Here is a 55623-nt window from a genome sequence, read left to right as displayed (position 1 = left end):
ATAATTATTATTGTTATTTATTTAAACTAATAAACATTATATTTTGCATTGTCATTAAACAAGACGAAGCATTGAACTAATATTCATCAATTATTTATTCACAGACACACGATGTATTTCTTAGTTTGACACCAATTTCCGATCATGCAAAACACAATGTTTCCTATCTGTACAAAAATATGTTTACAAAACACTAAACTGCCTCTTCATAAGTCACGATTGCTCAGCTAGAGTTGTGATTATTCGACCACTTCCTTGATCAAACGGCTTCATTTGTCATTATTCGGAAGTATTCCGTCACTGGAATGATTATTTAAACAAAATTGTGATTCGAAACAAAAAGCAAATGTGATTGCAGTAGCTTCCACACAGTTAAAGGTGAAGACAATAAACAGTTTAAAATACAGTAAAAAAAATCAGGAAAATATATATGCGATATATATATATACTCCCAATTCTCAGATGCTAAATTCGATAAAACGTCTGAACTTGTAACACAGGTTGTGCATAATTGTGACGTCACTGCCACACGCTTTTCTTTATCATTTGCTTTGATTTATGCCAAAAAAAGGAAATCTATATGTTGGTGAATGTGGCTTTTCGTCGATTCACGTGTACTGCATTCCATAAGAATTCTGTCTATAGTAAAAATAAACAAACATCGAATGTACTGAAACAATGTTATACGATAAAGTACCATAGTATTTGCACCGTGTCGTGTTGAAATGAGTCCCATGCATGTAAAATACATTGTTTATACAACATTGCATTGCGTGAAAATACTTATTTATTTCGAGCCGCATTTCACATTTCGAATTAGCATATGGATACATATGTTTATGTTGTTTATTGACATCGGCAACAATTCTATGTTATGATGAAAAGTGGAATTTGTGGGATTATTAGTCTTGAATCAAGTAGAATTCGATGTTTGTTTTCTGTTTGGCTATAGAAAGTTGAAGACATATACCCAGCTTTTCATAAATTAGAGGAAAACACAAAGTTCTCCACTTTTCAGATATGGAAGAGAAGATTGTGCTATCAACCTGCTTTGAAACTAGGCTATAATTATTTTGAATAACGTGTATTGTTTCGGGGTGTATAATCCTCGTTGTAAAAAATGAGTTCCTATTTAGAATTTAAAACATTATTTTAGCAGCAATGGATCCCTCTATGTGTAGAGCAATCCAGTTTCTAGGAATATTCCTTCTTCTTTTCCAACACGACGCCATGTCTTCTCATCGTGGCCAAATTTTGACATGATGGATAACGCTGGTTATGACATAGTTTGACATAATTGGTCCTGATTATGACATAATTGGTCCTGATTATGACATAATTGGCCCTGATTAGGACATATTTGGCCCCGATTAGGACATATTTGGCCCTGATTATGACCTATTTGGCCCTGATTATGACGTAATTGGCCCTGATTAGGACATATTTGGCCCTGATTAGAACATACTTGGCCCTGATTATGACATAATTGGCACTGATTAGGACATATTTGGGCCTGATTATGACATAATTGGCCCTGATTAGGACATATTTGGCCCTGATTAGGACATATTTGGCCCTGATTAGGACATATTTGGCCCTGATTATGACATATTTGGCCCTGATTATGACATAATTGGCCCTGATTAGGACATATTTGGCCCCGATTAGGACATATTTGGCCCTGATTATGACCTATTTGGCCCTGATTATGACATAATTGGCCCTGATTAGGACATATTTGGCCTTGATTAGAACATACTTGGCCCTGATTATGACATATTTGGCCCTGATTAGGACATATTTGGCCCTGATTATGACATAATTGGCCCTGATTAGGACATATTTGGCCCTGATTATGACATATTTGGCCCTGATTATGACATATTTGGCCCTGATTATGACATATTTGGCCCTGATTAGAACATACTTGGCCCTTATTATGACATAATTGGCCCTGATTAGGACATATTTGGCCTTGATTAGAACATACTTGGCCCTGATTATGACATAATTGGCCCTGATTAGGACATATTTGGCCCTGATTATGACATAATTGGCCCTGATTAGGACATATTTGGCCCTGATTAGGACATATTTGGCCCTGATTAGGACATATTTGGCCCTGATTAGGACATATTTGGCCCCGATTAGGACATATTTGGCCCTGATTATGACCTATTTGGCCCTGATTATGACATAATTGGCCCTGATTAGAACATACTTGGCCCTGATTATGACATAATTGGCCCTGATTATGACATATTTGGCCCTGATTATGACATAATTGGCCCTGATTAGGACATATTTGGCCCTGATTAGGACATATTTGGCCCTGATTAGGACATATTTGGCCCTGATTATGACATATTTGGCCCTGATTAGAACATACTTGGCCCTGATTATGACATAATTGGCCCTGATTAGGACATATTTGGCCCTGATTATGACATAATTGGCCCTGATTATGACATATTTGGCCCTGATTATGACATATTTGGCCCTGATTATGACATATTTGGCCCTGATTAGGAAATATTTGGCCCTGATTAGGACATAATTGGCCCTGATTAGGACATATTTGGCCCCGATTAGGACATATTTGGCCCTGATTATGACCTATTTGGCCCTGATTATGACATAATTGGCCCTGATTAGAACATACTTGGCCCTGATTATGACATAATTGGCCATGATTAGAACATATTTGGCCCTGATTATGACGTAATTGGCCCTGATTAGGACATATTTGGCCCTGATTAGAACATACTTGGCCCTGATTATGACATAATTGGCCCTGATTAGGACATATTTGGCCCCGATTAGGACATATTTGGCCCTGATTATGACCTATTTGGCCCTGATTATGTCTCTGTCGATGACGGTAGAGAATGGAACATTATTTGAGAGCCAACAAAAAGTCACGTGACACTCTCGCTCCAACGTGATCTCGGCGGCTATTTGAAAATAAGGACGTTTGTACAACTTTCACACGAAGTATGGATTTGATTCAACAGATTCCAACCTCGTTCAAGCAATTAAATGTTAGCGATTCAAGCTATTTAGTACTCCGGTGATTCTAGATGAGATCTAATGTAGTTTACATACCAATGGAAATTATCGACGTAATCAGCTTAACCTGATTGATTGGTTTACCAACAACCTTTTTGGATTACAAATTACTAAGCCGTGATCGCGTCGTCCCTTTTTCTTCACTCTCATCTAGAGAAAACAATATCGACTACAAAATCTGTCTGCACAAAACAAACAAATAATATGTAATAAATATTTAGTATTTATGCGTTTTTATCTGATACCTGTTCATGGGATTTATTAGTTGTGACACAGTCCCTCAACAATGGGGCTGTGGTTTTGGTAAGTACAGTAATCCAGGGATTTCCAATATACCTCAACAACATCACAATATATAAAGGGGTCAATAAACTATGGTAGTTACCTCAATATACCAAGATGGCATATACATATACAATTGGCAATCGACTTTGTAATTTTAATTATTCCATCGTTGATGATTTTCTGCTATTGTAATGTGAGGCAACAAACATCTCAGTTGAGCAGGAATAAAATATCGGCATTCCTATGGGAACACATTGTGATCCCTAGTTGTACCATGAACTCGAATCTAAGGACAATCCTTGGTTACATAATGATAAGACAGGATACCACTTGTCTGATATAGACGTTGAGCTTTTACAGAGACCGTTTGATTATGAATGAGATTAACGGCAGGTGACACAAGTGGGACAGGTATTGCTGACTCTTGCCGAAACACCTGACATCACCTCTTGGTTGTACACCATGGAAACTTTTCACTGTTTTGATCATGTTTTAGTTATTGTCTATGTATTGTTGGTTGTTGTTTTTCCGCTATTTAACACCATGCGCCAAAACGTTGTTTATAGTTTCGTTTCATATAGCCCTACCGTCTTCATCCCAATTCCATCGCAGGATCATATTATACTATTAGAGTTATATAATGAAGGCATTTACCCAGAATTGCCACATTTTAACCGCCTAATAAAATTAATTGGATAGACTCCACAAATATAAATTCAAATCGTACACAGAATATTAATCTGAAGATAAGCAGTACTGTAATAACTAAGTCAACTAACATCCACGAGGGACATGCCGAATGTACTCTGTGTATTTGTGGATGAAGCCCTGGATAATAAGGTTAACGCAACTTACAACCTTTGAAGCTGACATGAACGTTGCTTGACAAAAATAAAAATACTTCATGACCGAACATATAATTTTGTGAAAACGATATTATTAAACTCGCCAAATTATTGATCCATTTATTTCAGAGTTTTGACAGATATCAATTCATTTGATTAAGTTTAATGATTGGTTTATAGAACCTAGACGCGAATTGCAGCTAAGATCTCGCTGAAGTGAGAACAGTGGACGCGAGGACGGAATGAAATGAACACTATTTGAGGGGTGAACATAATTCCCGTGGCTCTATTGTTTCTTAACGATTTATTGACGGTTATTTGCGTCTACGATCTATTGCATACGACACCACAAGATTTTAGTGTCGTTTTCTATATGACTAAGTCTGTCCAAAGCCGCTAGGGCGATATTCCGGTTGACCTTCCCGTCCACAATCGTTAGAGATGTCTAAAACTGTTACAACGCTGCGTGGCTTTTCATTATTCGCATAATTCTCGTGTAAATTAAACCCGACACCGCGTCTGGCAAATTAACGGGAAATTTAATTATTAAAACGTGGAATTGAAAGCCCGTAAATATATTTGTCGCTATATATAATTATACTATAGCAACGAACATACTGCTTCAAATAACCTTTATTTAATTAAAACAGATATAACCTTTGACAGAATAATTATTTGTTTGGATCAATTCCCGCGAATTTTTGTAAGTGTTAAAATACATCCGAGTTCATTTATCTTGCAATTCAATTTAGAAGTTATTGTGACATCTTACCAAACTATTTGATCGCAACAATCTATTTCTATATGTTCCTTTCATATCAAACTCATCCGACAGTAATTTTCACTGAAGACTTGACTCAAATTTATCTACCTAAATCTTGTCTTGTTAATTCTCAGTCTATTACAGCGCAATGTATTACAACACGTCCAGAAAAGCACATCCCGTCTGATCGCCCTCGACAAAGGCATATGCATGTCATACCAGAAGTCATACTAGCCCAACATTTAGTTTACCAGTGTTTTAACAAATTAATTTTAAAACACTTGACTAACTTCCAATATCTTAATCTTCTTTTCACATTCTTTCCATTCGTATTCATCTCGTATACTCTGTTAAGCTCATAATGCCAACGTCTATCTAAATTCAACATGCCTCGGTAACGCGTAGAAACTAAAAAATAACAATGTTTTAAGCATAAATTTATTAACATTATTACGTCATTAGATGAAATGTCAGATCTCATAACAAATCTCAACAGTGCCTTAAAGCGGGAGAGTCGTCACCTGCGCATGCGTCAGATGGCCATGGCGTGTCATTAATTACAAACAAGCGTCTACCCATGAGTCTTTGGTTTTTTTAGCGTGTGTTGTTATCGTCGCCTGGGACTCAATTCCCGCGCGTGCGCAGGTGACGACCCCTCCCGTTTTAATGCTCTGAGTGCTGTGACATGGCATGTTAGTAATTTAAAATTTAGTATGGGACTCAGGTGTATGTCATAATTGACTGAATATTTCTGGATATTTTAATATTAATCATACATTTACAATCTCCATAAATTCTAATAAATAACTCAGTATCTAAATTTTTAAAAATGTTTTAGTTAGAGATCCTCATTTTGTCTATTAACCTTTGGATACCAAGCTCTGTGTATCGTATCGTGTCGTACCGTTTTATCATTTAAGTGTTCAATACTTTTGAGAACTACGTATAAAAACTCTGAAAGTTTTTTTTTACTGTAGTGGTGTAGATGCCATTCAGGAAGACGTGATAGACATTATACCACACATGGCGATATAGTCCATTGAAACGTTAACAATTTTATACGAGTATTGTATCTTTGGCATTTACTATTATAAATATTCTATTCTCGTTTTGTGGGTCCGCACATGCGAATGTGTTCAGCAGTTGTAGTTATTTAGTTGAGTATACATATCCAAAATTACAATATTTGAAATCACATTTGCAATTTTCTGTCTGTGCCAAGTTCATATGCAGATACAAAAAGCATATTGCATAATAGGGCTACAATGACAGTGTTGTGTTATGTTGCATTACCAGTTAACTGTAATAAGCGCATTACTGCAATTTATTACTCCTATCGACGTGTACGTTAACCTTAAAGGCGGTGGTCGTCGCGCTGCGCAAGTGCGTCATTTGTGTTGATGAAAACTGATTTTCCCCATAATCCAATGCGCACACATTTTGACCCGGGCGCAACGTGCACTAATTACCATTACCTCTTTCGATGCCTTCCAATCACCAAAGAAATTATTAACGCCCCAATCATTGGTCTACGCAACAAAGGCGCAATCTTTGTTCTTATGAGACCCATATCTTGCGCATGCGTGGCTAGACGACCACCGTTCTTTAACATAGGTTCTAACATGCATTATATTTACGCTTGTTAAAATTTGAATATACGACATATTGTATTATAATTAGCTTTGACTTCTAGGCGACCCATTAAGATATCGTTTCCCGTGTGAATACTTTATAACTGTGCAGCACAAGGTGTGACAACTTTTGACGTCGATGAAATGTTCGAATATATGAAATAATTGCGCACCATCTCAAACATACTGTAAAACATGTTGAAAAAGCGACATGCAATTTTAGCGAATTGTGGTAAAATGACGTAATAGCGAATATTGATTTAGCGAATCTCTCTTGTCATTGTTGATTTCCTGTTTTGGCACAATACTTGTCTGTCGCGCGTCAAAACAAATGCACAGTTATCATCTCCATAAAAACAAATAAAAACAGTAAAGTGTAATTTAATTCTGTTCGCAATCATAAAAAACTGATTCAACGGGGATTTGATAAAGCGGGTATCGTTGCTGCGTTACATCCAGAATATTGACCCGTTATATTGGGACTCAAAAATTACTAAGTACTACTAATTTCTGAATAATATATCAGTACCACTTCATATATTTATTTTCATTGAAATAATGACCACAATGAATACGTTTATTTTTGTGTGTTAATTTACTTTTCAATAAAGTGTATCTATTGTACGTTTCATTTGTGTTGTTTACATAGTGTATGTGGAGAAAAAAGACGTTGTAGCCATTTTGAATTTATAATAAAGTCATTGGCGACATCTTGAATCAGCGAACCAGTTCTCCCGCCAAATTCGCTAAAAAGACATGTTTTACAATATACCAGCAATTTTGCTCTTCGTATTTGATAAACAAATAATCATCGGTGTGTCCGCTCCTGGAGATTCGTCAAATGTTATGCCAATGGTGAATCACCATGATCTTGTGAATTGAGTTTGCTTAAAAAAGTAGATTGGTAGTAACAAATTAACTCTGCTGTGAGCAAATGAATGGGGCAACCTGAACATATTCGTCTGTAGTAATATAATAAGGTCACCGCGTCAGAAACTGGAACAAAATAGATGATCGTTTGAGTCACACGTCTTGATGCCCGAGTGTAATGACCCATAATTATTGTGATTGATGTGGAAACTGGACTAAGTGACCTTGAATATCTCTAAGGACGGGGTCCTGAGGGAAGATATACACACGTTAAATGCCTACCCCCATGCTGCCAGTCTAAACACAAATTTACAGTAAATGAAATAAAACATGACATATAGTAATTTTCAAGATCATTCCGTTACTTTAAAAAAAACACTTTTAAATATGAATGTAATCTAGAACCATGTCCGCTGCTTAGTCAAAGTTGCGTGAGTTTATTAGTATGAAACACTATAGTATATGATTATTTCCAGTCGAGTCATCAGTGACTTTATGATTAATAATTTGTTATCCTATGAGTAATATTCAGCGTAGTGTAAAATTCCTTAAGGGGAAGTATCTGATAATTACTGGCGACGACCATATGCCAACAGTCTAACCAATGAGTTGTTGATTTTCTGATAATGAAAATTTGTTTGTGTGTTTTTCAGAGCTTCACCTGCTTCAGTTCCGAACCGTAAACAGAAATAATGCTTCTCCGTGGCGTAATATTGAAACATGGATCTTGTGTATGCAATGCACGCAGTTAAAGTACACATGACATCATACCTCTTGCACTCACGGGATAATAATAGATATAGTAATAGAACATGGTAAATCTTTTTACTCAATAGCTAGTGGAACGAGGCAAAGTCGTGACACACGCTCATACTCTTCCAATGAATACCTTTGAGTCGGTCGCAGGCTACATGGTGCATCTTCTTTCGTTTATTTTCGCATTACAAAAATGTCATAATATTGTTACACTATTTTGAAGCCCGTGGCAGTATTATATAACACAGTAAAGCTAGGCTCTATATTGCGCAGGAAGAAGAATGGGTGTATGTGGAAAACATGCGCAATGGGAAAAAGTGGAAAGCTCGTTTATCTAAAATAACATACCTACATAGAAATCACTGGCCGACCAACTTGACCAGCACAATTATTATTATTATTATTATTTTATAGGATTGCAGATGCATATCAACCACTCATACAATCACTTACTGTTAGCAGGGTCAGGCCAATTAAATACTTCGAAAACACAACTAAATCATACACAAGTATTGTGAGAAATGCGTAAGTTGTCCCTAAGAAAGCGGCACTGTTTGCGTGAAAAACAGCAGGAATGATACAGACAGTCTATAAAAATCTCAAATCCACAATACAAACAAAAATATTCAAGTTGACGCTTTTTGATCGATCTCATTTCTAGTATGTTTCTAGTTTATTTATCAATTATCAAACTAGGGAAGTATTAATATTTATATTTGCATATATTTAAGTTGTCGCATTTTGATCGATCTAATTTCTAGTCTGTTATGCTTCAATCAACGATCTTCCAGCACTGACCTAAGCGTTGACTCATACGCGAATCCAAGGACAATAATAACGTTTCCTTTGACAATCCTCTCCCAACTTCAGAGCGCACATTAGTCGTCCCTTGTTTGGTTTATCGCACTTGAATTAACTCAGCAATATCCGCTAGCAGACTGTTGCATCCTTCTTACCCACCTGCCATGCTCGTTGTCTGTCGCATAGAATCTCTTTCCGTGGTAGAATTATACAAGCCATTAGTACAAAGCCCACCGGATTCATGAAAGAATATCGAAGAATCATTTATACATTTTTTTAAGAGCCTAGACTAATATATGTCGTCGTGTGAATTCTGATGATATATAGTTAATATTCCTGCGTTGTAGTATGTGAATACTTAATACGTATTATATGGTACATTTTTATAATGCATTAATCATCATCGATATATCGGAGATGTCTAGGATATTTTACTTTCATCATTAAATATTGATTTTGATTTGCATTTCTTGACACGCGTCGCACACAGAAATATTCAATGGATGGCCAGAGTAGAGAGTCAATAAAAAAAAACGATGAAGTGACTCATGAAAATGAAATGTAACTTGTCTGACACCCGGCAATGTTGGATTAAACACGACATGAATTATGATTGAAAAATGTGGCTGAATTGTCGGTATTCAACTTGAAGACCACGTGGGGTTGTTCATTATTTTGTTGTACTTTTATAAAAAACATATTCAATATTCAATACGATTATATATATACCTCCATAGTTTGTTTTCCTTTCTTCTGTTTTATTTTATCTTATTTTATTATATCCCATTTAATTCAATTTCAATTCACTCTATTTCATTCTGTTCTATTCTATCATGTAATATTTGGTACGTTTTATGTATTACTAATCCAAGCGTGATATACAGTGATCTTGAATGGTCAGTGAGTATACATACTAAGAGCCCTTATCAACTTAATTGAAAATTACATACGAACCTAACACCAACAATTCGTTGATTATATTAACGTAAATTGCGTTCACTGAATAATAGGATACAGAATTCAGCATACGTCGTAACATCATTCCATTATGTATAATTAATTTCATAATTAAAAACGCAGGAATTTCTAGAAACAGGACACAATTTTTCACTTCGATTACAGTATACGAAGCATATGCATCATTAATCCCTTGGGATATCATGGCTTTGTTTCAGTATTCTCTGTAGAGTAAGGTTATATGGTTGAGGAATGTTGATGAATATATATATTTATGTATGTATATGAGATAAATTGTTATATTTATTGTAATCGATTCGCCATGCTAGAAAGAATGTGAATTCCCTTTATGACGAGAATTCACGTGAAAATATGTGTGAAATAGCATTGATAGAAAGTTTATCAATTTATATGTTTATATTACAGGGTGTCGTAAACATGGTTTAATATTCATAACACGTAGTTGAATTGTGGAAAACGATGTTGATGTATATGTCAATTTAAAGTAGAAATATTACCATTTGATGACGAGGAATCAAATGTCCCTTTAGGATCAAGTGTGCAAGACATTCGGGGTTGGGGTGAAAACATGTTCACTTTGTTTAGAAAGCCAGATGAAGGTGGCGTAATACTTTTTTCCATTGCGCATGTTCACCACAGACACCCATTCTTCTTCATGCGCAATATAATTCAACTGTTTAACCGCTTAGCTTTACTGTGTTATATAATACTGCCGCGGGCTTCAAAATAGTGTAACAAAACTATGACTTTTTTGTATGCGAAAAATAAACGAAAGAAGAGGCACCATGTAGCGTTCGACCGACTCGATGGCAGCCATCGGAAGAGGAGCGTTTATCAGAGTGTGTCACGACTTTGCATAGTGTTGCATTCATTCTGAATGTTGGCTATTAAAGCTTGAAACAATTAGTGCCGAGGCCCGACGGCCGCAGACCGGACAGCCGTTCTGGACTTTTCCAGAACGCACATATCATTGGTCTGCCCCTGCGCTACAGTGTTGTTCAGTAATCATACACGATACGACGAATCCTTATTTTGTTATTTTAGGAATTCGTGGAGCCTGTGTTCAATTCAGGCGAATCCACTGCATTATTTAAAACATGTACTATTTATAATACAGACTGAATATAAACTGAAAAAAAACAAGATAAAACCTATATAAGTAATTCATAGAGGCTCATCGGTTGTTGCCCGCATTTGATTTCATTTTGACTTTTACATCATGGCTTTCAGCATGCTGAATTTCAGTTTTTGAGATTTAAGATTTCGAACTCAAATATCCAAATAAAAAATGTTTCTTTCGTGGGATTTGGTCTGAATAGCAATGTATCGTAAACGAACGCCGCCTGACTACGGCGTCTTGGTGATAGTAGGTCGCTTGATCATTGGAATAGTTGGACACTTAACCTAGACGTAACTATCATTCTTAGAAAGTTGGAACCCCAAAATGTCGTTTAGGTGCAAGCGAGTAATTGTCGACTAAAGGGCGTAACTAAACTCGATAATTTATATCAACGTATAGCTGAGTTACAAAGAATCCTTTTTAAAGTTTTGGTAACACGAATGACCCTTAGATGTCAAACGAAGTCATCCAGATGCAAAAAGCGTTGAGAATAAAGCGTTCAGCGATTTGAACGCTTACGGCATTTTTAACACGTCCTAGTTCAATCTGCGATTTTGACACGAGATTAGCCTTAACCATCTTCAGGGAGACCACCAAAGCAGAATATAAATGCTGTGATCATATCGTCAATGAAGCTGGGAAAATACGCTGCACCAAAATATACGACTTTACCATTTTAGATCGAGCTGAGGCAATCAAACAATAAATTATCACGCAAAATATGGCACTTGTTCGCACAACATATATGGTACATTAACAAGTACAACAACTACACTATTTGGGGTATACTTTAAAGCGAAATGCTATGTGTAATTAAACAGACCGTTTTCCGTTCACTGTGAGATCTTGTGATATATGTGAAATCGAACGTAAAACAGGACAAACACAGGCCATAGCGTCGTAGTCGTAGTCGAAACATGGCGTGGGATTCGACAAACGGGAAAGTATTTTGGGGGTAATTTACGCTTAATAAATACGCTTTGGTGAGTGTCATTTTTAATGAAGTATGGGTATTATCACCCATTGCACACATGTCAACAGTTATTTTCACCAGTTAAAGTTAGACTTTAAATATGCAAATTTATAACGACTGAAAGCAAAGTCATAACAAACTTGAACACCGCTGACAATGTTTCAAAAGATACTGCAAACTAATTGAGAAGTTTTCATTATAGTGAAATTTGCACCCTAAGAGAGTACAAGAAAGCGTGGCCTATTAAATATGGACGTGCATAAAGTATTTACAAAGACAAATCATACTCTTCAATTGCCAGAGAAACCTAACGTGTTCCCACAGGGGTTCATTTCCACCCACAATGCAGTGCTTCCAGCTCTTTTGCGCGTGAAGTGAATATAATTATTGATTTCCAGTAAAAACAATTGTACGCCAACAAAGGTGTTGATTACGCGTTATATTACGTAATGCGTATTGCGTAACAGTGAATATATGTGGGAAACTGTTTTTGTTTATTTTTCCTGTCGGGCGGACAGCGTCACTCTCTATGTTTATGTTTATGTTCATACTTACTTTATACTTTATTTATGTTTGATCTTAATTATTGTAATCCTGTTAATTGATTTAATTAATCCTTGACACCTGGTCAACGCCATGTATTGTTTTGGTGGCACCTCTCATGTGCGCTATATAATGCGTGACCATTTGCAGAATAAATCAGAGTTCTTTCAACCATCAATCGAACGTCTCTCTGTGATATCGTCTTTCCCGACCGATGTATTTCCCCTACCACAATATACACCTTAAATATAGAGTTGCGATTCCAACTATTAGATCATACAGTAGAAATAGAACAGCACTAGAACGTTCATGAATCACTCTCCGAGGGATACCGTGAAGTATAATTACGTCAAAGTTGGTTATCGCTCTTGATCGATCCGACGCATTGAGAGCAATCCTGAAATGAGTGTTAGACACGTTATCGACTGATTGGCGTGAGGGACACGTTATCCGGGAAACCTTGGTAATTAGAATGTGTTGTCTCTTGGAATGGGGTCGGAGACTACATAAAAATTGACGTACAACGAAATCTTGTCTCACTCAAATACGTGCACGAATACTAATGTTATAAGAAGCAGAAACGTACGTAAATCCGGAACTGGTGATTAAGTAGTGTCTGAGATTGTCATTTCTGTCAGTTGTGACAATAAATCAAAGCAATTAGAAACCCTATTAAAGATATATATTTGTTTAAAGAATATTGCTTTTATGGGAATATAATATTGTTGCATCACTTACTCGGTTTGAGGTCAAGAGTCAGAATGAAACTATTTGTAAGTCCGGGTAAATCTCGTTTCGAAAAATAAATTACGTGTCTGCGCTGGTAAATAGCCTGTCATCTTATGAGAATATTCTCTCTCTCTCCTGGCATGAAATGTAATAATGTTCTTGTCATTTGCTGTTTCAATTGGGAAGAATTTCAACAGAATACCAAACATTTCACATTCACATTAAGTGAATACGTTGTCATAAGTCATTAGCCACATCATATAATATGTCCAGAGGCGCAATGTATGTATTGGATGTTCGTGGAAAACTTTTTTCAGAGAAGACAGCGTTGATTTGTGTAATTTTGATATGTCAGACTAGGTTGTTCGAAATAGTATCCCTCCAAGCCCAAGGCACTCCAATGCCTAGAATATCACCAGCGTCTAAATGGTTGATTAATCGGAAATGATTCTGAAAATTTAGTTTGACGCCGATGATGTTTGATAATTCATTTGTGACAAACGATATCGTCATTAAGTAAATCATTCAAATTTGATATCTGCCATTTGTGGGGATAGTTTTCTCGATTCACATTAAATTATTCCACACTGTTGTTTTTTTGTGTGTGTTCGTTATAGTGATGATTTCTAATTTTTTTTTTTATCACTGCTTTAGTTTTCTAATTACAACAACGAATTATCGGTAGCATGTCTGGAGTTATTTGGTCGTAACTAGAACTAGCGAGACCCACTTTTCCATCTTACAACGTCCCATGAAATTCACGGGAGTTATTCAATAGAATAGTAAACAAGAAAAAACGAAAATAGCGAATTTTATTTGTTACCCCTTCGACAAATTTTGGTACGGCACATGTACTCGTTCATATCTAAGTATTCTGGTGATGCATAGTTGTTGTAATAATGTGCCTGAATCACAGATTCCCCTGTTGCTACCTTAACAGAAAAATAACTATGCCCAAGCCACTTAGATATTTATGTAATCAACGGCGTAGCCATCGATCGTATCTGTTCTATATAATCTAGTAGGCTTATGAAAACTTGGTTGTCTAATGAAGGGTTTGAATACACTGTAGCTCTTCTACCAAACGTAAATGGCCTGTATCGCTGTTCTATTCGACACACAACCTCCCCTCACATGATTTATGTACGAATATATATTAAAATAACTATATTAGATGTATAAATGGCGGAACTTGAAGGAAAGGGAGGAAGGAACTCGGACAGTACTCTCTGAGACGATTACCTTTTAGAGGAAGCACTGTCTATAACAACGGAATAATAAAGTCATTTTGTGACGCATTAAATTATATTAATAATCAGTTTTATGTTTCTGTTTGTCACTTTTGTTTGCTGGAAATCCTGGTCTCAAGGTCATGGGACAACATTGTCAAGTGCACCGCCGAAACATCAATTTACAAAGAATGGCGTAGTTCAAGAGCAAACTTCTCAAAGCCAGTAATCAGATAAAATATACACTGATTTTAGTTGATTGTGATTTTGCGTTTGTTTTTAATGCCAGAGAATAAGTGTTGCCAGGCATCCTCTGATCAGAGTCAATCTAAATCAATTTGAAAATATATTGACTTAAAAGTCGTCATTTGAAACGTTCACACTCAATTCTCTATATATGAATGGATGGATGTGCTAAAAGGGACACCACGTAAAATTTGGCACCAAGTAAGTACTACGTCGGTAAATACCATCATATCATCGTGTCATGACTGTTTCGTTTTAGGAAAATTTGCAACATGCATGCCGCCATATAAGGATTGTTTTATGTTTACATTTCTTAGTCTGTAACCAAAACAGTCATACTAGTGTATTTACGAATTGAATTTTGTTATGTTCTAATTTGCATATAATATATGCGTGTTGATGGTCCCAGTGGATATCAATATTCTGTGGAAGCAAAACACATTTCCTTTGCTGAAACATAGCACTATTCTATAGCATGGTGTTTGAAGTTAGTGGTACGTACTGTTAATTAAACGTTTCATTAAAGCGCATTTGAGCAGTTATTTCCTCGAAAGAATCTTTTATTCAAATCACGATGTAATTACCGCATATTAATATTAAGTTAACCTCAAAATGTTCAGTGTTATATTCTCTTAATTCAAGAACTATAAACTCCTATCTCAAAAAACGATAATTGTTTTAGACCGTTCCGCTATTGTTTTTTTGTATGTTTTGAACTACGCCTTTCCAGGTTTATCTTCCGTCGACATCCGGGTTCTTTTATTTAACACTTCGAATGTCATCTGTCACAAAATTTTCATTAAGATCTGTTGCAAATGGGAAATGTCTGTTTGTTTGGTTCAAAATTAACACATACATTATAAAGATAAAGAATTGAGAACGTGTAGTAAGTTGCACCAATATTTTAACGGGAAGACACGGCATATGAGTACTTCACACTCTCCAAACACAGTATCTCCAACACTTTGTAACAAAGTATTCAAGGTGCAAAAACCTCTGACGTATTAATCCAAATACTATAAGTACAAATGAGTAGAACAGATAGAGTTGGATGGAAAAATAACGGATAATAAAGTACAATATATATGTAACCTTAATTCTATTTCCACTTATTCTGTTCAATCGTGGCATGGAAAACATATTTGAAAATGTCTTATGATGGGTAGGCACACTTGTTATATTAATTCATTGTCTTATTGTTAAAATAAAAATAACTGAGTTTTTTAGCGTCTGATGAAGGGGATAAACCATACACTAGTGGGATATATACTCAATGTTGCGATAAATAGACATTCTCACATATATGTCATTGCGGAGACCTATAACAGATTTAATATTTAAATTGAGAACATATGTATAATCCGTCATAAGCTTAGCATTATTGTACATTTCATTGGCAAAATTAATTTCCAATTTTTTGTAGATAGAACGTTTTGGAGATTTTATGAGATTCTTACATGCTATTCCCCTATGTCTAAATAACGATATATTTGTTCCATTAATTACATAAAATCTTCAATGCTGTGCACTTTGGAAACACTCTGGCTAAAGGTAGAACGCTATCCAAAAAGTAGTCAGATTCTTTATTTTCTCATATTTGATATAATATAAGAATGAAGAAAATATAATTAAAATATAAAACTCCATACTCAGTTAAGAAAAAATCGATTACAAACATACAGTGGAAATAGCATGTTTTGTCTGTTTCACTGTACACCACTGTTTCCTGTGTGGCAATATTTAAAATAATTACTCGGTGACATATAGTGAAAAATATATAATGTCTTACATGATACGTTTTGGTTTCTAAAATTTAAAAAAAATGACAATATGTTTAGTGGATTTTTACGGGAAAATATGTGTTCATTGTCTCCTATGGAAAACGCTGCATGTTACGCATATCATTTTACGGGATTTCTATAAAAAAAAACACAACAGATTGGCGGTGAACCGAAAATGCCCACATACCAATACGGAAACAATTGATTATAGACAGAAATATAAATAGACACGGAGTATTGCCATTGCTAAATGTGCACATTTAAAAAACCCCGACAACAACTGACTAGTAGCGAGCTACCTTAAGAGATAACTTTTCAATGTCTCATAAAACTCATCTAGTTCAACGACCCCTTTCCGTTTCCGTTGTACTAATTGTATATGATAATTGCATTATATACATACCATATGTGGCACTGCACTGTACATGAAAATTTAATTGTGTTTATGACGAAACCACCATTTACCAAGTCCCACGTCTGATTACTGATAGTATACATCATAAATAATATAACTATGATTGGTCCACTTCGCTGCACTTACCGTCGATGAATTCTTAATATAAATGTCCGTAATTACACTGGTTATAAGTACTGTAAAACATGTATTTTTAGCTAGCATGGTATTTTAGCTAATATAGCTAATCTGTAATTTCGCTAATTCAAAATGTCACTAATTTAAAATAAAGTATATTCTCATAATGAAATTGTTAGCACTTTAGCTAAATTAAGATTCAGTTAATTCATGCGTGGAGTCAAATTTGCTAAAATGACATGTTGCTATTTAAGCATGTTTTTCAGTATCACGTCTGGTAAAGTTAAAGGCAAAGCCGATGTACAAATTCCACCGACCAATAAATATAATAAATACTATTAACCGAAATTCTGAGACTCAGAAGAGAAGAAAGTCGGAAATCACATAAAATGCTGTGAAAACGTGCGTTTGATTCAGACATACTTCTGCGAGACGAGACTGAGATACATGTTAATCATTATGACTGATATTATATATACTTTCCATTATCTAATAGACGTACAACGAATATTAAAACCAGGACGTGCTATACACAACGCCGCTCAACACGTCTGATTGTATGAAAACAGGTAAAAACGGTAGCAGAGCAGTTTACGATACGATGTAGTTGAGATAACGTCGAAGCATAACAATTGAATGTACGTCTCAGAAAACTGATATCTGAATCATTGTCAGAATGTTGAAAGCAAAGTTATTGAACGAATAATCCAAAATATACCACGTTTATATTATATTAATTCCATACCCGGGATGCGTACTGATTATAGATGAGACAAAAAAACATTTTTGTATTATTTTCAATATGTTAATAAAAAGGGGGGAAACCTATTGATCGTGACTGAATATTGGGTTACGCATTTACATAGAAACCATATATGTTCTGTGAAATTAAAAATCGCAAAACGATATATTCAAAGAATTCATATATTTTCGCATTTTTATTGCTCATGCCACTATTTATAACACTATGAGAAACGAATTCGAAATTTTGAAGGATTGCCAAGGCGATGTATGATTTATATCGATGACTACTGTATTGTAGACAAGAGTTATTGTCTAGCAAATTAATTAGAGTAGTGCCGTTCATTGGGATATTCATCAATATGGACGATATTCTGTTTTATGATACAAAATTATATATATTTTTAAATAAATGGGCCAATGATTATGCAATAGTTATTATATTCAGGAGAGCTTCCAGTAAACGCAGCTGACAATGCATTATCGTGTTTTATTTTTTTATATTGCTTGAAAAACAAAACAACATATCTCAAAGATAATTATTGATAACATGCAATTCCACGCAGGATATATCTTTTGATCATACTCTGTCACCGTTTTAAACTGAAAAAAAAATGGTAAGTTATCTTTATCAGAAGAACCCTGTCGTAACAAGGTTTCATAACTAACCACATGTCTGCCACTACTCAAGTCATAAAGTTTTAAGCACAAATGTCGTCACATATAGTCTCAGATTACAGTAAGGTGAGGTTTGGATATATTTGTTATATTTCCACTTTTGGATAATGTTCTTCCTTGAACATTATAAAACATTAACCTTAACAATTCTTCCAAATACCTATGTCAAGCCCGCACGAAAAACATATATACGAAATATATACTATTCATAATAAAATGGGATTAAGGCTGGAAATCCTGAGACAATTCACGAAACATGAAATTAGTGGAGTGTATCGAACGTTAGATGTAGGAAAACATACGTATGAAACGTGATTTCTGTTTCACATATCACTCCAGTGATTCTGACTCGGTTCAAGTTGGGGACAAATCATCATTGACACTGTACCAGCGTGATGTACACCGTGCGCAGAGGGAGAAAAATCAACAAAGTATCGAGGCGTATCTTATCGTACTGGGAAGTGTGGGGATTACAGCAAGAATAATGAAGTTCAAATACGTTATCTTGAGAAAAAAGACCGAAAATTGTACCTCATTGACAGCGGAAATTGACTACACAATTCAGAGTTTAGTAGTACTCGCGACCACCGCCTTTTAATATTCGTATTCATGTAAAACGATATTGGGTCAACGAGGGTCTATTTCTTTTTTTCATTGTAGTATGCTTTTTGGTTTATGATGTATCGTGAACTTAAAACATTGTTTTGTAGCAATGTTCAGTATTCACCAAAACCAACGTTTTTCCTATCTGCCAATTGATCACATTTAAAGCGCGGTGGTCGTCGCGCAGCGCTTGTTCGAATTTCATGTAAATAAACAATGTATTTTACACGCGTTGTATACGTCGCTATGAGTCCCATATCGATCAGGACGCGGCGCGACGACTACCGCCCTTTAAGGTTAAATCGCGAGTATTGGCTGTATAATTTATATTTAGAATTGTTTCCAAGTATGTCATACATGACCTATCACAGATATTTGTTATTACGTAAACAAACAGAACCTGACATTTTGAGCTGTTAAGACCTCATGATATTCGTCGCGGATAAAATACATTGTTTGTTTGCGTGCGATTCCTACGATCGCTACGTGAGCAAACATAACTGAGAATCTTCCAAGGGATATTGTTGCAAGGAAATTGAAGGAGATAACAGTTTTCACGATCAGTTTATTTTGTCGCCCGCTGTAGGTCTATATCTTAAACTGCTTTATGCGTTATGAATGTGTGTGTATATATATAATGTCTACTTTTCTGTTCCGGTCAAACATCACCGATTTTTATTAATATTTCACGTAGCGTCGTGCTACTGTGAGCTCTGTTTGTTGTATATTTGATAGCAATGTGTCAAATTTACATGCGGATAAGGGGTCTCTCTAAACAGGTTTCCACTGCACCTAGGGAGACATGAAACTTGTACTAATAATGAAAATCGACAAGTGTAGTTGAGTAAAACCAGAACCAAAGTGTACACTCGGTGTATACGGAGGAAATTAGAAGATTTAGAAAGCTAATGGTAGCTTTTATCCCTTATGATATAATTTAATTTGATGTTCACAGAGAGGGTTTTTATTAAGGGGCGAAGTGACAAAAGCAATCGGTAAATTGTGTGGAAATCTCATACATTTTGGCCTCAAATGTCATTAATGTGTCGGAAGAGGACTTTTGTTTGATGACAAACACAGGAAACATGCATACGAATTAATTACACGGTGTTCGTCTAATGTATTTGTGTATCGATTCACCGAGTTTTAAAAATTTATATCAGAGTGTTCATTTACGAAATATCCGTACAATGTTCAGATGGGCTTTCGTCATTATCGTCGGCGGACAAAAACTGGGACTATAGAAACACTGTTGAAAAGCATCAGAATTAACAAACTCTGAAAAAAATGATTATTTAAAATAGGTTACGCTAATACGATGAGTCATTACGTCACTCCACGCGTCACAAAAAGTTAAAAACATGCAACGCAACAAAGAAAGCAGATGAGTTACCCCTGTGAAACAAATGGAACAGTCTAGTACTGGTTTGGATGCTTTAATGATATATGTTAAAATATTGAAGAATAGGTCGTTTCTGAGATGAGCGGCCTTAAAGTTGTTACTACCCGGATCTAGCGAGCATTCTTGTAACAGACACGGAGAGCGAAACATCGTAATACTACTCACCTAGACGTTCAGTGTCTTGTCACATCTCTCAAAGGTAAGTGAAATACCGTTTTGCGTTATTTCATATATTGATACAAATATGTGCTAATATGACCACTATTCATATTTCATTTCGGTGTGGTGTTTAATATTATAATGTTAAATGTTTGCATTAAACTGCGCAATCAACGTTCCACGAACAGAGCAAAATAATTGAAAACTAGTTTGACATGTTCCTTCGTATAACGTATTGTTGGTAATCACGTGACAAATGAACATATTTCTAGTATTCCACTTGAATTTTAACTACTTTGGTTTTGTTAGTCTGATCGTTTTCCGTAATGTTTTTACATTCATTCCTAATCTCTTGTCTGTCGGTAATGGTGCGACATTCGACGTGAGGCTATTGCCTAACAAGATGACTAGTGACTCCCTTCGCTTTCTGGTTTGAGTCATGCCTGCATGAGCGCAGTAAATTATACCTCAATCGGACTCACTTGAATAAACTCATTCGGTGTGTTTAAAAATGTTACTTACTTCAAACGACCAAAGCTGCCGGAAAATTATGATCGTAAATGTTTAAATTCCAATTATTTGTACATTCTACCGAAAAGAACGTTTGAATGAAACCACTTATATTAATTAAGGCCAATATTTGGAGGCTTCGAAGTACTTATTGTGAACAGGCTTATAATTACTGTAACGCAGCTTTCATCAGTCCAAGTGCAAAGTTGGCGGATGCGGATTTGAGTCAAAACTACAAGGCAGATGCGCTGGAACTTTTTTCGAGCGCATCTGATAGCAGTCCTGCGTTTAATTGTTATTTATGTGAATCGTAATCAGGCAAAATGATGAAGTGTCCCAATACAGTAAAATGACTGATTAATAGTTTTACGGTTTTAGATCTTCTGGGATTAATTTGTATATTGTTGAAATATATTGTGCACATTCCCCAAGTATTCGTTAATAGTGTGTGATCTCTATCGTACATAGTTGCTGTAAACCCGAATAATGATTTTTTATTTGTGGGAGTTTTCCGCATTAAATCTGTGGGACTATTTTTATTACCTCTTGAAAACTGGACGAAGTTTACAATAGTATTATTCACACAATATCATCTATACTATTGGTAAAGTTGGTAAATGTTAAATATAAACACTTCGGTAGTTAACCCCCTCCCCCCGAAGAGAAATATAGGCAGTTGTTTCCACAGCGACTCCGTTCTTATTTGGTAATCGTCCGATGTTTACTTATATGAGCAAGCAAATAACCATTTTTGCATTCGATAATGCAAAACAAAACATGTCAAGCACATACTCTGTTTTTTATTGCGCATTAGTGAGTACTAGAACAATCCCCCTAATGTATAAGCGTGTATGTCTAATGACCGTGAACAATCAGTTTCACTCTCGTTGTATCAGCAATCCGCCTTCGGATCGAATAGTTTTCCATTCTCTCGACAGTTGCAGATACGGATGCCTGATGTTTTTATTGAAGCCGATCATGTTTTATCGTTGAGCATGTGTATCACTGCATCGTAATAATATGAGAAATCAATGTGCTCTCAATTCACAACGTAGTGCGCGTTCCGGAACAAATGCTTTTTACAACTGTTGTATATTACGCATGGGACCTATATGACCATGCGCAGTTAAAGTTTGGATAATGCAGTGCGCTTTCTAAATAGTCCTTATGAATAACCTCAAATGCACCCCTCGTCTGGAAAACCGGCTATACATAGTAATTGATAATTTGGAGATACATCATACCTTTATCAAAATATAAAAAAGAAATTATATAAGACTAGACATCTCTGTTTCAATATCGCGTGCTCGTGAAGTCGCTGTGCAGTTTCTACGTTTTCGCGGCATCCTGAATGTCCAGGCAGAACTACCGACTTATCAAATTTGTTTAATCCGTCTGACATATTTTCTAGAACATTCCAAGTCTGGTAATTCAATCCTTAAAATCTGGCAAAAAAAAAATACCAAAAAGAATCAGTGAGTTCGACATCATTTCTTGAACATTCAACAAGTTTGGTAATCCAATCCCAGAAATCCGGAAAACGAGGATTATCAAAAGGGGAAGGCGGAGTCCGATATCATCCCCAGAACAATGTAGATTTGGTAATCCATTCACAAATACTCAAAACGAGGATTATAAAAAAGATTAGTGAGTCCGATATCATTCCAAGAACAATGCAGATTTAGTAATCCATTCCCCGAAATCCGGAGGGTATTAACAATTTTAAAATATTCGCGAAACTTTAACAGTCATAGTTATTTTTCGAAGTAATCTACAATATTTTCATTAATTTTCAAATCAGTAAAGCCCGGACTTTTATTTGTTTCTAATGGACTTAGAATATATGCTTTTACATTACATGTATATTGATGAAGATTCGCATAAAATGTCTTCTCACTTCAATAACTTTGGCTTCGATTATTCAGAAATGTTAACAATGTGAAGTCAAATCCATTCACAAATACTCAAAACGAGGATTATAAAAAAGATTAGTGAGTCCGATATCATTCCAAGAACAACGCAGTTTAGTAATCCATCCTCCGAAATCCGGAGGGTATTAACAATTTTAAATTATTCGCGAAACTTTAACAGTCATAGTTATTTTTCGAAGTAATCTACAATATTTTTCTAATTATCAAATCAGTAAAGCCCGGACTTTTATTTGTTTCTAATGGACTTAGAATATATGCATTTACATTACATGTATATTGATGAAGATTCGCATAAAATGTCTTCTCACTTCAATAAATATGGCTTCGATTATTCAGAAATGTTAACAATGTAAAGTCAAGTATCCGAATATAAATTGTATTTATTTTGTTATTGAATCTGTGTTTCGTATCTAATATCCTTGGTTGAATACGTCAGCGACTTGCACAAAACAAATGTTGTTTCACCAAGTTGTACCTACCCGTATTTGTCTCAAAAGTGACAGTTTGCAGGCTCAGTGTATTTCGCGGTATAATAAACATGTAACTGCTGAATTATGGCGTGATAGACAGGTATAGTATGAATATTTGAGTTACTAGGACACAATAAGATACAAACTAATGGTGAAATTGTAACGTACTAGGTCAAACGTATCACGTGACAATGTAATGGTGTGAACGCTCAGCACAAACTGGTGAAAACAATTAACAACACACAACAAACGTAATTACTATAGTGCCACCAATTACACCAGAGACTAATTATTGCGCAATTTTAATAAATTATTAAATCACGTTTTCACTCCCGTACAAAATTGAAATGGTATTACAACAGCTTTGCATTTGTTTTCACAGCAGCACATATCAAAGAACCCGGATGAGTGCTATGTGAGAATAGTAGTTTTTTTCATTACACGTATATAAGCAAAGTCCGGTTTTAAATAATATGACGAGTTCCGTCTTAATTTCCGACTACAATATATGAAACAATCCGGTTCGTAGCTGCTGGGAATAAAAGTACTTGCGCATAAATTTAAAGGGCGGTGGTCGTCGCGCCGCGTGCTGTTCGACATAGGACTCACAGCGACGTATACAACGCGTTTAAAATACATTGTTTGTTTACATACCATTCGAACATGTACTGCGCGATGACCACTGCCCCTTAAATCTGATCACATCGGTTACCAAATATTTTCCAATTAAAATACTGCTATAAACTTTTTTCACATTTTCAGCAATAACCCTAATTTCGACGGCAATTTTAAATAAAACGACAAGAATTTGATGTTTGTTACTGATTCTGATCAATTGATTTGAAAATAATTGATTTTCAAGATGATATTAAATTAACAGCAGGCAAAACATTCGTTCAGTTAGGAAGTCTTCGTTTTTTTTATTATTATTTGGCTGTGCAAGCCTTTGTAACCACAGGTTATGAAAACGTATCTGAATACTACAAGCACGATAGGAGAGTAATACTACTTAAATATTTATTTCTATCCACAACAAAATCTATTCACTTTCGCGGGATGAAACTGATATTAGACATCATACTTACATATTGGTGGCGAAAAGCGCATAACTGTAACTAGATCAACTTCAACTACCTATGTTCATAGCTCTCAGTTTTGATTTTGACAAGGTGGTAACAATTTTGATATTATTCCTGTTACATATTATAAAACATGCTTTGCTTTCCTGTGCCGACCCCGGGCATGTAGCAGTACTGGCCGACCACAAAATATAATAAATGACGCATGCGCTTTGAATTTCTTGAACGCACTGTTTAATTTAGTAATTGCGTGCGCATTAAAATTGTCCAATATATCATCTATATCTTTGCCGTGCTGCTAAAACAACTTTTATTTTAATTTTTGGCGTAATTCATCGGCGCATGCGCTTTGAATTTCTTGTACGCACTGTTTAATTTATTAAGTGCGTACGCACTCAAATTGTCCAATATATCACCTATATTTTGGCGTGCTGCTAAAACAACTTGTATTTTAGTTTATGGCGTAATTCATCGACGCATGCGCTTTGAATTTCTTGTACGCACTGTTTAATTTAGTAAGTGTGTACGCACTCAAATTGTCCAATATATCACCTATATTTTGGCGTGCTGCTAAAACAACTTGTATTTTAGTTTATGGCGTAATTCATCGACGCATGGGCTTTGAATTTCTTGTACGCACTGTTTAATTTAGTAAGTGCGTACGCACTCAAAAAATGTCCAATATATCACCTATATTTTTGGCGTGCTGAATAAACAACTTATATTTTAGTTTATGGCGTGATTCATCGACTAATATTTCACACAACATGACTACATTCACCCTAAATCTATTCACATTGTCTATTTAAGGTAGCGTTGGTACTGCTAAATTGAATTATGTTGTTGGACATGATGAAATATATTATTTATGCAAATCATTTTGTGAACTGTACTGTACTGTATGTACCACAGCCCGAGTAAACTCCGCGTGGATTCTTTACATAATTACCAAATCCCCGTTTCCTCACATTTTCAATTATTTAAAATTTGCACATCGGGGGAAGGGGATAGTGGAATCTAAAAATATATATATATATATATATATATATATATATACACAGAGGAAATGTTGATACAAATCTACAGGGAAAGTTATACAGAAAAAAACAAACAAATGAAGAAATCTCACACATGCAACTCTCGCAATATTACGCGTGAACAAGAATTGGTAAATTAAGAGTGAAGGACGAGTAATTACAGAATCATTGTTTTTTTACGATTTCATTTCCCAAGACACAGGTATACGTGGCATCGTATGAAATTATTGTCATGGAACGATAAATTACTATTTTCAGCACATATGTACGCGCATTCTACTTGGGTGCCAAGGTTACGGGTAAATTGCAAAGTAACGGTTGCCAATCAAGTTAGACAGAGTTATCATATTTGTGAGTGATCGTTTTTGACCTGGTCGATAACACCGTTTCCGTAATAACATTCGCTCATTGTACCGTCATCTTTAAATAATATGGATCAAGCACATAGTAAATATTGCACCTGCTGGGATTTATATCCGCAAGCTGAATAAATATGGAATTGACTAACATCGTTCATGCAAATAAAAAAGTACTGTGACTATATCGTGATAATTAAGAATAAAAAAGTTATTTATATTATCCTTGAATGAGGTTGGACACCAAACTTTGCGTGACGTCACCGTCTGCAGTAGTGATTCTCAACCAAATGGTCGCCATTCGTAGCTAAGTGTGTGTGCATTGAAAAGACTGTGGTTTTATAGGACATCTCGCAAATACATTTTTGTTAACAATTGCGATTGGGGGGTCTCTCGAAGGAATGTAATTTAGTGCTGCTAATACCCCCGATACTAATCTACACCGTTCTATTACATGGAATGTGCGAATGACTTGAATACAAATGCCCGGATGAGTCGACACTAAATGTCACATGGGACGAATCAATCAAAGCGATAAAGCAAGAATATAGAGTAAAGTTCTGTGCGATAACGAGATAATAATGCTGAAATGACTACATGAAGGCAGAAAAATAGTGTTCAACATCGATAATGAATCATGGCATTCTAGAATGAGCAAGTTGCAATGTATCGTCTGCAGGCAAGTTATCGTCTGCCTGTTGGCGCTAAATTAATTTTATTCAAATTATTCTGCACATAAGAGCTCGTACATTTATGTATTTGTAGTTTGCTTGTAGTTGGCTACCATGTATTTCACCTGTACATAGTTTTGCTAGTTCTTACTAACGGGCTGAACTTCACTACTTTCGGGATGCCATTCTGGCGACCGTATTATGGTTCCTCGGGGAAGATGGCTTCAATATTAAACACTGACCTAGGGTGTTATAGACATACAGTAACCATTAACACTAGTTTATGCTATATTTAGTCATAAAATGATCAATCATTTCTACCCTGGAAACTGAAATTATTCTTTGATCTCGATCTCAAGTGATTTCCGCTTCCTGAATAATGTATGATAGTAGATGGTTCTTCTCTAATTTCCCTAAAAGATGGAAGAAAAAAAAATGACACGTAAAGTATGCCCAGAAGCTATGTGGGATTTGATATTCATTTTATTTATTAGTCTTTATTTACCAAGGGTAAAAACCCAAATACATAAAAAAAGCTATTCCTCAGGTATACAGACGAAAGGTAAAATGATTTGTGTTTAGGAGTTCATACTTTCTGAGTAGTATTTAAGGATATGTAGGCCATACAACCTTTCTTTAATTAATACGACCCCTAACACTTATTCAACGCAGTTTCTTGATTAATGTGTTGTTAAGTTGGTCTTTTAATGTCCAGGGCAATCTTTGCAGCTATGTTTAGTAACCTTTGTATTTTATCCTTTTTATCCACCCTTGGATCAATCGTAATAATGAGAGCTGTTTCACGTCACAGTTTCTCTCTGAAACCTTATTGTTTTTACAGATCAAATCATATTTTTTGAGACATTACAACATGTCTTTAAGACTGACAATAATATTGATATAAGCAATTTCGTTTTTCATCTCTTGTATATTATTTCAGCAGATAGCGGCAGTGAAATATATCGAAGACAGTCTTTAATTGGAACTGATATTTGTAAATAAAGTTGATTGGGTTAGGGGGTAGTATCTGATAATAGGTTTCATTAATTTCCCAGTATAACTGATTGATGTTCACGTTTCGGTTGAATTAGTAATATTGATGAAAAATAAAATTACACATCATAAAGAAGTAATTGAAGTAAAAATATGAAAAAACGTGATGAAAATAAACATGAATTATTGAAGTTAATGTAATTTGTGGATTTCGGTGGGCTTTCGATCTACGAGTAATCGTGTGGAATAAGTTAACATATGTGAACATTTTTGGTCCACTTTCAATCTGTTTTTGAGAAAAAAAACGATAAAATCTTCGGCAGCGGCTTCCATAGTTCACAAAAAATACATTTCTTCACTAAAAATATGTTTTAGTACTTTTAGACATTAATATAACTTCACAGTATAACTTTTACACACCACATATGACCGAACAAAATTGTGAAATATTTAATACTCTTGCCATAAGAAACAATGGTAAAATGCCAAAAAGGGCAAAACATTCCGTTTTCACTGTATTTTATTCTTTCAACTGAGTACGGTGACCACACGGGTTAAATTCATTTATTTATTATAACAAGTAAGATATTTATAACAAGTAAAAATACAAAAATTACAATATCTTCACTTTTGTGACAGTTCTACCTTGAAACGATATTGTTCATTTGAAAGTGAGTCATCAGCTTTTGTTTTTTTGGTATGACATATTTTTTGTATTCATGCAGTATGACTTATTAGATAACGTTGCAACAATTTCCCATTATTTCCATGACAACCTTACATACACATTTTTACATACTTGCGAGATGGTATATTTATACGGAACACAATTTTGTGAAATGATGAAAGAAAACAGAGAAACAAAATTGCTTGGAAAATATCCCAATTTCCGTGATGAATGTTTAATCAATAAAACACCAGTTGAGTCGAACACTTACAAGGCAGATTTTGATACATGGAAAAAATCTACCAACAGACAAAGAAACAAACAAACAAAACACAGGGAGATTAAAAGTAGGGTTTCAATGTTACCCAAGCATGTATTTTTGAATATAAATTATCCTCTAGAAATTATACCTAAAGCAATTTAATTCAAACGAGCAAACTTAGTTGATGTACGCATGCGCATACTCGACCACGAACATCTGCGCGAATAGTCGCGTATTTTGTCTTCGTAAAATAGATTAATCTGATTGGACGTACCCAATCAGATTTGACGAAGCCCGACGTGGCAACGTTCGCTGGTTCCCGGCGTCCCTTGAGAACAAGGACGAGGGTAACTCGTCATCGCCATAATGCGTAACTGGACCGGAATTCAGCGAATATATGGCGGAATTTGAAAACATTCAAAGGTCTGTTCTTTTATAAACCGGTATAAAACTGCAAACGTTATTGGTTTAAATTCTTTTATCTATTTTTTTTGCAAAGTGATAACAAACAAAACCGATTTTGGAAATAAAAGAGAAACTCTGCTCTATATTTTAAGACAACGCGAAATAAAATGCACGCGGGTTTATTTGTTTGTATGCATGAGACGTCGGGCGTACGTGCCATACACAAATTGTGAACGAGCCTAAAAAGTGAGTACATAGTCAGACGTAATATGTGCTCACTGTGGCCGTTAGCGGGCAGTCGTAGTTTCCACACATTTTAGATAATAATATTCGACAAAATTCTTAATTAAACAATATGTACTGCATTATTATTACTTACGCGCCAGACAGCAACTATTTATTGATATATTTTAGATAATTTATTTATTGCAGTGCATTATAACAATGATGACGTGGAAAGGTTTACAACAATGTTAATATATTTTCGCACATTATTGATTTCTAACATTATTTTTTGTGAGGTTAAAAGTATTATATTTTATTCCATTTATGTTTTGGCAGAAATGATACTTTAGTAAATTGAAATCAAGAAACTAATTATCGATATGTATTCAACTTCGACATACGAACTCAGCGCGCATGATTTGTTGGATAACCGGATTTAGTATGTGACACTTTTTTTTACACGTCAACGTCAATTTTCTTGCTGGCACGTTTATCCCACTAATCCAACATTTGTGAGCACAATGACGTAATTGACACGTGGTTTGAATGACATCATTAATTGAAATACTGAATATGCTGTGTGCATATCCGATTGGCTCACTGTCGGGTTACTTGAATTACACATTCTACGGCGTCCCTTTATGTCCTATTCTCATATCAATGATATGAATATTGAGTGGAATTTGACAATTTGCCAATTAGAATTGAAATGATTTGATCTTTGTCCGAATTTTGCGTTTAAATTAAATGAGTCGTGAAACTGGCATGCTTGGTGTAAAGGAACATCACGCATCTCGTCTATTTCCGACACAAAGTGTAAACTATACTGAAAGCGTTTCGGAAAGTGCGTTCCAAGCACGTACGAGAGAACGTCACAATAAAAGTCACGTGGCTGCAAATGAAAGCTTCGATCGACAAACCGATAAAGCTGTTATCTCGGTTTGTGAATTCAGAAGGTGACACATTTCACAGGACGGGACACTAATGCATCAATTGGCAATGACGACATTTTTTTTCTTCAAAATATCGCCTCTTCACTTTACTTGACTCAGACGGGGATATAAAATTACATAGTAGTGAATTTCACATCGGCGTTTCGAAAATAAATCATACAAAAAAACGTTAATTTAATATCTCTGATAATAATAAAAATTAAGAACACGCAATCCTGTGATGAATGATAAAGACCGGACGTAACCCATATGAAACAACTTTTGTCCATGTACAATCAAAGACACTAGTGTCTTTGGTACAATCGAAGACTCCATTCTATGTATACAGTGGAAGCGATCTAACGCGGACATCTCGCACTCAGTGAGATCCCGCGGCCATTTGTAAATATTACTCCCAGGTTCATACCCATAATGCCTCGTGACTGGCGGGCTGACGTTGAAGGACATGTATGATTTCGTTAAATTGAGATCTTACCGGATTCGTCATTGATTGATTGCGCCCAGCAAAAGTGAATATGAAACTGAAAAACATGCGTTTTGGACGCGGCAATATGGCAAATGAAGTTTCTAGCCAGAAGTATATTTCACAACCGGAAATACTCAGAACAGTCAGTCGTCTGAAAATCACAAATGCAATCATATCCAGGTACCACTTGTATTGCTTTTATAAATGCTAGCGGTCGACCAATCCCGAAACCACGTCGTCACAAACCACTAGGTCAGAGGTCAATCAATGATCCACTGGTGTGCTTTATGTACTTGCACAGTATATTATACGATGTCATATGATCACATATTTTACAACCAGCATGCAACGTCGCTAGCTAATCAGCACTCGCTCAGGTTCTGCTGTGACAACGTTTTCCAAACAGGGACACATAATTACATGAATATTTAAAGGGCGGTGGTTGTCGCGCTGCGCAGATGTTTTCTCACACCCCAATGCTCTCTTCTAATGGAAATCATAAATAATATGAGGTTTGATCTGGGCGCGACTTTCACTAAGTACTGCCAGTGACTCTTTCGACACCTTCAAATCACCTAAAAATGACCTAATTAAAGCTTGATAACGTATGTGAAGACGATATTTGTAAAACACTAAATTCCTCCAATTCGCCAGAATTCAAATAGGTAACCTATAGTACATACATTCCAGGAGTGACAGTTTTGAGGGTGGACCCAGCAGAAAAGTGTTCAAGATTTACCCGACCGTGTCTTAACAATAATTGTATCTTGCCAACAAGCAGCGAGTTAATTTCACGAGTTGTTATCTTAATTTCATTATTTTCTCTTTATTTGTTCCAGCTAATCATGTATTCCAGACAAGTTGTTATCGCATTGCTTGTAACAGTGGTGATCTGCATCCAGTCAACCAACGCAGTGAACATCTGCAAAACAAAGGCTGGACTGCGCATGAAAAGTTGTCGCGGAAGACCAGGGAAGCGCACTGACAAAACGACCGTGTCGAACGCCGTCTTTGCTTTACTGCGAGCAGCCACTGAGATCATTGAAGATATGCCAGCTGATGAGATCAACTCTCTCTTAGAGGATATGTCAGATTCCAGTGACGAGGACGAGTAAGCCCACTTGATGATGAACAGATCTTATATGCAAATGGACGACGAGATCTCGTTGATAGCGCAAGTCTCGCGGCTTTCTCGCTCTCAGCGAGATTTCGGCGGCCATGTGTGGCTAAGTTTATTTGTTGATGTTCATTGTTCAACTATCGTACCCCAATACATATTATCATTACCGTCAATCACAGTCCCTATCTGTGCGTTAATGAACGAGTTTGCAAGAATTAGCTAGTGAGCTAATAGTTACGTAATTCTATTTTTAATTTCAGTAAACTCGCATATGATGTTGACGAAGAACCGAACATCTAAATGTGAAATAGTATCTTCAATGTCCTAAATTAAAGGTAAGATGTTTTATCCTTGGACGCGTTTGATGTTCACCCGATTTATGTGAATTTATGACGTAACTATGTACTACTACAATTTGTTTCTGTAGAGTACAATTTTATTTCTAGACACTTGGTAAAAAATAAAGTGTCAATCAGGAACGTTTTATGCAGATACTATATATACATTTTCCCAAGGTCAATATATGCAAATTACAGGGCATGCGCATACATGAAGCATAGTACATTCCATGGTATATACGACGCATTCTATTTATTACAAGGAAACAAATGTGACAAAGAGTACCGAGTGTAAACACATAACACATTTTTTTGTTTGTTATTTAAAAAAGCGCAAAATTTCTCAGCACACTCTAACGCTAATGATTTTTCACGTATTTATTGTCTATTGATTGTATGTTGGGGGGGGGGGGTATCCCAAATGATGTCACATCGGCTATAGATCGGCGCCGTGCATGTTAAAGCATTTGTATCCACTCGTGTGGAAAAAGAAAACACATTTTGGGTTGTTTTAACTGTAAATCTGTTTTGCTTCATTTCAGGATTTACATTTACTGTTATCTGGATTTAATTTACATTCTCGATGGACCATGTCACATGACTACTGGAGAGTGATGTCGTCTGGAAATTATCCCAACGCAGACACGTCAAACGATGGTTGGATAAGATTCGTAGTAGATTTAAATAATGGCCACAACACTTAGTATCAAGTCTGTTCTGAGATGAAGTTATTTAGTGCGTAGTTAACGACCGGGGTGATCTTCCCATACATGCTAAATTGTCATCAATTGTATCCATGACGACCATGTGATGTGATCCAGTTTCTATTTTGTGTAATCTGGATCTTAATGTACTTTTTCAACCTGTATATTTCTGTGTGTCTGTAGAAATAAAAGTCATATTTTAAAAATTTCTAATGTTTCCATGCCAATACTAGCACTTCAAATTTAAATTTTCGGACATCAAATATAGCGGCAATGAGCTATATTTGTTTTCTAGTAATGTGTCACACAGGGCGTGATTGTGCGTGGTCACGTGTAGGGATGTAACGTGTAAGACGTTATTTGTTTTATGCATAAAAATGCCGATGTGAAAACAAAATTGCTAGAATATAGTAGAGCCGCTGTTACAATAAGAAAGGAAATTAAAGCAGTTCTAAAAAAACATATTAAAATTGATTACGGCAAATAGCGGCGGAAATGACCTGACACGTTCATTGTCTATCAGAATTTTTTTTCCACAGCTTGAAACGGGGAAGTAAGTTCCTTCCGCGACACTTCACACAATTCAGTAGAACGCATTAAACGTCGTGACAGGTGATTTATAGAAGAGTTGCTCACATGATTGTTAAAAGCGTAAGAAGTTGTTGGGATAAATAACCCTAATGCAGGGCCTCATTTGATTCAAGTTTCTGCTGGATTGTCCCCTTCTCGAGAGAGTGACAACGGCACATACTCAACAGCTAAAGACGGAGGGTCGTCACCTGCGCACGCGCGGGAATTGAGTCCCAAGCGACGATAACAGCCTACGTTAAAAACGCAAAGGCTCATGGGTAGACGTTTGTTTGTAAACAATGACACGCTATCGCCATCTGACGCATGCGCAGGTGACGACTCCCCCGCTTTAAAGTAGATTTATGGATATATTGTGACCGAACGTGGACCGCATTTGAGACGCTGGTACCGACATACACAAATGTTACTGAGGTGCAACTCTTGCATACAACATATTCTAATTTTGTATAAAATAGTAGTTAGCAATTAGCCAATAACATTTTAGAAAAGGGTTAGTAAAAAAACTGCAGAAATATAACACCCTTGTTTTATTTAATTAGTTTTGTATAATTTTAGTTTTAAAATATTCAACCAAGGCAAAACTTCAATTGCATATGTTCATCAAGTTAAATCTGGTTTATTGTTAATAGGACATAGTGATACTAATGCTAATAGGTTTGGTCTTTTTTATAATTAGTTCTTGGCATTAGCTTTAAAACTTACCTGGTCGGTAAAGCAGTAGTCGCTGTAACAAATCCCGAAAACGTTGGTTCGGGATAATTTAAAACCGTCGATAGAGAGCGCGAGATTTCATAATTTTTTAGTGCTTTTATCGCTACTCTACGTATCGTTATGCCGGTCCATCGATAAAACAGCGACCTCAGGCTGGTGTCGAGTGATTCCTGGTTAAACCACACATGTGACGTCATGTCCAGACAAGAGAGACGGTCATAATTCCAGCGCACATGAACAATAAGTAATTAACTAAAGAACAACAATTAATCGTCGTAACCATGTGCCTTCGGTTGCCATGCTACATTTAGCAACATGTCGAGCAATTCTGTTTATTTTGCACAAAATTTGAACGCGCTCCAAAGATGATCATCGCCAAATAGTGCAAGTACGCCACTCAATTCAATCTCGCACAGTAAGTGTTTCCTTTGTTTTTATTGCAGCTCAAAAAAATGTCGCCGCTAGTGGCACTTTGCCCTGTAAATCAGGGGAGAACAAATCGTCGAGCGACAATTGATGTATGCGCACGCTATATACCTCACGAATAGAACCTCACAGATACGACCTCACGAATTGGACTCAGGAAGTGACGTATTGATTGTTCAATGGCGTAGTGGTACATTATAATTAAACGATGCCGGGCCCATTAGTATCAATATATTTGGTATTTCGTAAATAAAAACTGAGCTCGCGACGTGGACTCGGGTCGCACACAGTCGGACAGAGGGACTGTGGGACACAGCAGCAAGGGAGTGTTTGGTTATTGAATGACCCGTGGTTTGCGGTGCTACTATTCGATGACTCGCGATGTAATGGTCGGTACTGTGACTGATTCAAACGCCATGTGCCGTTATATTGCTGGGCACAGAATGTGTTTTGAGTCCTTCGAGTTCCAGTTCATAATCTTCACTTTAAGGGTAGTGACGTTTTCAACAATTAGATTTTTCGATACTTTGTAGAAGTTGGTCACGGAGAGCGACGTGTTTACTATAGAGTCCTGTACGTCCTAGATAAGTACACTGATGACAACAAATAGTGATTCTCACAAGATAATTCCAAAATAAAACAGCGTTTGCTTATAATTATATATGTGTGGGTTTAAGAGAACTGCGGTGCTACCTAAATTTAGCTTTGAAAAACAGTGTTTAGATTTCCAAATAATCTGAGTGACAGTATACTATAAATATATTACATAAAATATACATGATTCGTCTTCATGGACTAAAACAATATTTGGCCCATTATTTGAATAAACCATCAGCACTAAGTTTTATGTTTTAATGCTGAAATGTAATTATTTAAGTCCAACAAACTTATATAGAACTCACGGTCTCACGTTTTGTCACAGTTCGTGCTATTACAGAGAATGGCATTTTCCAGTACACTAATAACGCTTTATAAATTCTCTCAGAGTGCAAATTTTATTTCAAATGACAGCAGTGGGATGATACCATTCAAGCGAATGTTTTATTTGCAAAATCAATGTCGAAATATGTAAGATGGTATGTTTTAATAGGTGTTCTAAACTCCACTTCTTATTTATATTAGAAAAGGTCTTAAAACTCAGGCTTCATTTTGAGTAAATTGTACTAAAATGGATATTAAAATTTCTACATTTTGATGAAGATGTGTTGTTATAATAAGACATAGTTCTACATTACACTAAAGAGAGGGCTTAGATATTCGTCTCCCACGCAAATAGCTTCAACTTGGCAGTGAACCCCTTCCATTCACGGTGAATCGTCATTAAAGCCTGAGGATGTCTTTCTGTTGTCTATTAAGTATATTAAATGAGATTTGGTAATGTCAAAGAAATATTATTTTCTATTATTATTTTGACAAATTATTATATTTAGTTGAGATGATGAATTCCACGTCTTTGTTTCACTCATTTAATGACATATACATTGCACTTACTACTAAATCAGAAAATACAACAACAATTCCATAAAAATACAACAATATAGAGTACTGAGGCCTTTCATAGAAATGTTTTAAGAATTATCATATTTCTACCGTTAAATGCGATTTCAACTTGAAGTTAGCTTGTTCATTACGGCTGAATGCAATTCATAGTCACATAACTGACTTGCAGTTGATTGCCCAATGGACTGTGAACCAAAACTGTGTTGGAATCCACATTTAAAAGTCTTAGATGCGTAAACTAATCACTGAGCTTAATGTTTCGGTTTCGAGAATATGGGCTACTGGCAAGAAGCCCCTGCAAAATTCTCCGATTGGCTTTAATACTAACCTCAGAGTATGCAATGTTATTTTTCTTTTAAGGGGCAGTTGCACGTGATTCTTTGTGAACACTGTGACAGACACATCAAGGTGTAAAAGCCAAAATATCCGACTACAACTACGCACATCCATGTGATACTAGTATAACACCTCAAACATGCGACTACAATTACACACATCCATGTGATACTACTATATCACCTCAACCATCCGACTACACTACACATATTCATGTGATATTAGTATATGACCCAACCATCCAACTACAATTACACACATACATGTGATACTAGTATATCACCTCAACCATTTGACTACAACTACACATATACATGTGATACTAGTATATCACCTCAACCATTCGACTACAACTACACATATACATGTGATACTAGTATATCACCTCAACCATCCGACTACAACTACACATATACATGTTATACTAGTAAATCACCTCAACCATTCGACTACAACTACACATATCCACGTGATACTAGTATATCACCTCAACCATCCGACTACAACTACACATATCCATGTGATACTAGTATATCACCTCAACCATCCGACTACAACTACACACATCAATGTGATACTAGTATATCACCTCAACCATCCGACTACAACTACACATATCCATGTGATACTAGTATATCACCTCAACCATCCGACTACAACTACACACATCAATGTGATACTAGTATATCACCTCAACCATCCGACTACAACTACACATATCCATGTGATACTAGTATATCACCTCAACCATCTGACTACAACTACACATATACATGTGATACTAGTATATCACCTCAACCATCCGACTACAACTACACATACACATGTGATACTAGTATATCACCTCAACCATTCGACTATAACTACACATATACATGTGATACTAGTATATCACCTCAACCATTCAACTACAACTACACATATACATGTGATACTAGTATATCACCGCAATCATCCGACTACAACTACACATATACATGTGATACTAGTATATCACCTCAACCATTCGACTACAACTACACATATCCATGTGATACTAGTATATCACCTCAACCATTCGACTACAACTACACATATCCATGTGATACTAGTATATCACCTCAACCATTCGACTACAACTACACATATCCATGTGATACTAGTATATCACCCAACCATTCGACTACAACTACACATATCCATGTGATACTAGTATATCACCTCAACCATCCGACTACAACTACACATATCCATGTGATACTAGTATATCACCTCAACCATCCGACTACAACTACACATATACATGTGATACTAGTATATCACCCCAACCATCCGACTACAACTACACATATTCATGTGATACTAGTATATCACCTCAACCATTCGACTACAACTACACATATCCATGTGATACTAGTATATCACCTCAACCATCCGACTACAACTACACATATCCATGTGATACTAGTATATCACCTCAACCATCCAACTACACTACACATATACATGTGATACTAGTATATGACCCAACCATCCGACTACAACTACACATATACATGTGATACTAGTATATCACCTCAATCATCCGACTACAACTACACATATCCATGTGATACTAGTATATCACCTCAACCATTCAACTACAACTACACATATACATGTGATACTAGTATATCACCTCAACCATCCGACTACAACTACACATATACATGTGATACTAGTATATCACCCCAACCATCCGACTACAACTACACATATTCATGTGATACTAGTATATCACCTCAACCATTCGACTACAACTACACATATCCATGTGATACTAGTATACCACCTCAACCATCCGACTACAACTACACACATCCATGTGATACTAGTATATCACCTCAACCATTCAACTACAACTACACATATACATGTGATACTAGTATATCACCTCAACCATCCGACTACAACTACACATATACATGTGATACTAGTATATCACCCCAACCATCCGACTACAACTACACATATTCATGTGATACTAGTATATCACCTCAACCATCCGACTACAACTACACATATCAATGTGATACTAGTATATCACCTCAACCATTCGACTACAACTACACATATACATGTGATACTAGTATATCACCTCAACCATCTGACTACAACTACACATATACATGTGATACTAGTATATCACCTCAACCATCCGACTACAACTACACATATCCATGTGATACTAGTATATCACCTCAACCATCCAACTACACTACACATATACATGTGATACTAGTATATGACCCAACCATCCGACTACAACTACACATATACATGTGATACTAGTATATCACCTCAATCATCCGACTACAACTACACATATACATGTGATACTAGTATATCACCTCAACCATTCAACTACAACTACACATATACATGTGATACTAGTATATCACCTCAACCATCCGACTACAACTACACATATTCATGTGATACTAGTATATCACCTCAACCATCCGACTACAACTACACACATCCATGTGATACTAGTATACCACCTCAACCATCCGACTACAACTACACACATCCATGTGATACTAGTATATCACCTCAACCATTCAACTACAACTACACATATCCATGTGATACTAGTATATCACCTCAACCATCCGACTACAACTACACATATCCATGTGATACTAGTATACCACCTCAACCATCCGACTACAACTACACACATCCATGTGATACTAGTATATCACCTCAACCATTCAACTACAACTACACATATACATGTGATACTAGTATATCACCTCAACCATCCGACTACAACTACACACATCCATGTGATACTAGTATATCACCTCAACCATTCAACTACAACTACACATATACATGTGATACTAGTATATCACCTCAACCATCCGACTACAACTACACATATTCATGTGATACTAGTATATCACCTCAACCATCCGACTACAACTACACACATCATGTGATACTAGTATATCACCTCAACCATCCGACTACAACTACACACATCCATATGATACTAGTATATCACCTCAACCATCCGACTACAACTACACACATCCATGTGATACTAGTATACCACCTCAACCATCCGACTACAACTACACACATCCATGTGATACTAGTATATCACCTCAACCATCCGACCACAACTACACACATCCATGTGATACTAGTATATCACCTCAACCATTCAACTACAACTACACATATACATGTGATACTAGTATATCACCTCAACCATCCGACTACAACTACACACATCCATGTGATACTAGTATATCACCTCAACCATTCGACAACAACTACACATATCCATGTGATACTAGTATATCATCTCAACCATCCGACTACAACTACACACATCCATGTGATACTAGTATATCACCCAACCATCCGACTATAACTACACATATCCATGTGATACTAGTATATCACCTCAACCATTCAACTACAACTACACATATACATGTGATACTAGTATATCACCTCAACCATCCGACTACAACTACACACATCCATGTGATACTAGTATATCACCTCAACCATTCGACAACAACTACACATATCCATGTGATACTAGTATATCATCTCAACCATCCGACTACAACTACACACATCCATGTGATACTAGTATATCACCTCAACCATCCGACTACAACTACACATATTCATGTGATACTAGTATATCACCTCAACCATCCGACTACAACTACACACATCATGTGATACTAGTATATCACCTCAACCATCCGACTACAACTACACACATCCATATGATACTAGTATATCACCTCAACCATCCGACTACAACTACACACATCCATGTGATACTAGTATACCACCTCAACCATCCGACTACAACTACACACATCCATGTGATACTAGTATATCACCTCAACCATCCGACTACAACTACACACATCCATGTGATACTAGTATATCACCTCAACCATTCAACTACAACTACACATATACATGTGATACTAGTATATCACCTCAACCATCCGACTACAACTACACACATCCATGTGATACTAGTATATCACCTCAACCATTCGACAACAACTACACATATCCATGTGATACTAGTATATCATCTCAACCATCCGACTACAACTACACACATCCATGTGATACTAGTATATCACCCAACCATCCGACTATAACTACACATATCCATGTGATACTAGTATATCACCTCAACCATTCGACTACAACTACACATATCCATGTGATACTAGTATATCACCCAACCATCCGACTATAACTACACATATCCATGTGATACTAGTATATCACCTCAACCATCCGACTACAAATACACACATCCATGTGATACTAGTATATCACCCAACCATCCGACTACAACTACACATATACATGTGATACTAGTATATCACCTCAACCATTCAACTACAACTACACATATCCATGTGATACTAGTATATCATCTCAACCATCCGACTACAACTACACATATCCATGTGATACTAGTATATCACCTCAACCATCCGACTACAACTACACACATCCATGTGATACTAGTATATCACCTCAACCATTCAACTACAACTACACATATACATGTGATACTAGTATATCATCTCAACCATCCGACTACAACTACACATATCCATGTGATACTAGTATATCACCTCAACCATTCGACTACAACTACACATATCCATGTGATACTAGTATATCACCCAACCATCCGACTATAACTACACATATCCATGTGATACTAGTATATCACCTCAACCATCCGACTACAAATACACACATCCATGTGATACTAGTATATCACCCAACCATCCGACTACAACTACACATATACATGTGATACTAGTATATCACCTCAACCATCCGACTACAACTACACACATCCATGTGATACTAGTATATCACCTCAACCATTCAACTACAACTACACATATCCATGTGATACTAGTATATCATCTCAACCATCCGACTACAACTACACATATCCATGTGATACTAGTATATCACCCAACCATCCGACTATAACTACACATATCCATGTGATACTAGTATATCACCTCAACCATTCGACTACAACTACACATATCCATGTGATACTAGTATATCACCCAACCATCCGACTATAACTACACATATCCATGTGATACTAGTATATCACCTCAACCATCCGACTACAAATACACACATCCATGTGATACTAGTATATGACCCAACCATCCGACTACAACTACACATATACATGTGATACTAGTATATCACCTCAACCATCCGACTACAACTACACATATTCATGTGATACTAGTATATCACCTCAATCATCCGACTACAACTACACATATCCATGTGATACTAGTATATCACCCAACCATCCGACTACAACTACACATATCCATGTGATACTAGTATATCACCTCAACCATTCAACTACAACTACACACATCCATGTGATACTAGTATATCACCTCAACCATTCAACTACAACTACACACATCCATGTGATACTAGTATATCACCTCAACCATCCGACTACAACTACACATATACATGTGATACTAGTATATCACCCAACCATCCGACTACAACTACACATATTCATGTGATACTAGTATATCACCTCAACCATCCGACTACAACTACACATATCCATGTGATACTAGTATATCACCTCAACCATTCAACTACAACTACACACATCCATGTGATACTAGTATATCACCTCAACCATTCAACTACAACTACACACATCCATGTGATACTAGTATATCACCTCAACCATTCAACTACAACTACACATATTCATGTGATACTAGTATATCACCTCAACCATCCGACTACAACTACACACATCATGTGATACTAGTATATCACCTCAACCATCCGACTACAACTACACACATCCATATGATACTAGTATATCACCTCAACCATCCGACTACAACTACACACATCCATGTGATACTAGTATACCACCTCAACCATCCGACTACAACTACACACATCCATGTGATACTAGTATATCACCTCAACCATCCGACTACAACTACACACATCCATGTGATACTAGTATATCACCTCAACCATTCAACTACAACTACACATATACATGTGATACTAGTATATCACCTCAACCATCCGACTACAACTACACACATCCATGTGATACTAGTATATCACCTCAACCATTCGACAACAACTACACATATCCATGTGATACTAGTATATCATCTCAACCATCCGACTACAACTACACACATCCATGTGATACTAGTATATCACCCAACCATCCGACTATAACTACACATATCCATGTGATACTAGTATATCACCTCAACCATTCGACTACAACTACACATATCCATGTGATACTAGTATATCACCCAACCATCCGACTATAACTACACATATCCATGTGATACTAGTATATCACCTCAACCATCCGACTACAAATACACACATCCATGTGATACTAGTATATCACCCAACCATCTGACTACAACTACACACATCCATGTGATACTAGTATATCACCTCAATCATCCGACTACAACTACACATATCTATATGATACTAGTATATCACCTCAACCATCCGACTACACTACACATATCCATGTGATACTAGTATATCATCCAACCATCCAACTACAACTACACATATACATGTGATACTAGTATATCACCTCAACCATCCGACTATTTTATAAAGTTTATTAATTACTCTGGGTTTTAAGCGTTCAGTCAAAAGAGAAAGTAAACATTATTCCTTGCAAAATCCGCTATTCTTATGATGATGCACAGTCTCTCTGATGATACAAAGGTTCTTCAGCTTTTTAAATAAGTTTCCAAATACGTACACAAATTTCAAAAAAACAAAAAAAAAAAAAAAACATTCAATTAACAAAGACATCAAAAGCATACCCTATTTGCGTAATTTCAACACATCAATAAAAACGATTGCCCTGTTAGCATTTTGCCCATCTTTATTCTAAACACCGAATATACATGTCCCCAAAAGAGGTTTGCAAAATTTATCCAACATTAGCCGGCCAAAAAATGAAAATATACTTCTATGAAATCCAGAAATATCATACCACCATCATGATATAATTCAGTGTTTGGCTGAACTATTCATTACAAATTAAATCAAAAAGTATCATACGTCTTATCGATTAGATCAACGAAATTCTGTATTCAGGAAGGAAATTATACATATTTATGCAGTTAAATAACACGCCAGACTGTTCTTCGCGATTATTCAGGGCGGGGGAATTCTGAACGTCACGTACTACTAAGTATGCTTTACCGGAGATTCTCTGGTAGGTTCGCCGGAAAGATTCACAAAAGAAATAACAAAAATGTAAGACTTGAATATTGATTAGTAACCTTTTTAGTAGTAATCTTGTATGTCGAAAAAAATATACCCGTATTTTATTTTCTCGATTTTAATAATCCTACCTGCGTGTAGACATTACTATATATTGCAAAACCACCCTTAATAAGCTAACATTCACGGGCATGCACCCGGGGGTGGCAGTTGATACATATTAATTATTATTATTACATAGCTGGGTAGGGAGGTGCCCATGAGTGCTCAAAAGTGTGGCCATTTTTATACTTGGATAGTGGCAAAATCTATACCCATATTTATACCAAAGTATCATTTTTATCATCACTGTTTATTTCGAATAAAACAGTTACCTAGGGATAGGAGGTCGGGATCTGAGGTCATATATGGACCCACAAATATACCAAATCGGAAAAGAATTACCGATATTCTTGACCAGAAATAAGACCGATACTTATACCTAATATTCAAAAAACCAGACCCATTTCAGGGGAACGTCACATATGCCGCCACACTGGGTCACCCCCCTCGAAAATCAAGCTGAGACCTTTTGTATCAGCACAATTTCCCCCCTCAAAATGAAGGTTGTAGAGGGTCTAGATTTCAAAATTTAATGAGGAGTATGCCCCTGGATCCTCCTAGAAAGCTCGCGTCTTCGGCGCGAGGGGTGATGAGCAGATCTCGCCCCTGCATGCATAATTTCGTGCCGGCGCCTCTGTACTATAATACCGACTGATTTGGATATCTCGGCAAAATGTATCCTGGTGTATAAACCTCTAGCCCTGTGACCCCCCCCCCATATGAGACCACAAAATTTGTGCGTGTGTGTTCTCTAGAAAAGTTGTTCTAGATGATTGGATATAAATTGTATTATCTGATGAAATGTTGAAATCTGTCTACACAACGGAGCAAATGTAACTTACTGCCATATGTGCTAATTGTTGTAATCTTTCATTTTCCTTCGCAGTGCTGCAAAACAGCACGAACAAGTAATATTAAAATGTACTGTTTTATCTATTATGTTTCTTTAAGGTTTATGCACACTACGAATTGTTTTCATAAAATATTGTCGTAACTAATACATTTTTGTCGTGTAATAAGTAACTGCGATTTTCAACAAGAAACCTCAACCGCAGCCTTTCAAATAGAGTCTGCGATGAACCTCAGACCAATGGTCTGACATTTACAGATAAATATCACAACTAGGAATTCGAAACGTTGGCATGGCGACATCGATACACATATATGGCGCATTACGTGTAAAATGCGAGGAAGTTGTAAATATGCATAATGCTTACAAAACCTTATGCTTTTGTCATGAATTTGTTTTTGCGTATCTGTTGACTGACTTAATTAGCTGATTATTAGCGAATTGCTGTGTTATGTCTGTCATCGTTTAGGCCTATTTGAAGTTTTGGACGGAACTTGGCTTAGTGATTTGGAACTAATTACGAGATAACCGTCGCTATTCTGACTACGATTTCTGACAGTTGGTATCCGTAGTTATTAATGTAGTGAACGATTAATCAAAAGATATGACGTATTCAGTACTTAGCGTGATTGGCTTTATGATTGAAAGTTACGCCCTAGAGTCTTTTTACTGCTTTGTAATTGGTTAGAGTTTTGAAAATGAATAAAGAGAGTTTGAGTTGGTCTTTGGGAGCACAGCACGATAGACGCAGTCGTGGTTCAGTCCTGGAGAGTCTTGGGCCAGCCTTTTCCCCAGGGCGCTGTGTCTTATAGAGTGCTCGAATGACCGACTAAGACGAGAGTTGAAACGTATTTCGCTGTGTGTGTCTTATTTGACTGTAAAGCTTAACTGACTTTCCCGATCCCATACCTCAAGGGGACGCAATAGAGAGACGAGACGAGATTCCCCCGTGGCAATTGTGGAGAACCCCGTGGAGAAGAATTTACCCCTGATACTTTCACAAAGCTTGAGAAGACGGGATGCCCACGATTATTTGTTCAAATACAAATCTGCAATATGACTCTGATTTAGAGCTTGTGCTGCTTGGTGTAATCAGACCAGATGCCACAAACACGAAAGTCCAATAACGTGTCGGCAGATGATCATTTGTTTACTGAGTACAGTTCATATAGCTGACGGCCGTACGTGTCTACATGGGGTCGAAAGTTTTTTTGATAGTGGTTTGTCATCAGCTAGGTCAGTTTACCAGCTACCCGAGTTACAGTTGGTTTTCCCGTTTTCATCATGAATAACGGCTACTTTGTTTGAAGTAGATATACGACACATAATATTAACTGTATTGCATCTTTAGAAATACGCAATTTTCTATCAGTACCGGTATATAGCAATAACTCCAAATGTATTAGAACAGTGTACAGAACAGTGTTGGGTGCTTCCGCAGTAAGCTATTTTAGGGGTTATGTATTGCATGGAGCTTCATGTGTAGCCAGCTGACAATGAATGTTTGTTAGTTCATGGTATTATCAACATTTTTAATATGAAAAACATTAAAATATCATCTGAAACAATTTCTTTTCATTGTAGTGTTTCAGTGTCACTTTATTTAACCCATCGAGGGGGGGGGGGGATATTTCCTGGAGACTCAAGTTAACAAATGAAAATAGCTTATAATATGATTATCAAAAAAATATGTTCATTATAAACTGAAATAATCTGACAAAAATATCTGTCCTGACGTTGCATCTACATCTATCTATCTATACAATGTTGATAATTCTGGGTTAGCCAGCATTAATTTCTATTATATCCAGTATACAGTGAAGTAATGTTGGTTTCCATACAGCTTGTTCTAAAGAATATAAAGGAAAAAATATGGCATTCTTTATCAGCATCCTCAGTTATATTATACAGGTTCTCTAATAAAACACAATTTGTTTGGTAATAATTGTAAATGGTTACAGTGTTATTCCATACTAAATAAACATGGTTCTAAATGTCCATATGATTTGTGTGACAGATTAGGCGCAAAACTGACAATTGAGATTTGTGTCCACAAAATATAAATAACTGTACATCCACAATTATGAGCAACTAATGTAAGGGGCCAGTGAAAATTTGCACCACAAATTTTATTGAGTATTTTAAGTAGGTAAAGATAATTTTCCAAAAAAATCAAAAACTGTAAATGTGCTGCCTTCTAGATGACTAATATGGCAAGTGTCAGTTCTGCAGTAGCAATTATTAGCTATTTAAATGTGAAGTGACATCTAGCAAATCAGTTGTCACTAATACCCTCATAATTGTATTAAAGTTGCCTGCAGTGCATGTTTTTGGCCAAAGAGTGTACAATGTCACCTTTGACTTATTGTGGTACAATTAAACTGCTATACATAGATAAAACCCAAGTTTTTCTGTATTGCCTGCCCAAAACACTGTTAACAAGTTATACAGTCCTCTTTGCTTATGAAGTTTAAGCCATTGCATGAAAAACAAAATCCATCCAAGAAGGGACCTTCTGCAGTCATCTTAATAATATTAATTAGATGCATAAACTCTTTAGGTAAGAATAAAAAGGGTCTTACACAAAGAAATTTAAAAACTATAATTTAAAAACAAAACCAAAAACACTATTCTAAAAATATAAAACAAATCAAAAACAAATATGAATAAAAAATATGCATCCTGAGTTGTGTGTGTGTTTTAAGTTTCAGCTTAACTATCCAAGTACTTTCAAGATATATTTGTTAAATCAAAAGGAAAGGACATGCATCAAGGTTCAATATTGGTTAAATCTTGAATCAAGTAGTAGCATGTGTAGTATTGTGTTTGTATGAAGTTTGAACTAGACCATTCCAGTGTTTCCAAGATACAGACCTGGAACTGTATTTGCTAAAACAAAATGGCCACCAGTAAGCCATTTTTCAACTATATCTGCAAATCAAAGTTAAACTGTAAATAGCTCCCATGTGATCAGAGCGTGTATTATAAAGGTATAGGCTTTGCCTAATAAGTGAATGTAATTGTATGTAGGTTAATCCATCAATAAAATTGATCAAGATGTCTGAGAATCTATGACATACTTTATATGGAAACACATGATTTTGATACGGGCATTTTGAAAAACATGCAAAGACACTATACTTAAACAAAGTGCACTAATGAGGCACTCTATGAATGTGGTATTTCTAGAGATCGGGGTTTGTCTCGTCTGCAGTTGAATAATTTTTGCTTTGATTTTCTTATGGTTTTTTCCCCAATGCGACTTAGTTTCACTTGTTTTTTTAATTCTTGGTAATTAGTGTCATTAGCGATAGAGTAGTAAAAACCGCAATTAACCTCAGTGCAGCAAATCGGGATAGATCTTTCTGACGTAATGGGAAAATTTCGCTATTTTGGCTGACAAGTAAAATCTGCTAAATTAAACCTACGTGAACATGTAAAGTAACAACAGACTGTTTCCTTGACAGATTCTTGAAATTAAATCATCAAAATAGTACAACTAAAAAGTCTGTACAACATACCTAGAATAGATAAATAAAAACATCGTAGTTTAATGTTCGTTCGGACTTTGAGCCCTTGAAAGTAAGTGATCCAGCCCTTACAAACGCCAACCATTGAAATTTGTTTAATTGCTATCAAATTTTCGCTCGAAAAAAAAAATCATTTGTAAGACGTGCTTTTGATACAAACCAAAGATCGCAGTCGACCCTACACAAAACTACCGCCATTTTGTCTTCTTTGTCCTCGTTCGGCAAAAACAAAAAAACTCGCATATTTACTATTTGTTTAATGAGTGCATTTTTATTTAAAAATATAAAACAAGAATAAACACTAAGTAAAATAGGAATCAACTGCTTCGTTTTATTTGAGTAAGATGGAAACCATGCGAAAACAAATGTGAAACATTACTGTATGCTCGAGGAGTCTAGACACTGGGAGTCGTGTGCAAAGAGATTGTTCACAAATTAGATCACATTGGAAGTGTTTTCAGTCACGCCGTGTAGCTCCAATGCGTAAAATATAAAATTTATATCTTGAGTAAAACTGACAAATTTCCTTGCTGTTGCTGTCGGGTGTCTGCCTTATACATGGATTAAGTATAGACGCGGGGATTCAGCTTTCCTTTACTGTGCTCGTGGCGTCGCAATAGCGGTGAAAGTCAGTACTGGGTTGAACCGACAGCCATGGCCACTATATTTTGAATGATCATAAATAATTTTTGAACCTAATAGTAGTGATTACTGTGATTATTATATAAATTTCTTGCAAAGTCTGAAACGATACTGAAACAAAATTGTTGATTCCTTCTATATTCATGCTTGAAAGTAGGCCGAAGTATCCGCAGACCCGCAGGTGAATATGAGTATCCAGATAATAAGTTAGGATCGATCAGTTCACATGAATTATTCTGTTCTGATTCATCATTGCAAAACAATGGCCTGGAAACAGCCCAGCTTGAGGGAAACAGTATCGTGGAAAGAAAGAACAGTATCGGACCCGATACCCTTAAAAGACCTAATGAGAACACTGCAGAATAGCGGGCGAAACGAAAGTTACGACACAGGCCCGAGGAGAACACTGTACATGTAACCAGCACATTTACGAATCAAGATTGGCAGAAAGTTGTACAGCATCTGTCTTTGATTTTGTCTATTGATGAATATGAAGCACAAAGTGAAATTGAACTTGCATTCATGAAAATCAGAAAGGGTACTGCTTTTTCATCAAACTGAAAAAATGGCCGCGTCACTCTTGTAACTGCGCATGCATACTCCCCATACTCGCATACATTTGATGTTTTTAGTCGCTGTATCTGCTCAAATAACATCCATCATGATATAATAAATAATTATATACTAAAATTCGCAAATTTGCAGACCTTCCAATGAAATATTACCAGTTTTTTTGCGACAGAATACGTTATTGCAATATGCAAATTAGGCTACTCACCTCAGTCAAATAATTGTTAAGAAACTTTAAAGACTCTAAGTTATAAATTAATTAATGCAATAATTGACTAATTAATATGCATGGAATTGCACCAAAATCTAATCAGCACATCTACTCATCATATATTAGCTGTGTGCCAAATTTCATTTGAATTGAAATTGTAAATCTTGAGTTATCAGTGGAACAAACTTTAGTCACAGAGTCATAGACACCGGTACCACATAAGCTCCGTTTCACAGGAGCTAAAAAGGGAGACGTGCATCGGGGTCCCATTTGTTTTCATTGTACCAAGTTTGAATATAATCAGTCTATGCATTACCAAGATCTGGTTCTGAAATGGCCAAAACAGGGAATTTTTATGAATTTTTAGCACTAACATTGGCCACTGTTTGTTCATGTTAAATAAGCCATATGTACAAGCCTAGATAACAATTTTGTAAAAGTCTGGAAAACAATCAAATTTGAGGTAAAATCAGTGAATAAATTCATTTGCACAGAAATTAAGGGTGACCAATACATTTTCAAGACTGTAATCAGAATTGGCTAAGTAGAATGGTTCATTACTATACACCCTTTTTCAGTTTACAAGGTGGTCTATGGGGAACACTGCAAACATTTAATTTAACAATCGATGTGATGGTCAATTTTGTAACAACAAGCTTGACATTTGATGATTTTTAGCACAAAAATGACCACCATTCAGCCATTTTGAATAGGATCATCAAACCAATATATCTGTCTATCTATGACATGATGTATAATGAATATTTAAAATTTAAAACATAATCAGTGAAAGCAAGTCAGAGAGATATGGGACGAGAACCACATTCATTAATACAAAATGCCCGCCAGTCGGCCATTTTGAATATTATCTGAGAAACAAAATTATTTGCATCGAGGTTCTGTAATGTCTAATGTATAAACCAAGTTTGAACAAAATCCATCTGTAAACAGCCGAGAAATTCTTGATTTTAATGATTTTTAGCACAAAAATGGCCGCTATTCAGCCATCGTGAATCATATAGTGAAACAAATTGATGTGTATATGTATAATATCATGTATGATGTATGTGTGAAGTTTGATTGTGATTGGTCCAAGCATTTCTAAGATACAGGTCCGGATGCACGCACAGACGCACGCACGGACACACTGAGGTCAAAACATAAGTCCCCGTTTTCGGACTGCGTAGTAGCAGTAGAAATATGTTGCCAACATAAACACTGTATTTGCAGTTTAATTTGTTTATAAAAATGATTGGTCAAACTACTACTTATCCTGTTCCATATGGAACTCATGACATACACAATACATGTCAAATACACATTTGTTTACAGGTAATGCGCAGCAACCACGCTTTAATGACCATGAATACATTAATTACAATTATTTAATTATATGCACTCCTACTAGAGTAAATATGGTACTGCCAAACTGTGGTTATAATTATTCCCACTTTTAAGAAACTTTGTGCATGCTAGTTTATGGGATGTTCATTGATTTTATTATCAGGAACAACATAATTTAATTTTCAAGATCAAAAGGTAAAATAATAAAGAAACATAATTCAACGAGCATGCAATACAAGCTATTATATATTGTTCCCTATTTTGAGTGATGTATCACCAGGAGTCCACAAACTTCAGATCCTCAGGTATTCTGTGCAAATCAAAGACTCAGATTTCTTTATATGGATGTTACCATAATATTCAAAACTTGTTGTCGTTTATAGATTGCATATGTGATTTGATAGCATGATTTGTGCTGTGAAAAAGAATCCTTAATCTTCTGAAAAAACAAGCTCCGCTGTCTTCATTATCATGGAACAAGAATCAGTAAAGTGGCATTGTAATATTCATAGTCAGTCATTTAGAGAACATTGCACTTGAGTTACAGTTGCTTGCAGTTGCAATTATGAACTTTTATAGTGTTCATAATGATAGTGCATTTCATTGGACAAACATCATTGAGGCTAAACTTCGTGGATGTGCAAAAACCTGAGAAATAGTCGAGAAAAAAAATATGTAGCTGAGAACATCTAAAAGTTGTTTCTAATGAATGTATCAATGTCCTATTTATAATGACTGTTCAAATTATTATGTGTGCAATTTAAGGGACCTGATATAAGCAGAATAATCATCGCATTTTTCATCAAAAATACCAGTTACTTAACTTACTTGTGCTATTACATATTCAAAGTATACTTAAAAGTTGTATTATGTTTTATATTTAGTTGAAAGCCCTCTGTAAATAGGGCTTACGGTTTTGAATCAGTTGTCAAAAATAACATTTTTTACCAAAAATTACAAAAACATTCACTAAAAATCCAAATTTGCATATTTTGAGACGAATTTAACAAATCTGACAGAGGACCATCCCACGTATCATTGCTGGAAATATGAAAGCATTTGGACCTACGATTTTGGACCAGTTGTCGAAAATAAAATTGTTTACCAAAAATATTCACTACAAATCTAAATTTCCATATTTTTACACGAAGTTAACAAATCAGACAGAGGACCACCCCAAGTACCTTTGGTACAAATATGAATGTAATTGATGTCATTTAAAGAAAAACTTCACGCGGGACACGGGACGTACAAAGCCGGAGAGACCCCCCATACCAACAGCTTCGCTGGGTCATCTGCGATGACAGCAGAGCTAAAAATTAGAAAAACTGCCCAAAATGGCAATGCTGTGCAAACCTTTGCGTTTAGTGATGGCATTCTATATCTATTATGTGCTGATAGCACTTATGTGTCTGAAGTGAACAAAAGAAAGTGTTTGATTACGATGTAAACACGACACAATTTCCAAATGAGGAAGACATTTGACTGCATTTGTATGTCGTGGGTAATTTCTATTGTTTTTGGTGTCAGATGTATACTTATGTATATTGTTGTCACCACTGAATGTTTATTGATTTTAAGCAATTCAATTATATAATTGGACCATTTAATATCGGGGGGGGGGTTACCGTGCTAAAACAATTATATATATAAAAGATATATACATTGTAATATTAGATCTGTTTAATTCGTTAAAAAGATTCCTCTCAATAGTAAATAGCGCCCTCACTCAACAATATTTAGAATGAGTGGTTGGTCAAAAGTTTGATGAGTCAGGTGCATCTATTGGCTAAGCTTGTTGTACATAGATGCAAATGAGTATAGGAACCATTAATGCTGTAGGGTGTACTGGGAGGGGTGGAGGATTTCATGTTTGTAATGACTGGTTGTAATGTGGTATCTCGTTGTTTTCAAGATGCAGTCTGATATTTGTTGCTTTCTTGGTTGTTCAATTGTAGCTAAAATTTGTGTGGTGGGTGTTTGATATGTTTATTGTTTGTTGAGTCATTGTTTAGACACCCTGCAGCTTGAAATGGTATGGTCCAAATCCAAATTCGATATGGCGGTGTTGAATATCTGTGCGATATGGCAGTGTCGTCTAAAAACCACGCATCAAAATGATTTCTGTTTATTTATTTACTGTTGTAGATCCTGAGAACTAGCCATTGAATATGATGTCGAGAATAAATGGTTTTCTGAACAAGCTTTATTAATCATTGCTGGCAATATTCCAGTATGAATTGGGAGCAAACTGTGACACCAAATCTAGTCGTTGTATTGTTATGCTTCTAAAATATTTTTTTTAAATAAGCCATTGAATATGATGTCGAGAATAAATGGTTTTCTGAACAAGCTTTATTAATTATTGCTGGCAATATTCCAGTATGAATTGGGAGCAAACTGTGACACCAAATCTAGTCGTTGTATTGTTATGCTTCTAAAATATTTTTTTTAAATAAGCCATTGAATATGATGTCGAGAATAAATGGTTTTCTGAACAAGCTTTATTAATTATTGCTGGCAATATTCCAGTATGAATTGGGAGCAAACTGTGACACCAAATCTAGTCGTTGTATTGTTATGCTTCTAAAATACTTTTTTTAAATAAAATAAATTAAATAGAAATATTATGTGTATTTTTGTATGTGGAAACATGGCTGGCCCACTCAAAAATATGAAGAAGTGTGGTCAGCAGTTCTTTTTTTTTTTAATTTTTTTATTTGTGAAAAAAATGGTATTTTACAGAGTGTAAACAATAAAACACTCACAGTGCAAGGCTAGTTCAACAACATGTCTATTCTCTTGCTTGAGTGTGAAAGTACATGGTTTAGTGACTACCTCTTATATTTTTAAATTTTAGAATTTCTTTTATTTGGGAAGGTTCTTCTATAAAAATAGAACAGATATATATATATATATATATATATATATATATATATATATATATATATATATATATATATATATATATATATATATATATATATATATATATATATATATATACAATTATCAGAAAATGGTTGAAAATATTTTGTTAACCAGTTAATCCACACAATTCACTCACCTACTTCTTCAAACTTTTCCATATATTTGGTATTTGTTGTGCTAAATCAGCCCGATCAATTTGGTGTAAATATTTCACAAGACGTGTGAAATCGTGGCGTTGACTATTAATAATTCCGTGCTCTTGAAGCTTAATTATATAGTCCGCACCAGTCTTTATGTCTTCTCGGTTTTTCTTTTTTATTTCGTTTGTTAGTAACGTTTTCAGGTCTTTGAGTTCAGCTGTAAAAAACATTGCAATTATTACACAAAATTAATTCTCCTTACTCGTTTTAATATTGCCAATAATTGTCGATAACGTTAATGACAATATCATAGCATACAATTCAAATCTCGCTCTTACCTTCGTTCACATCTTTTCCCACCTTAATTGCAAACTCTTCGATTGGACTAGGACAATGTTGACCTAGTTAACAAGAAACAATAAAGCAAAATTAATGTCTGTCAACATATTGAAAAGTTAATAACATTTATGCTTCATTATTTGCCTGTTTCATTGAGTCTAATAGTAACAGAATTTATACTACATACACGTGCGACACGGACAAGGGTATACTATTTTCATAGTGTTCAATGGCAGCTTTTATTGCTTATAATTATATTTTATTATTTATTATTCCATTATCTGAATATATGTATAATACATAAAAGTAAGAGATAGAACATGTGTTTAAATAAAATACATAGTTACGCTATTCAATGTTTTCACCATTATAAGCTTCATTTCCAGTTATGCAACTACAACTTTGGGAATCGACACAAGATAATATATATTATTATTTCATAACCGGAATGCATGTAAAGCAATAGAGTCTAGAACATAATTTGTCGGAATCGTTTCAATTTAACTTTAATCAAATAGAGACACTTAAATATTACTTATATTCAGTGTTACCTAGTTCCCAGAATGCAGTAGTATAGACCTACTAAAATATACGTGTTAGATATTGATGTGGGCAACCTTTATGCCGTTTGAAATATTGAAAAGCTAAAAACCTAATATTTAAGGGAAGTTGTTATTTTCACATTTTTTTGTAATTGGCATCTTTTGACTGCTTAACATCGGCAAACATGGTTCTGTCGTTGGTGTATTCTCATCAGTATTTGGTATTTTGTATCGTAAACATTGATAAAAAGAGAAGTTATGTAGAAAAAATTACAATTTACCATCTGGTAAATCTTCTGCATCTCTAAAGAGTCCAACGCACTCAGTTTCCTCTGTGTATATTTGTAATAATGACTTGCCCTCCGTTTCAGGATTCTGGTTCACCGAATATTCATCTGACAAATGAGAAAGATGAAGTATGTCAACAAGAAAAATACTATTAATACCTGAGAACGACTAATCCGTGATCGTGATCCTAATAACTAACCTATTTCTGTCGGACTATTTATAAATGACGTTGTATTTTCAACTGAGATTAGCACCAATTCTGTTTCCACGTTAGTATGTGTATTGGTACTATCACATTCTGTGCTGCCCTGATAACCAAA

General features: G+C 35.7%; 2 protein-coding genes across 2 annotated transcripts in view; one reads left to right on the top strand and one right to left on the bottom strand.

Moving 5' to 3' along the window:
• The first annotated feature begins 20641 nt into the window (after positions 1-20641).
• Positions 20642-33127, top strand: LOC102805674 (uncharacterized). The gene is made up of 4 exons (XM_078005568.2): positions 20642-20774; positions 31599-31870; positions 32140-32214; positions 32760-33127. The coding sequence occupies exons 2-3, from the start codon at positions 31605-31607 to the stop codon at positions 32177-32179; spliced, it is 306 nt and encodes a 101-aa protein (XP_077861694.2). The 5' UTR covers positions 20642-20774; positions 31599-31604; the 3' UTR covers positions 32180-32214; positions 32760-33127.
• Positions 33128-54130: 21003 nt separating this feature from the next.
• LOC146728657 (uncharacterized) overlaps positions 54131-55623 on the bottom strand; it is a 1832-nt gene continuing 339 nt past the window's right edge. The window contains exons 2-5 of the mRNA XM_085495714.1: positions 55503-55606; positions 55297-55410; positions 54473-54535; positions 54131-54351 (exon numbers count right to left, since the gene is read on the bottom strand). Coding sequence (XP_085351840.1) covers positions 54131-54351; positions 54473-54535; positions 55297-55410; positions 55503-55606 — 502 coding nt within the window. The remainder of the gene's footprint in view (positions 54352-54472; positions 54536-55296; positions 55411-55502; positions 55607-55623) is intronic.

Source organism: Saccoglossus kowalevskii, chromosome 22, assembly GCF_978046115.1.
Source record: "Saccoglossus kowalevskii chromosome 22, keSacKowa6.1, whole genome shotgun sequence".
Taxonomy (NCBI): Eukaryota; Metazoa; Hemichordata; class Enteropneusta; family Harrimaniidae; genus Saccoglossus; species Saccoglossus kowalevskii.
The sequence above is the reverse complement of the archived record's forward strand: the minus strand, read 5'-3'. Positions and strand labels throughout refer to the sequence as shown.

Coding starts and splice junctions, on each gene's coding strand:
- LOC102805674 (XM_078005568.2), top strand. CDS start 31,605: ATGTATTCCAGACAAGTTGTTATCGCATTGCTTGTAACAGTGGTGATC. Junction 31,871..32,139: donor GATTCCAGTGACGAGGACGA/GTAAGCCCACTT, acceptor TTTTAATTTCAG/TAAACTCGCATATGATGTTG.